Source organism: Erpetoichthys calabaricus, chromosome 2 (assembly GCF_900747795.2).
Source record: "Erpetoichthys calabaricus chromosome 2, fErpCal1.3, whole genome shotgun sequence".
In the NCBI taxonomy this organism is placed as follows: domain Eukaryota; kingdom Metazoa; phylum Chordata; class Cladistia; order Polypteriformes; family Polypteridae; genus Erpetoichthys; species Erpetoichthys calabaricus.
The window spans coordinates 64,645,885-64,717,973 of NC_041395.2; the positions used below are offsets into that span (position 1 = coordinate 64,645,885).

Below are 72,089 nucleotides of genomic sequence, written 5' to 3' on the forward strand. Positions count from 1 at the left end.
ACTCATCTCCTCCACCATAGCATAAAGGCATAGGGTAGTCCCTCAGTAGTTACGTCTTGAGGCTCATATACACAATCTATAACGATATTAAAAATATATACTGTATAATAATTACAATAACCACTTGAAAAATAATCATTCAAAAGCAACAATAAAAAAAGAAAATACACATAAGGCAGGAAGCAAAACTCGTAACATAACATTAGCTAAATGACTTGCTCAGGGTCACACAGTGTCAGAGATGATGAAGACTCGACCTGCAGTCTTGTGATATAAAGTCCAGTACCGGCCCTTAGCCACTACACTGCCACATTTCCTAGGGATTGTGTAATGGAATGTAATTCAGATGACTCAAATGACCAGTTTACCACGACTTTGGCGGGATTGTCAATACATTGAGAACTTATGTCTTTCTTTTTCAAACCCCTTTCTATATTAGTATCTCCACTGGTTTTGGTAGCATCTTTTCCTCATGGTCACACTTTGCATTATGTGCTTCATCATTTACTCTGACAGGTATTTTGCACATCACCCTCACGATTAGAGCTAATGTCATAAACTTAAAGGCTATTTGCAATCTCCCTATAATTTCCATTTTCCCCTATATTCTATCCCAACTCCATCTTTGTAACCTAACAGTTTTTATTCAATACCAGTAGTAGCAAAAATGTTCTTAAAAAACAGACATGTATCCAAGTGTCAGCAAGCAGAGGGCATCCACCTACTTTAGTTGTAGTATGCTATCACTTTCACTTTCCATATCACTTTACTCATTAGGAGCAGATAACCGGAGGCCTGAATTTTGAGCTGGGATGGACAGTTTTAGGCATTCAATAGCATTGGTTCACTTTACTACCTGAATCTTAAAATCAGTTTACATGTCTACTGTCCTAACACGTCATATATTGAAATCTTTGAAAAAGTATTGTCATCTGAGAGTTTAGGCCCATTGGATTTATTTATAATAGTTAATTTTTTTATTATCAAGTAGATGATAATGAGATGTACAGTATATGTGCTTGTTGATAATACCTGAATTTGCCTGAATCAATAAAGAACATTATTATATTATTAAATTAGCTATTTAATCGCATCATTGTATGCAATTAATCGTGATTAATCGCATTTAACCTTAAAACTAGTAATCATAAAATAAATACATAAATCATGAAGTAAATATACACTGAATCACAAAATTAATGTAGAATCAACACAAAAAATAATAAAAAAAATTGAATGGCATAGCTTAAACTTAAACAATGTTCTTAAACCTGAACTTTTAACAAAATACTACTTGAGCAAGTACACCTGAATTTAAATGCCTTCCTAAATTAAGCTGAAAAGAAAACAATACGAAAACGAGACCAATGTATTATAAGCATCTACAAAGGTAACAAAAAATCTTGTGTTAATTCTCAGATTGGCAGAGTACGCAAAACACTGACGTGTCCAAATAAAACTAAACAATTAAAACAACTGTAGATTTTGAATGCACTGCTAAAGACTGATGTAACTGAAAGTACAGTATAAGCATCTCATAAATGGGCATACATTAAAATTGTGTTAAAACTGAGCAAGTACCAGGGACGTGTGGTCAGGGGAGGCAGTTGAGGCTCTTGAAAAGTAAAAAAACTTATAATGATAACCTAAAATAAATGTGTCCACTGGTCTGTGCTATAAATTTGTTTTCTGTATGATTCCAATAATTGTGATCATTTTGATAGTCAAAATTGCTAAACTGGCGCATTTCCTGTTCAAATACAAGAGGAGAAATGCGAGATGCGGCAGTGAAGAGCCTCACCTCACCTCGGACTGCGCTCTTCCTCACACACTGGATTGATGCGTGCAATTACCACGTGCCTGTTGCTGTCTGTCGCCAATGTAATGTTTGCAGAAATGTTTATTATACACTCTGACCTTCCACAGTCTGACTAATATCTTTAATGAATATGTGTGACATATTTAGTCTTGCTGATCGGACATAAAACCACAGTGAAAAGGCACAAGGTGAGGCAGACAGTACTGTGCTGCATTGAAGGGGGCGTATGAGAGCCCAACAGGTGCTCGTTGCTGCTGTTCTTCTACGCAGAGGCGCCAATAAGTTAGCAATATCAGAAAGTCAAGTGCACTGCAGCGGTCTATTTATTTTTATTTTTTGTTCCGACTGACTGCCAAAATGGAAGATTAAGATTTTTAATACTAAAGGAAAATAAAGAGGACTTTTACAAAAAAGTGACAGAGATTTTCATGGAGAAGGATAGGCGCATGGACTTCATTTACAAATAAAGGTAAAACCATAAACGGTTTTCAATTTTATAAAAAATGGGATCAGACTAAGAAAAAAACAATGCAATATTTAAAAACAAATTTTGACCTTAAATAAAATATTCTTTTGTTTTTCTTGTTATCCTTTTGTTGAACAGTCTGTTCTAAAAGTGATTAAAGCATCAGAATTAAAAGCTTTTAAAAACAACTAAATATTTCAATTAAGGTCAAATATGTACCTTACCTATGTGTGTGTAAAGAATGGTGATGAGATATGAAGTATAACCAGTAGTCTATGTGCATGCTGCCAGTTGATTACTGAATGAGCTACTCTTTGGGGTTCAAATATTTGTAAATCTGACTCTGAAGGAGTCAGTGCCTCACCAGCCATGAACCTCGCCGCACGTCACTGACAAGTACCATCCTCAAATGTTCATCATCATCAATGACTTGATAATTATACTCTACACAAGTGTTTTTCAACTGGTGCACTGTGGACATAATAGTGTAGTGTCCCTGGGTCCTAACCTGAGAGACACGTGCTCCTCAGGTGGTCGAGACCTGTCGAGGAGGACAGGACTATCTGGAGAAGCTGACATAAAAGCAGTAGATCACAGAGCCGAGGGACAGCGAACATATAAGTGCTCACTCAGTGCTGTGTCTGCGAGCGGCAATCTCCAAACTGATCTTTTTGACGACGTCTCCAGTAGTCCAGACACTTCGGACAGTTTAGCACGTGTATGACATTTAATAATTCTGTAGAATCTCGGTGTGCCTTGGAATTTTTCAGATTACAAAATGTGTGCCACCACAGAAAAAAGGTTGGAAAATACTGCTGTACACCTTTGCTTCTGGCACGCAAAAAGATCTCCATACTAGTTATCTTGCCTGTTATCTGACATTGTCCATCACTTGGGTGGTTATGTTGTGTTCTTTGCTTAAATTAGTGAAGATACCGCAAATTGAAATAATGGGTAGGGATAATCATTATACATTTATTTTGTAGAAATTTGTCATTACATTAGGGCAAGTCAGCACTGCAAGCTACTTGGCAGAATTGCAAATTAAATACAGAGGTAGTAGAGACTTATTTTGGTTTTAGTGCTGCTCAAGGATAACTTATTTTGCACTTAGGTGATATGACTTTGATAAATCAAGAAAATAAATACCAATATGAGGCAATCAGCTTGTTGCCTGCCCTAGATACGACAATATTTTTTAACCCATTAAACTGGCCATACGAATAGCAAAAATTAATGTATTAACTGTCGCAGGACTATTAGTGTTATGCTATCTGCTGCTGCTGCTATGTCCACTAGGCAAATCCATAGGGACAAGAACTGTGCAGACTCCACAAAGACCACATCCAAACACAGGACACTAGATCCATAAACCACTACCACACCACCAACCAGACAAATATACCACACAATAATAATAATAATAATAATAATAATACATTGCTTTAGGTGCAGGGGAATTTGCACTGTCACATCAATATGATAAATATGATGTTATGTTTACAACCACTTCTAATATTGCCAGTTTCCCAGCATGCAGCAGAAGAAACATCTTAGCACACCCAATACCTGCAATAGATTGATCTTCAACTGACTGAGTGATGGACTTTAGCTGCCAGGTCTTTTTGTGACAGTCATTACCATATTATCATTTAACAGATTCTTGAGAATTTTATTTCCTGCAAATAAAATGTAACCACATACCACTCTTCACTGTCAGATGACAATGGTCAGCAGATGACAGATGATCATTTCTGGTTTGAGTTTTTGATAACTACTTTTATCTTCCAAAGTAGGCCCGTTATACAAGTTCATTGCACTCTCCAATAATAGGAAAGACACCAATTTGACTTTTTATCCTTTTTCTCAAGCTTTCACCTCACCTGCTGCTTCAAACTATGGAACCTGTCCTTCTGTCGAGTAGTTCAATTTGTCTTTGACAGCCAAATCCATTGGCCCCAATCCACCAAAGTTTTCTTTCCATCTAGGGTTACAAATATTTAAAAAAATAAAGATGAGTGAGTACTTCAAAACCAGTGATCACCCACAGAAACCAACACATGGTTTTAAACAGTTGGGGGAAAAACATTGCTTGCCTGGGGCTCCCATATTGTTGAAAATGGTCACATAATAAATAGTTACATAATTTGAGAATGACTCCTCTTCATCTATCATGCAAGCACATGGCAGTCACGCTAATAAACACGCACAGTACTCAGTTCCACTTTGGGAACTCAGCCCTATTAAATTATTTGCAATTATCAGCTTATTAAATATTGAAAGTTGCAACTGGAAATGTCACGAACTGGAGAATATGTTAGCATAAGTACAAAAAAGAGTAACCAAAAGTGGAAAGATCCATCAACTTTCAATCGAAAAACAAGGTAGATGAAGAATCTTAATAAAATCAAAAGATTTGTTTTATATAAAAAAGCTCCACAGCACAAAAGCTTTGATGAGCAAAACAAGCTCAGAAGGAGTTATCTTCCAAAAAAATAGGCAATCCAGTTGCAAACAAGTCCAAATACACAAATTCAGAGAAAGGTCAAAACACAGAGCAAAGGTCTGAATCCAATGACTAAATAAATATCAATTGATAATCACCAGAGCTCACCAAAGCCGCTGGATACTGTGTACCACAGGGTACTGTGGGTTTCCTCAGATTTCATTGTGCTGAGGGAAGTCCCTTGATGGTGATGTGCAGATGGCATCACCGCTTGGGGAACCACCAACAAAACACAAGGGACATAACAGAAGATACGTAGATACATAGAAACTAAATGATCAGCAATACTGCTAAAATCTACAAAATTATACAAAATAAACATGGACAACAATATCAACATAAAAAAGAATCAAAAATGAACAAAAAAGAAAAAAAAATGAATTGGAACCAAAGCACAGGAAGGGATCATTGCTGAAACACAACAGGAAGTGTCAAGCTCTAGAAAACTGAACTTTTCTTCTCCAGATGACATTTGAATTTGTTAGGGTTCCATTTGTGCTCCACGGGGCTCCTCTAATATTTCAACAGATTTTGTTTTTGTGGCGTTTTTCTGAGGGCATAAGTAGGAGATATTGTTACATTTTCATACTGATTGGAAATGGCTTTCTCTCTGTTTTAGTATAAAATAATTTGCTACATAGGAATTCAAATTAAGTACGCCAGAAATTCAGCCTAAGCAACTATACAATGAAAGCTCTGATTGAGGCAAAGTTCCACAAAAATGTGACTTACTCACATTCTCTTTGGACACATATCATTCCAAATTTTTGAAGCAAATGTTGCTTTGTAGTCTGATTTACCTAAAATGACCAAAAATGGCTGTTTTTTGGATTCTAACCTGTGAGGCTGCATTTATTGAAATTGAAAGGATTGAAAGAAGTCTTAATCTTCATTACATCTCATCTCTCACATGACTCTGATGACGGGGGACATTGCAACATTAAGCTCGTGACCCAAGTGTTTTTTCTTGTGCTTTTCTTTTCCTTGCGCCTGATTGGATAATTATTTGATGCTACCCCATGACTACTTGTATTAAAGTTCTCAGTGGGTGAAACAGTAAAACACCCTTCACCATTACAACCCAACCACCAGACTGCATTTCTGACATCTGGCAGGATGGATCCATAGATTGAATGGATTTGGAAATAATAAACTGGGATTTGTCAGATGAGACCAATCTGTATTGGGAACGTCTTTTTGTGATATACTTGCAGTGTGAATTTGTATAGAGACTGCATGGAGATCAATGAATGGTTAAGGAAAACCTAATAGAAAACTGAACTAAACGATCATTTACAACTTTGTGAAGAACATGGTGTTTGATTGGAGGACAGACATTGGATATTTCAATCTGAAAGATATTAATACAAAAAATATCTCAACAAGAATCAACCCCATTCTTAGTAAAGGATATTCTGGGTCTAGAGAGGTAGAAAAGAATGAAATGTTTAAGTTCCAGACATTCAGGTTTGGCCAATGGACAAGAACAAGATATTGCTGCTCTGAACAGCAAACAGATAAATAAATAAGGGCTCAGTTTTGTGTCTTGCTCTCAATTAAGACTAAGTAGGATTACAAAATGTAGAGCCTTGCCTATATGTTGTTTTATTTTTATCCTGAATTGTAATTTGGTTTTGATTAAAGTTTACAACATATTTTAGGATTTTTTTTCTGGTACTTAATTACTTAATCTCTACCAATCAGGCAATTAAAATTAGCAATGCAGCATCCCCAGGAAATGTTTAAAAATAATTTATTTTTACCTGACCTTATAGAACAGGCTAGGGAAACATAAGTAGCAGTTCTGCAGGGCTTTAGCTTATTCATTTCTTCAGGAAGCCGTGTCATTGAATTTCTTCATTTTAGTGGTTAAATGTGCTTCCCTCACATTCTGTATAGGACAACTTACAGATTATATATGACTGCAGTTGTTATATAAAATAACCAATTAGTAAATGTATTATAGATAAGTAAAGGAAATACTAGAAGTGCTCAATGAAACTAGCTTGGAAATAAGTCAACTTCGAATAAACCTTAGAGAAAGAAAAGGCAGTTTTCTTTCAGCTTTACTCTTTTACTGGCAATTATTATTATGTCATTGCTTTAGGCCTAGTTTCTGTACCATTACTACTTGACAACATCCCTCGATATCGGATTTCTTAATTATACTCAGCTCAAGCGTGTTTTTAACTTCCTTGCAAATCACAGCTCAATATTTTGTCAAATTAGCCATATTGTTTCGCATCAGGCTGTTCTACTATGAGTCTCTCCATGTAAATTGGAAAATATTGATTTGATTTGTTTTTTCTTTCTGTTAAAGTTATGATGTGCTTCTTTTAGTTACTTGTTAGGTCGACTGAAAAAGAAAAAAGGTTTGGTTGACTTTTTAGCCAAAAGAGTACAAATGGCTCATTTAAAAGAATTCCAAAAAGTTTAGGATCATCTATTGAGTTTTGCTTTGTACTTCCAAATAAATAATTGATTTGCACTTTCCTGGTTCAGAATGTGCCTATTCACACACTGCGATTTTTATCTGCTGCAGAACTGAAATAATGTATCTGTATTGATCTCTAGACCTGCATTTTATTGATTAATCAAGCCATGACGCAAGTACAGCTAAAATGAATGACTCCAAAATTAAAACACTAACACCTTGATTTACTTCTTTGAATTTTAAGCTATTAAAATCTATACCTTCTGGTATCTGAACTAGTTACAACCCATGAGCAGCTAAACTAACAGAAGGGAAACATGGGAGTATTCAGAGAGGATTATTTTTTGAGATAAGTTATACTGCACTGCTAGCATGACTTCTTGCTTAGAAGGAAGAATTCTAACCCACCTATCAAAATACAATGTGAAAGTAATGTATGGTTGTAAATAAATACATAAAGTTCAGTTTTAAAAACTCTTTACAAATAAGTAGTTTACACCGAGCCATTGAATATTTCAGTATTTTTGAGTGATTTATGTTTTTTAGTTTATACTTACTGCTAAGTTAATTTTGGTGTTTTTTGAGTTTATTTGGATTTTCTGGTTTAAATTCTGGTCTCTTAGATTAAGGTACTGTTTATTGCATTCTGTTTTTGTAGTTGTTTGCTTCAAATAGTACTAGGGTGTTGTACAATGTTAGCCATCATGGATGAAATGTGAAGTCAAGCAAAATGACACCTTTTATTGGCTAACTAAAAAAATTACAATATGCAAGTTTTTGAGGCAACTCAGGCCCCTTCTTCAGGCAAGATGTAAAGTTTTATAGCATACTGTGCGTAAAGTTTAGTTAGCCAATAAAAGGTGTCATTTTGCATGACTTCTCATTTGCTTCAAATTTAAAGAAACTGTTAGATTTTGGGTTTCACAGTTTCACTCTCATCCTTTCTGGACAGTATGCTGCTTTTTGGGCCTGTGCAGGTGGTATGCCTGTCTTTTAAATTGTGGTTAGGCATCCTGGGGTGAGCCCTATCAAGTGAGTCCAGATCTGAGATAAGGCAGATCTGGCTTTTTGGGGCCTGCATACATTTTTAGATTTGTGGTAGTAGACTCACAGTAATATCACAGTAAGAGAATTCTTTGTAAGTTATGGTGACTATTATCTGTAATGTGTCAGATCTATTTTTGAGTCCCTTTTTATTTTCAATGTATATACACCCATTAGACCTAGATATAAAATATAAAGAAAATTACCACATTTGTGCAGACAACACAAAGCTTTACTTATCGACAGCACCAGATGACCCTGAGGCTCTAAATATTCTGATCCAGTGTCTCACAAGGTTTATGGAATGTATGAGTAGTAATTACCTAAATTAAACAAGGAAAAAAGAAATTTCAATTATTTGAAGCAAAAACAAAAAAGTTAAAATATGGCTTTGCAAATAAGGCCAGGAGTAAAAGATCTAAGTTTAATTTTGGAGTGAGCTTAATTTTAAACAACATTTTAAACATACTACCAAGACTGCATTCTTTCATTTACGAAACACAGTAGAGATATTTTATAGATCTACAAGGTCATTGTTGTCACATGTATAGAATGTCATTGCAAGGTGCTGAAAAATTAGTCCACAGTTTGATTTTGAGTGTCCAGATTATTGTAATGCACTCCTATAAGGATTGCATAAAAAAGATATAACTCAAAAAGACAGTTTTAACAGATCACATTAGATCAGTCTTAATATCATTACACCAGCTACCTGTGTCCTTTAGAATGGATTTTAATATGTTGTCATGTATGAGTACTGCCTGCAATTTCACTCTGGTTAGTAGGTTTCCCTCTTTGGCCCTCAGCTATGAAGACAGATGGCTGGAGGAACTGTGACATCACTTCTGCTTCTGGCAGAAGCTTCGCCCCATCCAACCCCAGGGAATATATAGGAGCCAACTCTACCCGACGTCATCAGTCAGTAAACCACTTACATGTGAGTAAGATTTTACCTGAAGATCAGTATACTAACAGAAACCATTTCCTTTTTTGTCGATTTTTTAGCATTATTAGTCTTCCAATTAAACAGGTTTTACCCTGTAGTGTCCCAAAAATGAATCTTGTCTTGTGTTCTTATTACAATGCTCTTAATCACATATTAGGTTTTGAACACTCCGGCCCCTCCTTATATTTTGTAGTGTCTTTAGTCTTATATTCCTAATCATAATGTCAGATCCCCTAAAACTGGTTAGCTTATTATTTTTGAGAGAGAAGTATAGTAACAGCAGGACGTCCTTTTATTTTTATGCACCAACAATCTGCAATACTTTATTGTTAGAGACATATCAGGCTGTTAACATTCAACTCTTCACAAAACTATTAAAAACTGACTTATTTAATTTGTATGTTGCATCCTTTTCCTCCTCTTTGGAATTTTAATGGAAGTTTATCACTACATTATTTACTTTCTTTACTTTTGTAAACTAGCCACTAATCACTCATTTTGTGTGTTTACTGTTTCTGGTATTTGGTGGTGGGATGCAGCAACACCGCTTCCTGGCCAAAGCACATTGCAGCCACCTTGTGATGTTTGGAAGAATGAAGAATGATACACAAGATACACCAAACCTGGCTTAATTCAACAGGTTGTGCTGATTTCACCCCTTTTTGGTTCCACCAAAGTAGATTTGGGCAAGTTCTGTTTAGTAGCTGATTCATCTGTTACCTCTTATCCTGGCCTGTACTTTGGTAAATTATTTTTTAGCATATCTAATGATGTTGCATTCTTAGTTACACTATTGTTTAAATTAATCTTGTATGTTTGTTACAAATTTTAAAAACATGAGAAGTTATAATATCCATTGAAAATTACTAATAATTAATAATTTAAAATAAAACATTTTGAATCATAGTTGGTATGTGTTGTGGAGAAAGGACTCAGTCTCACTTTAAAGTAAACACTCGGAGTCTCGAGATGGACAAGCAGAATAGACTTTATTGCAGAGATGTACAAAGATGTCTCAGTTCAACGAAGTGAGTGCCCTTTGATGAGCAAATCTGACATTTATTACAATTCTTATCAGTATCTCTTTTATACTTGAACATTTTTCATCATTTTCTGACTCCAAAAACACAAATTCTTCATTCTTAACATTTTTCTGTACTACCAATAATTTCTCAATCTTTATGAAAAGCAATAGCTTTTCTGCCCCTACCTTCCACCATTGTTTTTATAACCAAAACATAGTTACCACCTGTCCCTTAAAGTGACCTTCCCTCTTTGTCCACTTAATCTCTTCTTACATTCATGACCTATGGCTGGTAGATAATAATGACTTTCCATGAATTAAGAAGAAAAAATATATAGGCCTGAGCCTTTAATGGTTTAACTCTTTCATAACCTAAGACTAACTAATACAATATGTTCCATTTTATTTTGATAGAGATTACGCTAATACAAGTTTTAAATCCTCTGAGGCACAGTGGTAGCACTGCTGCATCACAGTAAAGAGGACCAAAATTCATGTCCTGGGTCCTCCCTACATGGAGTTTGCATGTTCTCCCAGTGTCTGCTTGGGTTTCCTCTGGGTGCTTTGGTTTCATCCTACTGTCCAAAGGCATGCATGTTGGGTAAACTGGCAATGCTAAATTGGCCCTAGTGGGTTTGTGTGTTCACCCTGTGATGGACTGGCGCCCTATCCAAGGTTTGTTGCTCCTTTGCACTCTCTGCTAGCTGCTCCGGATTAAGCATGTTGGAAATGGCATGACAACTTGAATCATATCATTAATCCTCATCATTGTTTTTTGCCTATGAGCAAAAGAGAAAAACCTTTAAAATAGTAACAAAAACAGAGGTTCAAGACATTTGTTCCATTAAGGTAGGGGTCCTCAATCACAGTCCTGGAGGGCCATAGTGGCTGCAGGTTTTTGTTCTAACCCGGTTGCTTAATTAGAAAGCAATTCTTGCCAATAATTTAATTTCATGGTTTGTTAGTGCTTTAACTCTGCTATGTCAGATAATTCTTATATCCTGAATTTTCTTCCCCTTTCTAAGGATATCATCCAAATGATTTGAAGGCTAAAATGGATGAGTAATTCTCAGTTCTTCACTTTTTTCTCTACACTTTCCTTCCAAGTATTTAATTTAACCCAATAGTGTATGATAAATACACACAGAGGTGTAAAGGGTAACAAGCTGAATGGAGAAATGCTGCTCTCTTTTGTCATTTGCATGTTATTGCTAATTAGGAGCAATTAAAAACCAAAAATACAGCTGTTTAAGACTGAAATAAGCAATAAGGGTTCAAAATCTTAATGAGCGAGACAACTAAAGTGAAGCAGAAGTGTTACTTGAACAATAAGTGCTTCTTATTAAGTAATTGGGTTGGAGCAAAAACCTGCAGCCACTACGGCCCTCCAGGACCGTGATTGAGGACCCCTGCATTAAGGTAAAAGTCAGTAATTTTCTAAGAATAGGTAGCACAGAGAGATGTATAGTAATCTAACATACAACCAGCATAAACAATGATTAAGAACAAAGCCCCTTGTCATTTTGATATATACATCATATTTCTAATTATATAAAAAAAATAAGAGTAAAACATTTCAGGGCATATTCATGTGTGTATTAAAATGGTTGCAATGCGTAGCTCATGGCGTGCCTATTCCTGGAAAATCCAGTGGAAGAGGGAGCTTGGATTATAAATTTGGCTATTAACTTAATTTGGCTTTACCCAGTACCAAGCCATTTGATCACAGCATTTGTTAATTTAGTTGGACATTTACTTTTTCATTTTCAGTGTTCGTGGTGCATTGGTAGCGCTGCTGCCTCACAATAAGGAGACCTGGGTTCGCTTCCCGGGTCCTCCCTGCGTGGAGTTTGCATGTTCTCCCCGTGTCTGCGTGGGTTTCCTGCGGGGGCTCCGGTTTCCTCCCACAGTCCAAAGACATACAGGTTAGGTGCATTGGTGATCCTAAATTGTCCTGTGTGTGTGCCCTGCAGTGGGCTGGCACTCGCCCCGGGATTTTTTCCTGCCTTGCGCCCTGTGTTAGGATATAGCGGGATGGATGATGGATGGATGGATGGATGATGGATAGATGGATTTTCAGAGTTCATACCTGTTATATTACAATTTATAGCAGTTGGAGATCTTTGAAAGGTGCATTAAAGTAACTGTCTTTAAGTTACCAGCAATTTGCAGTAATTTCTTAAAACACACTGGGACTTCTCTCATCATTTCCACACACTGATCAGTGAAGTTAGAGAGAATGGTACATATCTTTAATGGCTTACTTGGATGTGTTTTGCTGTATAAATAAAAATTTGCTTTACTAGTTTTCATGGAGAAAATTGGAATCATTCAGATTGTTTAAACATTTTTGTAAAGCTTGTTTATTTGCAAGCTAGCAGTTAGAGATGCCTCCAAATGCTGTAATCAGTAATGTTTTTTGCCTCTGTATATATATTATACATAATTTTATATAGGGCAGCATGGTGGCGCAGTGGGTAGCACTGCTGCCTCGCAGTTGTGAGACCTGGGGACCTGGGTTCGCTTCCCGGGTCCTCCCTGCGTAGAGTTTGCATGTTCTCCCCGTGTCTGCATGGGTTTCCTCCGGGCGCTCCGGTTTCCTCCCACAGTCCAAAGACATGCAGGTTAGGTGGATTGGCGATTCTAAATTGGCCCTAATGTTTGCTTGGTGTGTGGGTGTGTTTGTCTGTGTCCTGCAGTGGGTTGGCACCCTGCCCGGGATTGGTTCCTGCCTTGTGCCCTGTGTTGGCTGGGATTGGCTCCAGCAGACCCCCGTGACCCTGTGTTCGGATTCAGCGGGTTGGATAATGGATGGATGGATAATTTTATATAAATGTTATGATTCAATGCACTCAAAAATGACGCACATGTAAGACCTTCAAATCTAAGATGAATACACATGCTAGAAACCCAACTGGCTGGCACAAAAATAAGTCTCATCTCCGGGGAGCCTGACTCTGGGAAACAAAGAGGCCCCAGATAATGAGAGCTTGCAAAGTGCATAGAAATGTCCCAAAATATAGAAATATCTTAATATTGAGAGAAAAACTCTGAATGTAAGATAGATCTAATACATGGTTCTTTAAAAGAGGGTTTATCTAACAAAAATACCAAAAAGCTCAAAAGACCAAAAGAAGTCTTAAAACAAAATTCTTAATCAAAATCCCTAAAGAGAGGCAAAAAGAGTCAACAAAATCAGTAAAATCAAAGAAATAAAGGAAAACTCACAGAGGAAAACCAACACTCCACCAAACTGCATTCAATGAACCACAAGGACCTCACTTTAAATTGGAGAACATAAGGAAACAGGATTAGCAGCATAAAATCTAAATAGTAAATGAACAAAATCAGATTGACATTGAATACATAATTAGGCAAAACAAAGAATATTAACACAAATAATGGTAACCACAGAGTCAAAAATAAACAAAAAGGCACATAAGAGGAACTCAAGGACAGAACAACAGCTTAAACATAGCAGTAAGTCTATCCATAGGTTAGCTTTCACCAGATCTAGGATCCTGGGAATTGGAGAAGTACGGGCACTTGCCAGGGAACCAACCCTGGACCAGATATGATCTCATCTTGGGCCACAATCAGTCATAGGCACAGACTGAATCGTGAACTGCCACTTTACCATTTCTGCATCAATCTAACTGCCATTAAACGTTTTTGGACTGTTGGAGGAAATCGACAGTCATCAGAAGAAGCCCACGTGAAAACTCTCTTCACAATGTAGACCATTCATAAATGGACCCGACCAGAATTGTGTTCAAACACGAATTAGACTCAACATGAAAATATGTTATATGTATTCGTTAATCTTGTTCTTTATTTAAAGTTATTTAAAACAATGATTTTGTTTCGGTCCAAATTATATTACAAAAAGCAAAGAACAGCTCGTCGGGATGTTTTAGACAATGCATGGGAATGGACGGCACTTTCCCTTCTCTGCCCGCTGCCTGGCAGATGTTTTGGGTGGAGAGAGGTAGAAGGGTGGTGCTTCACCTCGCCATGGCCACGGCCCATCTGGGACGGTGACGTGCGTGCTGCCCAGAAGAGAACAGAACAGAGAAAGACCTCGTGTGAGCTGCTGTCGGTAAGCAACCAAAAGGTTTTCTTTCATTCGAAATCAATAACTGACAGTCATCTGCGAGTTATAAACTAATCTTGCGTTAAAGATGCATGATTGAGAAGAACAAAAAAGGAAAAGGAAAGCGTAGTTTATAACAGATGCTGAGAATCATTTAAACGTGTAGCTCGGTTTCTTGAATGGGTGAAACTTTTTATACGCCTTTTTAAAATTATATTTATTCGTGTGTTTTCTGCAGCCGCTTGTCCTGGTGAGGATCTGTGTTTTAATAATAAGACGATAGAAGTAGCCAAGACATTTCATTTTCCTAGCAGCAGTCTCCTGAGATTTCCAGGTGCTCACCTGACACGTACGTCTGTATTTCTTGGATTCTGGTGTTGTAAATGCATCCCTCATCACATCGACGTCGCGCGACCCTCATACCACATCCTTGTATGGTTTAATTAGTGCTTTCTACTGATGATTGCTCTTCCAAGCGCTATAGAAAAGTAAACATTTGGCTTTTTAGTAGTAGTAGTTGTGTGTGCGCGTGCCCTGCAATTGACTGCAGGACCGAATCAGACACGCCACCGGTACGCTGTTTTCTCTTCTGTCACCCGTTTCTGTGGCAGGTGAAAGCAACGGACCGCAGGATAGCTAGCGTAGTATACGTAAAAGCAGAAAAATATGCTCAGAATTAGACTGAAGTGATACACAGTTAAAAACTAATCTGGTTACTGGATTTATAATGTACGAAACTGGCGGCTGACTGATTGACTTCGATTTGATGCTTGACAATGAGTTCATGACACACATAAAGTGACACAGACTGTGCAATGGTTTGTAGTCAGTTGTAATAAAGATTATTACCTGCCTGTACACGGGCTAGTCGATGACTCCAAATTGGCCCGGCGTGCCTTGCGATGGTCGGTCATAACCCTAAGACTGTTTGCAGTGATTACATGTCCAGCTTTTCAGTATTTATATAAATATTAAGTTATTTCCTGACGTTTAATTGTATGTCTAAGCCCTCATTTCTGAGGATGATCAGAACTTGCGAACAGGTGACAATCAAATCAATTCACAATATAAAGGCTTGCCAGACATGACAACGTTGCGCACACTAATATCATTATAGAGCTCATTAGCCTACTAATTAGATTTTATTTTCAACCTTTGTCCGCCACGCTTCTTGGGGCTGTCCGCCTGGACCAAGCTGCACGAAGCGCATACGTGCTGCCCAGAGGTGTTTGTTTAACTCTCGTCATCCCTCGGATTACTGCTTGTTTTGTCAAAGGTTGTGTCATTCGATTTGCTCAACAGGAATTGACAGGTGGAAATAATCCACGCTTTACAATAGCAGAGCTGCTCCTCTTGTCTGGCCCTCTCGATTTTGAAAACACAGCGGTTTTTGTTTTGTCTCCCAGCTGCTCAAGAGAGATAGGATTTTTTAGACACATCCACACCACGTAATCCCTCAATGAACACATTCTTAGAATTGTAGTAAGAAGAAAAATCGCCTCTCTTGTAAAACGCTTTCGATTTAACACCGAGAAGCTGAGCTCGCATGCACTTTGTCATTTATTTTTTCCGAGTTTTGAATTTGGGTTTTTGGTTCATTTTAAATATTTTCTAATGGCTAAAGCAGGCATCTAGAAACGAAATATGTGAATTTCATTTTAACAACGTTTTCCTTTTAAAATTTACAATGTTTTAGCGAATAACAGAACATTCCATACAAACAAATCCTGTCCGCAGCCAAGGCTCAGCCTTTTAGTGATGGCCCTGAACTGACAATCATTAACCTCCACAATAACGAAAGCATTAGCAGCAGCGCGGCAGAGGCGCTTTTGCGAATCTCCAGTACAGCCATTCGCCACATCACTTTACACATTGTTCCTTAAATCAAAAGTTCCGATAATTTAACTATATCGATAAAGGTTAAGAATGCACGAAGTGTACTGAAGGGTATTCAATGGGTTTCAAAAAGTAAAATAAAATATACAAGCGACACTGTGGTAGCGCTGCCACCTTGCAGTAAGCAGACAAGGGTTTACTTCCCAGGTCCTCCCTGCTTGGAGTTTGAATGTTCTCCCCATGTGTCGGTGGGTTTCCTCGCACTGTCCAAAGACATGCAGGTTAGGTGACCTAGCGTAGCTAAAGTGTCCCTCGTGTGTATTTAGGTTGTTCCTGTCTTTTTACCCAGTGCTAGCTGGGATAGGCTCCAGCCCATGCCCCCCTCCCCCCATAGGTGCCCGTGGTCTAAATTGAGCAGGTTACAAAATAACACAACACATAAAATGTAACATTCGATAAGCATGAAAGCAGAAAGTTATAACAGTAATTTCTTTATAGTTTTATGCATTTCTATTTTTGCAACCCACCTTTTCCCATTGTGAGTGTGTGGTGGGTTGCGGGCTGCTGCTGGTGAGTCCCGAATTGCTGTTGTTTATAATTATCAGAGCAGGTTCTAGGATTTTTGGTAATGGTACCCCGCCACCTTTGAGAGTTTACACTTTTTAAATTTAGCTTTATATGCTATAGTTATAGTACTAGGGTGTTGTACCGTGTTAGCCATTATGAAGAGAAAAGCCAAGCAAAATGACACCTTTTATTGGCTAACTAAAAAGATTATAATATGCAAACTTTCAAGGAAACTCAGGCCCCTTCTTCACGCACGATACTATGTGCTACAGTAAAATATTTAAACCACTAGCTTAAAATGCACTTTTTAATAATGGTAACATTCTCTATATATATTTTTTTGTTTTTTAACTAAGACATTGCCGTAACATATACACGTTGTTTAAATTAATAAAATAAATTAAAAACTGCAAAATGACATAATTCAGTGAAATTGTGAATGTAATGTATGTAGCAATCTTTACCCACAATTCCTATTTACTGCATGCAGGGCCGGATTTATATGAAAAGAGGCCCTAGGCTATTCTACTTATGAGGCCCTTTCACCTTCCATTTTTAAGTTTGTAAATTACATGAGAGATAATAAAATACGTAATACGCGTTGATCTTAACCAATACATTTTTATGTTTGTTTGTTAGTCATATGCGTAGAATTTCTCCTTATTTTAGGTTCAGTGTTTTAGTGTTCGCTGTTTTTAGAATAGTGTAATTTTAATTTTGCTAACAATTTGAATGTAGGCCCCTCTTGATCTTGAGGCCCTAGGCTGAAGCCTAGTTAGCCTATAGGAAAATCCGGCCCTGACTGCATGCTCCTGTATGCATATAATACAATCCACCTATCCAAAAACGCACAACTGTTTAAACGTGTTCAGAGCGAATTTCACAAATGGTGGTGAGCAACAGAGGACGATATGTGATAAGTTTTAACGCAAGTTTTAATATATGACCATTTGGGATACAATCGATCATAGTTTGGGTTAAAGTGGCTTTTAGCAGTTCACTCAATAGCTACAGTCCTGTTCCCGTTTTGATCGTTTAATTTTATTTCGCCGTGACTGTCCCTTCTATACTACAATGACATTGTCCAAGTGCAGGTTTTCTTAAACTGTTAGTGTCCTGGCTGTAGCCTACCATATACTAAAGATTTCCGCTTTTTTCTGTATATTCGGGAGTGTTTTTCAAAGCACAAATACCCAACTTCATATACAAAGAACTATATTTCTCAAAAAGAAATGGTGCTTTCTCAAACAATATTCTACAGGGAACTGATATCATCATCATCGCTGTTGTTGTTTGTGTTATTGTTGGACTGTGTAGGCCGTCAGACGTTAAGACCGAACATCGCTAGCATGCAAAAACGATGCAAAACAATATAATCGGACATTAGCTTTGAGTTCGAGTGTTGGTTGGTCTGTGTTTAAAAAAAATCACCCAGTACCATTTCTGCGCAGCAGATTGTACTTCTGCATACAGCAGACAGTGCAGGCGCTGCTGAGGATCACAAAATAAACATTCTCTGTGTTTAGACTGCAAATTTTTGTAAACAAAATAAAGATACCTTAGTCATCTCTACATGAGGCTGCAATAATGCACCCTGACCACATGAGGGCCTCGCCTACGCCCAGAAACGGCCCTGTCAATTGTACTCCACCATCACACTCGGTTCACCAAGGTGAATCTGTATATGGTATGTTAATATTTATCAAAATCTGTTAGTACTAAAACATTGATAAACATATTTGCTTCTTACAATAAATAAATACATAAAATAAAGTATTTTACCTAAATAAACATTTTATTACACTAGACCTGTTTTGTTGGAACAACAGGATGGAACATAGTCCTGGGGTCAAAGCCTTAAATAAACTCTTGTCAACTTAGAGTTTCTACTTTCTCATTGTGAATTTTTTCAGACACTCCATTTTTCTCAAGGATGTACACAGAAAGTTGGTAACAGGTTTAAAACTGGTCCCATAATTAGGGGGCTATGTGGAAACCAAGAACTGGCAGTACTCCAGTCTTTCAGATAACTGGGTGTGGAAGTTGCTGTCCCCCCTGGAGGTCCTAAAGTGAACTGAAATTCCAGATTAATTTTCTAAAAATGGATCGCAGAATGGGGAAGTGCTGTTATGAGCAGTGTATCAGAGTGCCTGTGGGTGTGTAGTAAATGTGAATGTCCGGGGCTGTATGCATGATCTGTTTATCTATCCATTTTCCAAACCCACTTTAGCTTCAAACAGTGTAAGAGTTAAATATTAAAAGCTAAAGCCCACACCTTTTCTCTAAAGTAATCAGGAAGGCCACCACTAGTTGCAAAAGTGAAGGTTTGGAATGAGTCAGGTAAAAAAGAGATGGTAGCTCCTGTGGCCAGATGGCAGCAGCATTTCTTAGGTTATTAGATAATGGTGGGAAAGTAGTCATGTCCTTTAGGAGATTATTTGAACACACCAAGCACAAGAATACATTGGTAAAATTTACAAGTCACAGGGAAGGAATGTGACAGGTAAATAGTGGAAGGGGTCGCTCCTTTGGTCAGGTGGCTAATACGCCCTTTGGTTCAAGGTAATGGTGGCCAATAATTATTTCCATTTACCAGCTTATCAATGTTCATTAGGTCTTAGAAAATATTGGTGACTAGTCAAAAACACAGGAATGTCAGAGTCAGATAATGATGAGAACAATATACAGAGTGAGGTAATCTCGTGATAAGAAATTGTATTGCTCAACTTACAACACTCACTTCATTGAACTGAGATAGCTTTTGTGCATCTATGCAATAAAGTCTAAATTCTGATTGCCCATCCAGAAACTCCCAAGCACTCCCCTCCCAACAGGGAACAAATCTTTCTTCATAACACTATCCATATCAGAACAGAATGGGTTTGGTGCACTGGTATGAGTTTCTCACATCATCAGAGTTCTAAACACAAATGTTTTAGATGGAATGGAACAAGCTTGGTGAGAAATCTCTAGGAAGACTGTGGTGTATGGAAACACACTGAATATCTGAAATCCTTACTCATTTTTATGTGTGCGGATTTAACAAAATAAAGATTGAGTATCTGCTTTTTTGTTAATGGGTATTAATCAGTGAGCAAACCCAGAAAAATCCCAGAATTGAAAACTTCAAATTGTACCCCAAAAGTCAGTGTTCCAGGGTTAGAGCAGTTACTGGCACATTGCCAATTAAATATATTTCATGTTTAGCATGGTATCAAAACTAATAACATTTCATTTCACAGAATACAAAAGGTTCAACGTTCATTTTTGTATATTTGCAGGTCCAAAGAAGTTTACAGAACCTGTACGGGATCATGGCTACATTAAAGGAGAAGTTACTTCATGAAGTCAGCCCTGGAATAGTGGCTGAAGCAAGGTCCAAAGTCACGATTGTGGGTGTTGGACAGGTGGGCATGGCCTGTGCAATCAGCATTCTCCAGTCAGTAAGTATTCTTTGTTCTTATTTAACTGGCAATTAGGAACTCTTAAAGTTGTATTCTGGATATATCATGATTGAGGACAATATGAGGACCTGTTTGTCCCACAATGGACTGGCACTTTGTTTAGTGCTGATTCTTGGCTTAATCTTTATGCTATCAGTGTAGATCTCAGCTTTGTAAGATTCAAATTGGTATTGACTGAGTGATTGAAAACGATTTACAAACTTTGCTCAGTCTTTTTTATGTCACCATTGCAAAGCATTTACAGAGTAAAATACATGCATTTATGAGATTAGCAGTGCAAACTTCATAGTAGAGCACAGGCGCTATATAATGCCTAGTGTGAAAGATCTCATTTCAGATCTGGAGAACACTCAACAAAGATACCTTCATGACACTCCAGAGGAATACAGTATGAAGGAAACTAACAGCATTTTTTAATACGCACTGTCTGAACTTATAGCAGAATGATTTCTTAATTAGAGACAGTGACTCTGTGTCTTTTTACTGAAGATTATGGTTACATTTTTGTTGATCCATATTTTTCTGTTTCTTATATTATGCAATATACTGCATCACTTGTCTTTTTCTGAGTTAAATATTTTTTTGCAGTATCACACTATACTTGAGTCTAAATTTAAATAGAAAATATGGTTTTGGTATTTTTTAATGGCATATTTGCCATTACATATGACATTACTTGTTTGTAACAGTCTGTCTGATGCATGCAGAATTTATTTTGTAACATAACCTACCATTTAAAGTCCATTAGAGTTCCACAAGGAGATTTAAGTTAGTACACAACTTTGTTCCCCTTCTTTGACTCCAAGAAGCACACTGGAACAGCACTTAGTTTTGTTCTTGATCTGCTGCTAGTCCAAAGTTCTGAAGCACACTGCAACAGTGTTAATCCTCAAAGTTAGTCTTGTTTCCATAAATATGTACTGAGACCAGGCCAGCACAGGATCATCTCTAGCTCAGGGCACACAGAAACTGACCCTATAGGTTTTTCAACCTCAAGATTCTTTTGTGTAATGGATGTCAAGGATAGACTGACTTCCTGAATGGGACAGAGGAAGCTTTCCCTTGCTGAAAGGTCCATATACTGGAAGGACAGGGGGAGACCACCTATCATGTTTATGTAATAACCTCAAGACTTGAAATAGCAGTCTCCCTTATTTGGAGCTTCCATGTGCATACCCATGACTTTAAATGGGTGTTGTTCTCACATTGGACAGCCCTACAGGGTGCCATGGGTGCCACCAGAGGGAGCTGCCAAGAACATGCATCCCTACTTTGGTTTTTACTTGACCCAGAAGTGATTGCTCCTTGAAGTGTTGCAGCACTGGAAGTACTCCTGGGTTCAGTATAAAGGGAACCACTTCACTTCACTTGGGGAAGAAGGAAAAAAGGACAACACTTGCTGGAGTGGAGTGAAGTAGAGTGTGGAAAAGTTACGTAAAATGGAAGGATGGGTGGACAGTATTGTGTTTATTATATTCACCAGAAGAAAACCTCTAAAAGCACCCTGATTTGAACCTGTTATTGAGTTAAAGCAATATGTGTCTGGGGTTTGGGGATCTGTGACATCCCCTAGTGGACACATTTGGTATATTTAAAACAATGATAGAAAGCCTTTTTCAAAACATAAAATTATCAGCAGTTGTATTTTTATTTTATCTTGATGCCATTCTATTCTGTGTGTAAGCATCTTGAGCATGGGAAAGGTGCCACATAAATAAAATGTATTTATTATTATTATTATTATTATTATTATTATTATTATTATTATTATTATTATTATTATGTGAACAAGCACCACCAATTCTAAACTGGTTGCTACATGAAAACTGAGAGCTGCATATCCCAAAAGTTCCTCCAACTTGTGAAATTGAAACATTGGTATTAAAAACTGCTGATACAGTTAGGTCCATAAATATTTGGACAGAGACATCGTTTTTCTAATTTTGTTTCTGTACATTACCACAATAAATTTTAAATGAAACAACTCAGATGCAGTTGAAGTGCAGACTTTCAGCTTTAATTCAGTGGGGTGAACAAAATGATTACATAAAAAAGTGAGGCAACTAAAGCATTTTTTAACACAATCCCTTCATTTCAGGGGCTCAAAAGTAATTGGACAAATTAAATAACTGGAAATAAAATGTTCATTTCTAATACTTGGTTGAAAACCCTTTGCTGGCAATGACAGCCTGAAGTCTTGAACTCATGGACATCACCAGATGCTGGGTTTCCTCCTTTTTAATGCTCTGCCAGGCCTTTACTGCAGAGGCTTTCAGTTTCTGTTTGTTTGTGGGCCTTTCTGTCTAAAGTTTAGTCTTCAACAAGTGAAATGCATGCTCAATTGGATTAAGATCAGGTGACTGACTTGGCCATTCAAGAATTTTCAACTTCTTTGCTTTAATAAACTACTGGGTTGCTTTGGCTGTATGTTTTGGGTCATTGTCCATCTGTATCATGAAACACCGGCCAATTAATTTGACTGCATTTAGCTGGATTTGAGCAGACAGTATGTCTCTGAACACCTCAGAATTCATTCGGCTGCTTCTGTCCTGTGTCACATCATCAATAAACACTAGTGTCCCAGTGCCACGGGCAGCCATGCATGCCCAAGCCATCACACTGCCTCCACCGTGTTTTACAGATGATGTGGTATGCTTTGGATAATGAGCTGTTCCACGCCTTCTCCATACTTTTTTCTTGCCATCATTCTGGTAGAGGTTGATCTTGGTTTCATCTGTCCAAAGAATGTTTTTCTAGAACTGTGCTGTCTTTTTTAGATGTTCTTTAGCAAAGTGCAATCTAGCCTTTCTATTCTTGAGGCTTATGAGTGGCTTGCACCTTGTAGTGCACCCTCTGTATTTACTTTCATGCAGTCTTCTCTTTATGGTAGACTTGGATATTGATACGCCTACCCCCTGGGGAGTGTTGTTAACTTGGTTGGCTGTTGTGAAGGGGTTTCTCTTCACCATGGAAATGATTCTGCGATCATCCACCACTGTTCTCTTCCGTGGACGTCCAGGTCTTTTTGTGTTGCTGAGTTCAGCAGTGCTTGCTTTCTTTCTCAGGATGTACCAAACTGTAAATTTTGCCACTCGTAATATTGTAGCAATTTCTCCCATGGGTTTTTTCTGTTTTCGCAGCTTAAGGATGGCTTCTTTCACCTGTGTGGAGAGCTCCTTTGACCGCATGTTGTCTGTTCACAGCAAAATCTTCCACATGCAAGCACCACACCTCAGATCAACTCCAGGGCTTTTATCTGCTTAATTGATAATGACATAACGACGGACTTGCCCACACCTGCACATGAAATAGCCTTTGAGTCAATTGTCCAATTACTTTTGAGCCCCTGAAATGAAGGGATTGTGTTAAAAAAATACTTTAGTTGCCTCACATTTTTATGCAATCGTTTTGTTCACCCCACTGAATTAAAGCTGAAAGTCTGCACTTCAACTGCATCTGAGTTGTTTCATTTAAAATTCATTGTGGTAATATACAGAACCAAAATTAGAAAAAAGTTGTCTCTGTCCAAATATTTATGGACCTAACTGTATGACTGCATCACTGCTCATATTTGAGGCAGATTTGAGAAAAGATTCTAGGTGTGCATTATAGTCATTTTTTCTTTGATTTTCAACTTTGATTTGTCTCTGACATGCAGTATGATTTATCTTTTTGGATAGATGAAAGACTCTTTTAGTATTTGCATTGTACATGGCACTATTGCACTTTGTTTAGTTTCACTACCTGGTACTTCTGCCACTCTTTCTGGCAGTAGAACATGGACAGCATGCCAACCTATCACAGGGCGAGTTTCAGAATAGCCAATTAATCCTAAATTCACATATTTTGGATGATGAAGTAAAAAAAAAAAGAGGGTCCCTGACAAAACTTACAGTGAAACAAAGAGACCATGCAAATGCCATGTAGACAGTTACTAGTAATGAGGTTGAGCCCATGAGGCAACAGTGCTACCAACTGTACTACTAACCAAATCAATTGAAAATAAATAAATTGAAAATAAATATTCACAGGAGAAAACATGGAAAAGTTAGTCATAATTGTTATTCGAATTCAATATGTTGGGAATTTCTGGATTGTCACAACACAAGAGAAAACTCAGAAATGGCTGCCAGTTTATTTAAGGAAGGAATGAGATTAAAAGTGGCAAATTGTCGGACTGAACCCCTGCACAAAAATTGGCCTGCAGTAATTTGAGCTGAGTAGCCATACTGCCTTTTGACTTTAAATAAGTAAAGGTTGTGCTTGATCTGAAGTAGTTATCAGTAAGAACCAAAGGACAGTTGATTGTTCTTTGGTGTTTACTTCAATGAGAAGAGCTGTATGTACAGTAAGAGTTTGCTTTTGACCGACTTTGACTCCAAGTTATGGCCATTCCATTACATTCCAGCTATTCTAATGAGTAAATCCACAAGTGTCTCTGGAGTGAACTGTGTTTCTGCTGTACTGTGTGTTAGTTTGTTTGCTTCAAAGTTTTTATTCATGTCTTGAGAAGCTATACTGAAAAGTCTGGTGGGAGTTTTTGTTCTGCTAACTGTTAAAAAAATGAATGCAATCAATTTTTATTGTTGTTTGACATTAAATATAGCAGAACACAGTGCAAAGTCCAGAAACAAGAATATGACTTGATAATTTTGCAAGAAGCCTGCCATAAACTAATAAAAACACTAGTCATTGTGAAATGTTTAACTGAGATTTTTTGTCTTTTTTTTTAAGAATATAGCTGATGATGTAACACTTATAGATGTGATGGAAGAGAAGGTCAAAGGAGAAGTTATGGACTTGCAGCATGGCAGTCTCTTCCTGAAAACATCCAAAATCACAGCCGCAAAAGGTACTGAAAATCAATATTGTGGTCCCATCGGCCATTGTTGTTGTCTTTGGTAGACTTGTGGGTTTTAATAAGTTTATTTCATGAACTGAAAATCACTAGTATATGGATGGTGGCGTTTAATGGCATGCCATCATATAAATGGTTTACCACATGTTAAGTTACTTTGTTTTTAAGAACCATTCAATTAACTGATTTTTAAAATTAAATGACTTGTCATTCAAAATGACAGTATCACAGCTCAGTAGGAGGAGACCTTGAACACGTTGAAGGATTTCTCAAAGTGCCTGAGAGCATCTGCATATTTGTTAGGAACAGCTAGAGATTCATGGACAAGTCTATTAGTTGCCACCATTTTCCACCAGACAGCAAAACTGCCAATTTTAAATGAACAATTGCTTTCTATACAAACTTTTTAGACCTATATACATTTTAAGGGTGCTAATGCTCAAAGGAATATATTTTAATTAATTGGTTATTTAAATTGTTTTATTGCAGTCACTATACATGCCAATGCTACTACTACTACTACTACTACTACTACTACAGGACGTACTTAGACTTAACAGTTGAACTAAACTATGCTGCCTCTTAGAAAGGAGACCAGGGTTTGTGTCCCAGGTCCTCCCTACATGGAGTTTGCATGTTCTCCTTGTGTTCCAGCTTCCTCCCACGGTCCAAAGACATGCAGGTTAGGTGGCTTGGTGAGGTTAAATTGGCCCGGAAATGTGGATGTGTGTATGTGTGTGTGTGTTCGGCCTGTGATGGACTGTCACCTTGTCCAGGGTTTGTTCCTGCCTTGTACCCTATACTAGCTGGGATAGGCTCCTGCAAACACACATCCCCCCCCTCCCCCCCCAACCCCTTGCCAGGGTCACCCTAGTCTGGATTAAAAGGGGTAGAAAATGACACGATTTACACACTGTTGGTTTTGCTGTGACCCAGGAGGAGCATTAAAGACAATAGAATTGGGCGGTAAGCAAACTCTGTGGTCATACTACAGCTGTTTATTGATAGAACAAAAGCATCTTAAAAGGAATCAACTTCTTGTGACATTTGTGTTTTTACATAAAACCTGTCATAAAACAGATGAGAATATGAGAATAAACTGACTGGAATACAAAGCAGGATATTTTTATTAAAAAAATGCAATTATTTATGGATTATATGGAGTTGCACTGTTTAGTGTGATTATGCATAACACCAGACTTTGAGGGTGAAATCCCACTCGAGGCACAGTCTGTGGAAATCTTCCAGTGTCCTTGTAGATTTTATCCAGGTATTCTAATATCCTCCCTAACTGTTAAAACAAATATAGTAGGTTAGTTCAATTGCTGACTCTAAGCAGGACCTAAGGTAGAAGTAGCAGTATTGTCGTAGTTAGTGAGTACACATTGAGTTGCACATTCAACCAACATGCATGACATTGCTGCTCTCCAGACCAATTAAAAGTAACAATTAATTAAAATATATTGCTTCTTTTTATTTAATAGAAAGCTCAAATCAGCTTACTTGATATAATCATCCCTTTTGCTATTACACTTGTTCAGTTATACTCCCAATTACTGAAACACCAAAGCGAAATGTACTTTAAATAAATTGTAGCAAAACATTGTCATAATCGCTTAATGCAATTCATTATCTGTATACACACAGTCAGCAAACACAAATGCACAATTTTAATGAATGGGTTAGTAACTGTGCCCACCGTGAAGTGGACTTGCCCAGTGTCGGTTTGTAGTTTGCACCCAGTGCTGCCCCAATAACTCTGTTTTTTGAATAAGCTGTCTTGATGCACAATAACCACAATAATAAGCACATCAATAATAATATTAATATTAAATAGTAATAATAATAATATTAAATAATAAGCACAATAACCAGAAGCACGACTAATAGAGCATTCACACATTTGGTGATTTGCTACATTAGTTACACAGTTGCAGCACAAAACATTAAATGCTGCATGTCAGTCTCATAAGGTGCCTCATCCTTTCCTTGGTGAAAACTATTTGGTATTACAAAGCTATATGAAGTCTTTCTTGAATTGACCATCTAGTATTTGTTGCACTGTATTGTCGCCAGTTCTGAGGAAGCAGCCTAGCGTTTTCTAGTATTATGCAGGATTTGTTTGATAGTTTTAATTTTAAACTGGCTTCAGAAAAAAATTAAAATTATAAATAAACAGATGCATACTGTAATGATATACAGTGCCTTGTCTGGATTATATTACTGAATAACTTCATATCAATAACAATTTTAAAACAGACATGACAGGTTTGAACTGCTTCATGTAGTGAATATGTGATAGACAGACAGACAGACAGATAGATAGGATTAATAAAGTATCTATCTATCTATCTATCTATCTATCTATCTATCTATCTATCTATCTATCTATCTATCTATCTATCTATCTATCTATCTATCTATCTATCTATCTATCTATCTATCTACTGTACGTCTTCTATCTATCTAAGGGGAAATTTACATACTCCAGCAGCAGCATACTGATAAAAACAATATTAAATTAAAGAGTGATAAAAATGCAGGTATAACAGGTGGAATTGAAGAGTCGCATAGTGTGGGGGAGGAACGATCTCCTCAGTCTGTCAGTGGAGCAGGACAGTGACAGCAATCTGTCGCTGAAGCTGCTCCTCTGTCTGGAGATGATACTGTTCAGTAGATGCAGTGGATTCTCCATTATTGACAGGAGCCTGCTGAGTGCCCGTCGCTCTGCCACAGATGTCAAACTGTCCAGCTCCGTGCCTCTATCTATCTATCTATCTATCTATCTATCTATCTATCTATCTATCTATCTATCTATCTATCTATCTATCTATCTATCTATCTATCTATCTATCTATCTATCTACAATACAGCCTGCCTTCCTCACCAGTTTCACCATGTGGGTGAATAGTGGGAATATGACCATCAACCAGTATCATTTGAGATGACCTTTCCCCCATGTGCAATGGGTGGACCACATTAGAAATCTAGCAGGGGCACCCAAAAACTGAAAAGAAGAAATGGCAAGAGATACAGGAGAAGACATTTCAATGTCTTGACCCCAGGGGACAGGCAGTTCAACAAATTAGAGCGCTAGATCTTTAACCTTTAGACAGTTCTCCAGCAGAAACCAAGAAATGGAAATGCCAGAGACTTTAGCACTTCTTGGCCACAGTCCTGTAAAGGGACATGGGTGGCCGTGCTATGCTTTATACTGCTTGGGTAGCCTGGACATTAGAATCAGGGCCTGGCCCAATGGGGGCTGTGGAAGGGATACAGAGGTCTGCCAGTAAGAATTAAGAACTCATGTCACTCCCGTAGGTTATTTAAGTCTTACCCAGAAGTGACCTAAGGAAAGCGTTTAAAGCCACTTTATCATCTGAGTGGAGAGTAATGAGAGAACAAACACTTGATATAAAAGATACACTGATGAAAGGGTCAAAAAAGGGAGTAATTAGTAAGTGAAGGAACCATCCCATTGACTGAAAGGGGTACAAAACCTGTCAATACAGGGCTAAAGTGGCTGTATGTTATGTCGACTTCCCTTCTGTGTAAAACATTGTTTCTCTCCTTATTTTAACTACCTGTCTTTTTGATTTGTTTAAAAATTGCCCATCTTTTCATATGTTCTGACCTTGTCAGCTTTATTAGGGGTTGAAGCACACCATAATGCCCACAATTACTGAATGGAAACATGGAAATTTTTATAAATGACTTTGGAAGCTGGAAGAATTACCAATGGATAAAAATTAAATGGGGTACAGAATAATGTAGGAGACTGCCATGTCCATTTGTAATGCCTGCAGGAGGATGAACATATTACTGAGGAGGTTTATTTCAAATTTGTACATCTAGCACAATAAATACCCGCATAAATGGCATTTCTGCCATAAGAGTGTAACTTATAAAAAATGTAATACTACTGCTAGGTACAACTATAATCTCACATTTGTATTTATTTTTAACGTAAAATTCTAGCTGGGAATCACACAGCTTTTCTAGTACTCTGATTAAAAACCTGCTACCAAAAGGCTTAAACTGGAGAGGAGGTTCATCTTTCGAAAGGACAATCACCCAAAGCACACTGCCAGAGCAAGTATAGAGTGGCTTCACAATGAAGAAAGTTAATGTCCTTGAGTGGCCCAGCCAGAGTCCTGACCTTATCCCATCAGACGCCTGTGCTGTCCACCGTCACACCCCAACTAACCTTTCACAGCTTGGGTAACTTTGCAAGGAGGAATAGGCAAATCTCACTTCTTCATATTGTGTAAAATTAATAGAGGCCTATCTAAAAGCACTGCTCGCTGTAATAACTGTGAACGGTGGTTCAACCAAGTACTGAGTGGTGGTGCATGCTTATAAATTGTTGATGTTTCAGTTTTTGGAGTTAATTTTTTTCATTCTTTTTCACTTGTGTCCAAATAAGTGCACACGTTATACATAAAAACCAATGGTTCTGCTATACCCATATAATAGCAGGACAAGTGTCTTTGTTCCTGTCTATGTGTCCATACAGTTGCTATGTGTCCTCCATTCCAAAGATGGTGCATCACAAACATTTGTAGCAAAAAAATGCATTGCATTTGTCATTCCATTAGATGGTGCATCATAAACGTTAACAATTCTTTTACAAATCCCATGCGAAATGACATATAACAGAGACATATGCATTAAAGACGTTAACGCCAAGGTAGACATTGATTACTAAGATTTCAACCCTTCTTGGATGGGTAGCACATCTAGTTACCATATACAGTAATCCCTCCTCCATTGCGGGGGTTGCGTTCCAGAGCCACCCGCGAAATAAGAAAATCCGCGAAGTAGAAACCATATGTTTATATGGTTATTTTTATATTGTCATGCTTGGGTCACAGATTTGCGCAGAAACACAGGAGGTTGTAGAGAGACAGGAACGTTATTCAAACACTGCAAACAAACATTTGTCTCTTTTTCAAAAGTTTAAACTGTGCTCCATGACAAGACAGAGATGACAGTTCAGTCTCACAATTAAAAGAATGCAAACATATCTTCCTCTTCAAAGGAGTGCGCGTCAGGAGCAGAGTCTGTCAGAAAGACAGAGGAAAGCAAACAAATCAATAGGGCTGTTTGGCTTTTAAGTATGCGAAGCACCTCGGCACAAAGCTGTTGAAGGCGGCAGCTCACACCCCCTCCATCAGGAGCAGACAAAGAGAGAGAGAGAGACAGAGTTTGTTTTTCAAGCAAAAATCAATACGTGCCCATCGAGCTTTTAAGTATGTGAAGCACCGTGCATGTCGTTTCAGGAAGCAGCTGCACAAAAGATAGAAACGTGAAGATAATCTTTCAGCATTTTTAGACGAGTGTCAGTATCGTCTAGGTGTGCGAACAGCCCCCCTGCTCAATCCCCCTACGTCAGGATCAGAGAAAGTCCGCGCAAGAGAAAGAGAAAAGTAAGCTGGGTAGCTTCTCAGCCATCTGCCAATAGCGTCCCTTGTATGAAATCAACTGGGCAAACTAACTGAGGAAGCATGTACAAGAAATTAAAAGACCCATTGTCCGCAGAAACCCGCGAAGCAGCGAAAAATCCGCGATATATATTTAAATATGCTTACATATAAAATCCGCGATGGAGTGAAGCCGCGAAAGGCGAAGCGCGATATAGCGAGGGATTACTGTACTGTAAATAACAGTTTAGTTTAGTTTAGTTAGTTTGTAAAATCCATCACCCTTATAAGGAAGGCTGGTGCTAAGATCATATATACAGAAATGTTTTAAAGAACTGTCTGTTTGTTTTCCACAGGTGTTTTCATGTATAGTTTATAAAACTGAACTAAAGCAGGCTCTGACTCCTAGTCTCACCATCCATCCTATTTTCCTTTCTTTATTTAAATAGAAGCACTTAATGTAATGCTTTTTTTTCTTCTACAGATTATTCAGATACAGCTAATTCACGGTTGTGCATCATAACTGCTGGTGTTCGTCAAAAAGAAGGCGAGAGTCGGCTGAACCTTGTTCAGAGGAACGTGGAAGTTTTTAAGAACATTATTCCAAATTTGACAAAGTACAGTCCAAACTCAATCCTCCTAGTGGTCTCAAATCCAGGTAACATTACATCTTCATTTATGAGGTGATAATTCTGGGAACACATTATCAATTCAAATTGTGCAAAGTCTGTTTTCAGATGTTAATCAAGTTTGTTTGTATTTAGCATTATAGATGGGTTCTTAATCATATGCCAGAAAATGTCATGTTAACGTGTTTCCTTTTCTTGTTTTGAAGTACGGTAAATTAGTTTTGGGCTGGCATGTTGAGCAGAATGCCATTTGCTGTTTGTGTGTGTAGGTATGATCAATTGATACTGTCTTCAAGTTTAGTTTTTGCCTTCTGAATCCCTCCCTCACATTTAAGTATTATACAAAGCATTTCAATATCATTATTTCTTAAAGCTTAGCTTTCGTGTCCCAAGTTTGACTGTTTGATAGATCTTGTAATTGTACTTCAAAGTGGACATCCAACTCTGAGAAAAATGTTCTAGAGGACTAAAATATTTGCCATGTCTTGCAACCCAGAAGTCCTATTTTCATTAAAATGGTGATTTGTATATTAATGTGTGCAGATGATCCCTTTGATTGTCTGGTATGGTCATGACTGCAGCTAGAAGGCAGTCGATCAGGCCCAACCATAAAAAGGCAATGACTGCATAGATGAGAAAAAGATGAGCTCAGATCACCATCTACAGAGATGTGGTGCCTTCTGTGCATTGCAGCTAACGTCCTGACAGCTCACCTAGGTGGGATAGTGCTCTAAATGTCCATTATAAGATCTGACATTAACTGCTCATCATCACACATCTGGACTGGTGCAATACTCAAAGAGGCTAGATTTCCATGAAGTCACCTTCATAAATAAGTTCCACGTATCTCCTGATGCAAGTGACCACTAGAATTATGCATAGGCACAATGTGAACAATGGTGTAACGTAAACAATAATATTAAAGAACATGCCATCAGAACATTGGTGTTGAGTGCCATCACCTATAAGTGATGGTCACACATGTAGGCCTTTTTAGCGCAGAATACAAAGTAGCAAAGGGAAAGACACATTTAAAACCAAACCTCATTGCCTCACTGGGCTTCTCTAGCATATACTTTACTTTGTTGTGATATAATACCACAAAAATGGCAGATGTTATGAGGTCTTAACAACCAAGCCATAGAGCAGACCAGACACCTCACCAATTTGGCCAAATTAGGCAACACTCCAAGACAGTCTGAACTCCAGTACCACAGTTTGGTTGCAAATTGCACAGGCTTTAGTGGGTTTTGGCTTCAGTAATACAAAATATACAGAATGTCCCAAAATATATCAAACTGTCTCACAAGAGAGGGGATTACCATAAACCAATGGCTTGTAAAAACATAGGCAACAAAGAATTTTTATAAAAGGAGGATTTATTAACCAAAAAAAAGCAAAAATAAAGAAGCAAAAAGGATTTGCTTTTAATGCAATTCACAGTAACAAAGTCCAAAAGCAAAAATCCAGAAATCAAAACAACAAAGACAAAATAAAAAATGGCAAATCTCGCAAAAGAGATTCACAACTCCTCCAAAGTGCATTCAATGAACCGCAGAGAACTCGCTTTTCCCAGCCTACCTTTAAAGGCTGGGGTGGTTCCTTAGTGACGAAGAAAGTGCGGTTCTGCCTCATGTGGATCCAAATACAGGGAACATAGAATATAATTGCATACATAGAAACCAAATAATAAATTAACAGAATTCAATTAACAGAAAATATGTAATAAAAGCAGAACAATATTAACATACATGATTGAAACCAATGAACAATATTGGAAAGTGAACAAGAAAGACAGAAAAAAGAAATCTAAACCTAAGCCAAGGAGAACTGACTAAAACTTAACACATCTCTTCATTTCTGTTGGCTGAGTTGACTTTTCCATATTTCCACTATTAAAATGTCGCCACAACAATTTCTAGCATTCTCTGTCAATCTCTTAAACATTGGCATCTCTTCCACTCAGTGAGTTTCACCTGCCAATCTTAGTTTCAACATTACATTGGCAGGCATCAGCTTTTAAATTCCAACCAGGATTCACCTTCAGAAACTCCGGTGGCCAATGCTCAACTGGATTCGTATTAACTTTCATAGTGCTGAAGATCCAGTTTTATTAGCAGGATGTCACAGTTTTGGAGATGCATTATTTCCTTGTTGTTCTTTAGCATCTAAAGGGATTTTTGTTTATTTTTTCCCACTCCACAAGACTGGCATAGAGTGCTACCTTGGAATGTCCTGGAGATTAGTTCCATTTAGCTCCTTCTACTAATCATAGATGTCCCTGCCTTTATGATCTCTTGCCTTTGTACATTGGTGGAGCTTCAAGCACGACTTAATTACATCTCAAGGTTTTGTGTACATTTCCAAAAAGAAAACATTTTTGGTCCCTTTTGTAAAAGATATTATATTTTGAATCTGTTTTTAATAACACATAGCAGAATTCCATGAAACAGGCCTCTGAAAAGGAGCATGACTATAAAGGAATATCTAATAGATAGATACACTTTTTTTTTTTCAGTGGACATTCTCACCTATGTGGCCTGGAAGCTGAGCGGCTTCCCCAGTCATCGAGTACTGGGAAGTGGTACCAACCTTGACTCGGCCAGGTTCCGCTTTCTAATGGGAGAAAAGCTAAAAATCAACTCCACTAGTGTGCATGGATATATCATTGGAGAACACGGAGATTCAAGTGGTGAGTGTTGCATTTCTCAGCTATGTATGTGGGGGGAACAGATGTGTTTCATTAGCCTGGTTTCAGCCATCCAGATTGGCTATAATAAATGATTTGTTGACATAAAACAGTAACAGCCTCTAACTATGCTTTTTGACATAGCAGAGAGGTGGGCAGTGCTGCTGCTTTGTAACTCTACAGACCTGGTTTCAACTACCAACCTGGTTATGGACTGGAGTTTGCATGTCCTCTTCATGCCTGTATGAGCTTTTACACGTATCAGGGTTCAGACCTTGATGGCCATATGGATCCATGTTTATACATTAACAATCCACAGTAAAACCAAGTCATAGGTACAGTTTCTGTCATCATCATTTTGGCCTACCATTTCTAAGAGAACAAAGAGGCCACATATTGGTACTATTTTGAACTGTACTTAACTTTTTCTGTGATATTTTCTGCTTGAGCTATTAATGGCATTGTTTGAAATGTGACACTGTATTTGGAGACATGAGCTTCTATCCTACAGCCTGATACTGACATGCAGCTTTCATTCCTGGAACAATATCAAAAATGTTGTCATGCTGTGATGTGGCTTTCTCCATCATCTGATCACAGTTGTTGGAAGTACATCAATGGCCTATGGTCCAAGTCTATAAATAAACTGACAACAACAGAAATAAGTAAACACAAGATTAAAGCAAAGATGGATGGGATTGTGATGGTGCGGGTTATGGCTCCATGGTCCTATCTCTCTTTTGGGAGCCTCTTCAACCCGACACCATTGGTAATTTATCCAGATGAGCTGGTGTGACGGGGACAAATCAAACTGAGCAAGGGGATGGTCCTAAAAGGTGCAAAAGTGCTTTTATTTAAAACAATCAAAACAAAGCCAAAATATTCTCTAAATAAAGTGCAGTGCTCAAAACATCAATAAATAAATAATCCATAAAAACAAGGTGAACAAAAGTGAAGGTTAAAAAATCCAATTAAAACAAGATTAAAACCAATGGCTGGAAGCAGTCCCCTTTTAAAATCCCAGTGACTTTGCCTTTCCTCTGACGGCTCCTCTGCTTATCCCTTTCGGGCCTGACAGCAGAGGAGTCACTCCTCTCAGTAGGTGCAGCTGCCTTAAAAACTGGTCCAGTAGCCAGCCGTACAGACGTCACGCCAGACCAAGACTCGGGCTCCCCAACGACCAGGGTGTTCACGTTGGACTCTCCCTCCCAAGCCTCCACGACTCCCGCTGCCTTCCATGGTGAGCCATCCTTGATCCTGATCACTCTTGCTCCTCTGAAAAACTCAGCAAGAGTGACCCAATACATCCACCCGCGAATGCCAGCCAAACACCCTACCAGGGCACTCTTCTCAGCTGCCTGCCATTACTACATTACTACTGTGGGCCTGCTCACTCGCTCAATCCCGCACTGGCTCCTTTGCCTCCTGCCTTCTTCTCTCACTTTTATCCTCCATCCTCTCTTTTCTTCTCTCTTTTTTTCCCCTACACTCGCGCTCCTCCTTTTTATAATGGGGACGTGGCACAGGTGTGGCGATTAGCAGCTCCTGGCATCAATTAGAGACACGGGCGATTCTGCTCCTGTGCACTTCAGTGCGGAAACACCCAAGCCGTATTAGGCCCAAGAACCACTCCGACCACACTACCACACCCCCTCCGGCAATTATTTATTTAAAATGACAAACATCCGTGGACCTCACTTTACCACATGGATATGACAACGAGGAAAATCATGTCTTCTATTTGGTGATGCCACAATTCCTTTAATTACTTTCAGTTAATGATAAAAAATTATTTTACACATTTAATGTACATGTTTTTTATTCCTGGAGAACATTGTGGGTTTAAAATTACACATTCTTGGTGATCTTTGCACCCTTTCAACTCTCCTGCGTCTTCCTCCACATGTTCCAGGGCTGTGTTTTTGATGCTACCTTCTTGTGTTTTACGGCTAAATCCCACTTTATGATAATTTCCAGATAAGCAGCTTCTCCAACTCTTAAAATGACTGCTTGATGTCATGAGGCCAGGTCCAGCCTCATACTCATAGTAGGTGGTAGCTTACTGGACCTAAGCTGGATCTTCAGAGTAGCAACAACTTGTCCGTGGTCAGAATTCACAAACTGGGCACTTCTGTGGACCCTGAAGTTCTGCAAGAACCTCCAACGCCTGCCCACAATGATGTGATCAGTCTCCTTCACTGTACCACCAGTATTGGAGTACTGAGTCCAACTATCGGAAGCAGGTGATCTGCCAAAGCAACAGTTACTCCCTGAGCATGACAGCCATCAGAGTGACCAGACCAATAAAAGGTCTACCCACCTACAGAGATCTGCTCAGTTTCAGGTCTGTCCACCTCAGTGAGTGCCGCCACTGAAATGCAGTGTTTACGAAGCTCCTCCAACAGAAGAGGTAGATGATCATCATGCAGGAAAAACTAGACGTTACACGCACCTACCCCGATGGACTGCCTCAAATTGGGACCAGAGTGCTGCCGTGCAGCGGGTGATGTTTGAGCACCACACCAATTCTGATCCCCAACAGGCCTGATCCCTTTGCGTCTCTAACGGTTTTGACTCTTCTGGGGATGAAGCGCCGGAGGGCTTTCCCCCATCCCCTTCATAAAGCGAGCAGCCTTCCTATAGACAGCTGCAGTAGAGTTAATCCAGCGTAGAGTAGAAAGGAGTCCTGTGTGCCATTTCGGAACTGCATGAAGTTTTTTAGGGTGGCAGGACTTGGGTTTGACTGCTGCCAACAACCCCCAAGATTTCCCTGCAAGTTGAGGGACTATAGGACAATGTCTTTTCTTTCTTATTTGCAGCTTTGCACCACAAATTATTAAAAAAAAAAACTGGAAAGCTTATTCTCATCCACATCTTTTATAAAATTTAAATCTGTAAATTATGGATCCATTTTCATTACACCAGAGGCACATGATCAATAATATGATAGATGATTGGCTGGCAGCAATGATAAATATTTTTAATGTTCCAGCTACAAAAATCTATCTATCCTCTTTCATATATTCAACTCTTTAAATGGAACTGCGGTAAAAGAAATGGTTGCTTGAGAACACATAATTCAGAGACCACCTGCCTGGCACAAACAGTTTTCAATGTACTTTTTGGTTCATGCGCAGCAGGTAACGTTGTCCCTTAATGGTCCTAAAGCATTAGCCTTAAAATGGCATTATGGGTCTACAAGATGAATGTAGAAGAACCTATAGTATGAAAACTGATATAATTTTCAAATGTTCAGCAAGAGTGCCACCAGCTTTAAAACAATGTTTATTCTGATGTTTTCTCTAAAGAAAAGAAATGTTTTTACCACTTTTTGACTTCTTTATTCTATGTTAACAGTTCCAGTATGGAGTGGAGCAAATGTTGCAGGTGTCAATCTGCAGTCTATCAATCCCGAGATGGAACAACAAGATCCAGATGGTTGGAAGGAGATTCACAAGAAAGTTGTGGACAGGTATTGTATCTGAACTGAGACGTCTTGTCTGCTGTTAATGGGAAGTTGCTCTAACTAGCTGTGGGCAGACTTCTAATTTTGCCCATGCTGCTCATCCGTTTTCTTTTGTTTATTAGACGATCATTTGCATCTTAGACATTCTTTTTTACAAGTATAGACGAAATGCACATTTGGGATTTTAGAGTGAAAAGAGGCATTATCCTGGAGCAGTGCTTCCTAAACTTGGTCCTGGGGATCCACTGTGGCTGCAGGTTTTTGTTCCAACCAGATTCCTAATCAGTGAAAGTAATTGATAAAAAATTATCTAATTTTATTAGCTGGTGGTTTTTTTTCTCTTATTCTACATTCAGAAAAGCACAACAGCAGGGTTTTTACATTTATAAGACATTTAGAAATATTTCTGCTTTTGCTATTAGATTTAAATGCATAACTCTTTTTTTCTAGATTTCATTATATTTTGCCCTTTCTCAGTGCAGATTTCCCCTTTCGTTGTATCTTATTAACGACAATTAAAATGAGCAGAGCACTGTCCGTGGGCCGCCTTTTCCTCTCTCCACGGGAGCTTCGTCCTGCTCCCACTCCCGACTCCAGCTCCCAGTTTGTAGTGAGGCAGCCCCTTTCATAATGACCTGGATGGGCTCCAGGTGCTCCATCTGACGACACTTCCTGGTGTGGCGGAAGTGTTAGGAGAGCACACGGAAGCACTCCGGGTGTCCCTGGAAGGATCCTCGTCCATGTTCCTGGGTATGGCGGAAGTAGATGGTTCCCAGGCTCTCTGAGGCTCAGGGCACCCCCTGGTGGTGACCAGAGGCCCCAACGGGCTTGAGCCTCCTTGCTCCTCGCCCGTGGTCCTTTCCAGCTCCAGGGTGGTTGCCCCCTCATTGCCCCGAGGACAAATACGCCACCTTCCGGTCCTTCCAAGCGTCCCGGCCGGGTCTATCCCCCAGCCTCCTGCGACAATATATATATATATATTTTTTACCGAACTTAGTTTTCTAATTTCTATATTGTTCCCAAAACACAGAACTTGGGAAATTACAGTTCACTTACTTAGCCCAGGAGTCCAATTAAAAACAGAGTTTGGTTCGAGCAAAAACCTGCAGGCACAGTGGGTCCCCAGGACCGAGTTTGGGAAGCACTGCTCTGAAGTGATCTTCTTGAGCACATAACATCCAGAGTTGCAAAATCTCATTTGCAGCAGAGGCACAAATGAAGATACCAGCTGTTTATGTCACATTCAGATGGTTCAGCTTCAATGATATACTTAAACACCTGAACAACATTTATAGCTGTGGTTCACCAAATCAGCAATTATAAAAACAACCGTGCAGGTGTAAAGTATGGTCGCTGGACTCATTGTTGTTTTGATTTCAGATTAAATGTGTGCTAAAATATTGTCTAGAAACGGAACTTGTAAATTTAAAGAACACTGGCTGCTGGTTTTCGTTCCTAACAGTTTCTTAAACAGACACACTGCTGCCTTTATATGGACTCCAAGCTTAATTAGACATGCGGAAATTTCCGGGTTTCTGTTTAATTGGGCAATAACTTACAGATATTCTGAAAGAGGTTTGTTTCAGGATTTAATTACATCCTATTTATACCACATAGCTGTGTCCTGTATAACATAATGTGTTTTGTTGGTTTGCAAATACTGTAAGCTGTAATAATATATATAAAAATAGAACTTTAAACAGTGGACCTGTTTGTGTATACACTTGAGAACATGCATACCAATCATTAGGGTTGTATGTCTGTTATGCTCACAGCAAACACTAGAAGGCAGAAGAAGGAGATAGCCAAAGAGTATTGTGTTGTGGCGCCTTCGGAATGCTTGAAATAAACCAAGAATGACCTTATAACACATTTGTCAGTTTTAAGATCAACAGAAGGTGTTGTGGGTCCTTGTGATGTTGTTTAGTCAGCTCATAGTATTGTGGCACAGATTGCTGAGTTGACAAAATAGTGAGCAAGGGTGGTGGTGTTTTTTTTTGGGGCAGATCTAGGATGTCCAGAGGAATAGCTTCAGGTGGACTCGAGCAGGTGACGTATATGGCTGTCACAACACCTATTTCAGGACTTTCTTTTGTCTTTTATTTCTTATCCTTTTTTCTTGACCTTCCCTTGTAACCCCTATGCTGTATACATAATATAGTAAGCAGCAAACTGACTGTCCAAATATGCATAACACTCCATTCACATACTATAATCTCCAACACTGACTGAAGAATAAAGTATCTCTATCATTCAGCTTTCACCCCAACTCAACTCTACAGTTATACATTAATGCAGGCCATTTTTAATACAGTGTAAGTTTAGGGTGAATGGCCAGAGAGTTGTAATAGACCTTTGTATGCCAGATGCTTTATGAATAACACAGAGTTGTGGGATTTTCTTTTGAAGAATTGCTGCTGCCACCAAGCATCTTGGGTAATTAAAACTGAATGTCTACAGCAGTGTTCACGTTGGATGAGATGGCTCTTAGCAGAGGTACACCATTCTGTAGCTGTTTTCAGCTGTTCTTTTTTCCTCTTTCAATATTTTACACTTTTTTGGGTTATTCCTTTTTATATTCTTTAAAATTCTAGGCAATCATTTTGTAATAATCGAATACATTTATGCAAATCAGTTGAGCATTCATAAAGACAAAAGACAACATTTTCTTCCATAGTAAGATAAAATGGATGCTTGTTATTGTAGACCTTGCCTCTTTAAGTTGTAATTGCCTAAGTAACTTCACAATGTGACAGGGAACAGTTGGGGAGCCAACCGAGCAACCCCAATGTATTCGTGAACATAAATAAACAAGTGCGCAATGGCACTGAATAAATGTGAAAAAAACAAAAATGCCATCTCAGGCTTCCACTTAATGCCTCTTAAGGCAATCTCTTTAATTTGTCTCGGTATAAGAGCAGTAATCAGTAAATGGGACCTCCATACTCATGGGTTCGAATCCAAGAAATGACGCCTCCTTCCATGGTCGCTTGACTTTTATAGTGCCGGGAGCAAAAGGGGCGGAGTCTTCCTTGTATATGTCATATGTCCTCACCTGGTGCCTGTGGGAGGAAGAGACGGAACAATTAGCAACAGTGCCACCTCGTGTCCCAAAATGGTATTACCTACTTGCTGTGTGCTCTGAAGATGACACTCAGGCACCTACACATGTAACATCAGGGAGCCTATAGTCAAAAATACATTAGCAGCACAGAGTTTAGATATATGAATTATTTTAAAAAACTTAATTTCAAGTAGTAAGTTAATATGAAACAGACGAGTAGCTCAGACAGGAGGAGAATGCTTCACATGGGTTAGTTGAGTCCTTCAGGGATCTGTTACAAGACCGGTACTTTTTAGAAGTATTTCTTATAATTTACAATGCGCTAACATTTTTACTTAAGAAAAGTCAAACAAGGTAACAGCTTTATATTTGCAAAAAGTATGGAAAATGGAAATAATGTTGTTTGCGTTAGTCAGTAATTGTAATTTTTAAATGCAATACACTCTGATCTTTCCGATATTTTACCATTTTCCTTTGTTTAACTGTTTATTTTTATGCAAGACTAAGTATGTGTATTTCATTTTGAGGGAATGAATATAAATAGAATATTTGAACTTTTAAACGGGTGGAAAAGCCCCTTGGCCAAGAGGATAGCCTGGCCAGTGACCAAAATCCCTGGAATTACTCCAGCTACAATGTCCAATGGGCTGTTTCTGCTAATGGAAATGGAGTGCAAACAGATGTGGAGACATTTTCATCAGGTTTCAATATCTGATGTTTACTGTTTTTGCAGATTTCCCTTTTCACAGCACTTCATTATGGAGGATGCACACTTTTTATAAAGCAGCAGGTTGATGTGCTTAGGTGTTAATGACTCTGAATAGAGAGATCATCTGTGCCGCTGCCTACTGTTATTGTCACTTTTTAAAAGACACTAGAAACTCATTGGGGAGTAATTACTTGTAAACAAAGTGAATTATTAAAATGAATACGTATAGTACTGTTAAGTAGTAAACAACATCAAAGCAACGGTGTCTTTCATAACTTTTTTTATATGCAGAAGCTGAGCAGAAACAAACTAACTAAATACACAGACAAAACGGCTTAAAGTCCAGAGCTGTCTGCTGACAATCACAGTGCTAACTAAAGGCAGAGTTTCATCATTTCTGGTCCAAAATAAACTCAGTGGGATTTTTCTGCATTTCTTTTGCATTTTGTATTTTTTTAATGTGTGTTCTGTTTTCTAGTGCTTATGAAGTGATCAAACTCAAGGGATACACTTCCTGGGCAATTGGACTTAGTGTTTCCAGCCTGACGCAGTCAATTCTTAAAAACCTCCGAACTGTCAACCCTGTCTCAACTCTGGTCAAGGTGAGTCATGGAGAAGCAGATGAATGGACAACTGATTCTTTATTTTGTATTCTTATTTAAAGAAGTGAAGCAAGACCCTTTCAGTTGACTTTTTTACTCTTCTTACTGCAAGTAGTATCTGTTCATACACAATCAGAAAATGGAATTTGAAACACTGTTGCATATTCTGAATTTCAACAAATGTGGCACAAAGGTTGACCTCCAACTGGCAAAGACTAGAGCAGGTAGTGATGAGTGAAACAAGAAAGTTTTGATTTGCATAGGTTTGGAGAACTGACACAAATTTTTTTATCACCAGTGTTAATGATTTTTTGGGATGTTAAACAACAAATATTGTTTCCTAGAACCTCGTTGACTCTCCTGTGTTTACTTGTGTTCTTCTATAATGTACGTAATGTATTGCACATCATTAAAATCAATTCTATTTATGCCTCTCGTTGGCATCCCCGTGGAGGAGTACAGCACACACCTTTTAAAAATGTGACATGCTGCTTATTTTCAACACAAAGACAGACCAAAGCATCCTGTTGTGCTCCTTACTGTATTTTCTCAAAAGAAAAACCTCCTTACATGTTTTTTGATTCCAGCAGAAAAGTTGAGGATATGCACTCTCCTGTTACTGTGGAGCTACAAGACTTTTTGCCACATGTTTGAGGCGTTTTTAGGATTGGAATTCTTAATACCATAATCAGCAAAGAGAAAATCATATTGCTGGAGTATGTCTGGCCAGTCAACAAAATGTCTACATGTGACAGAAAATGTGTCTGGTGATTTTATTTTACTTCTTCTTCTCTTTCGGCTGCTCCTGTTAGGGGATGCCACAGTGGCTCATCTTCTTCCATATCTTCCTGTCCTCTGCATCTTGTTCTGTTACACCCATCACCTGCATGTCCTCTCTCACCACATCCATAAACCTTCAATTAGGCCTTCCTCTTTTCCTCTTACCTGGCAGCTCTATCCTTCACATTCTTCTCCCAATATACTCAGCATCTCTCCTCTGCACATGTCCAAACCAACACCATCTCGCTTCTCTGACTTTGTCTCCCAACTTTCCAATCTGAGCTGACCCTCTAATGTACTCATTTCTAATCCTGTCCTTCCTCGTCACACCCAATGCAAATCTTACCATCTTTAACTCTGCTACCTCCAGCTCTGTCTCCTGCTTTCTGGTCAGTGCCACCATCTCCAACCCATATAACATAGCTGGTCTCACTACCGTCCTGTAGACCTTCCCTTTCACTCTTGCTGATATCCGTCTGTCACAAATCACTCCTAACACTCTTCTCCGCCCATTCCACCCTACCTGCACTCTCTTTTTCACCTCTCTGCCACAATCCCCATTTCTCTGTACTGTTGATCCCAAGTATTTAAACTCATCCACCTTTGCCAACTCTACTCCCGCCATCCTCACCATTCCACTGACCTCCCTCTCATTTGCACACATGGATTCTGTCTTGTTCCTACTGACCTTCATTCCTCTCCTCTCCAGAGCATATCTCCACCTCTCCAGGGTCTCCTCAACCTGCTCCCTACTATCACTACCAATACTACCAGTGATTTTATTTTACTACAGTTCTTTATTTAAGTACTAAATAACACAAAGAAATATGCAAAATTTGCACATATAAATGCTTCCAGACAGAACTAAACACCACTTTGTGTCAATTGCAACTTGTTTCACAAAATTTTTTGCAAAATGAAACACTGAGTTTCATTCTGAATTTAATTTTGCCTGAATTGTTATACTCATCACTATAGGCAGGCATTGTTACTGTCTTCACCATCATGGTGGTTGTGTGTTCATTGGCAGTGAACCTTAAGGTCAAGTCAGTAAAGAAATGAAGAACAGCTCCGGGATGCAGGATTCAACAGTTGTCAGTGAGAGCATTGATGGATGGTCAAACAATAACAACAAGGTCAATTCTGTAAGAGAGATTAATTTTCAAAGATTTGCTAGAGCTTACTAAAGGGGTCAGGGTAGAGTTGAAGATACAGAAGTTCTAAGATACTAAGAGCAGTTTCAAGATACAGCATAGACCTTCCCTATCTAATATTATCTTCAGCTGTTCACCACCAATCATTGAGTGTTACAAACCTTTAAACACTGGACACTCTTGAAGGTTGGTGCCTTAAAAAATAATGACAGTCTGAGAACACACTTGAGAGAGGGAGAGCTGCTGAAGAGATATTCTGACAGATGTGAATACAGAGGAACAAGAAGGAAGGAACACAGGACAAGAGATGGCAAATATTTAAAAATCATTCTATTACGGGTCTTCAAGAGGTAGCATGGCTAGTGAATTAATAATACAAGACGGACAAAGCTAACACTAACAACAAACTGTGAACTGAACTTAGGGGTTTATATTCACTCAGCTTTCAAAGGCTAATCTATATACGGTATATAAAAGTCAATGTATGTGTGTGTGTATGTATGTATGTTCCAGCATCACTTCATGAAACTTGGTACACATGTTTCTCATTGGTCGACTAAAAATACTGTAGGGTGAAATCAACCCTAACCCACCCCCTATGCCATTATCCATGTTATCATCCAGTTGACTCTCAGAACGACCACCAGAGGGCAAACTGGAGGTGACTGCCAGCCTTCTAGATAGATAGATAGATAGATAGATAGATAGATAGATAGATAGATAGATAGATAGATAGATAGATAGATAGATAGATAGATAGATAGATAGATAGATAGATAGATAGATACTTTATTAATCCCAGGGGGAAATTCACATACTCCAGCAGCAAAAATATTAAATTAAAGAATAATAAAAAATGCAGGTAAAAAACAGACAATAACTTGAATAATGTTCAACGTTTACCCCCTCTGGTGGAATTGAAGAGTCGCATAGTTTGGGGGAGGAATGATCTTCTCAGTCTGTCAGTGGAGCAGGACAGTGACAGCAGTCTGTCGCTGAAACTGCTCCTCTGTCTGGAGATGACACTGTTTAATGGATGTAGTGGATTCTCCATAATTGATAGGAGCCTGCTGAGTGCCCGTTGCTCTGCTACGGATGTCAAACCGTCCAGCTCTATGCCAACAATAGAGCCTGCCTTCCTCACCAGTTTGTCCAGGCGTGAGGCATCCTTCTTTTTAATGCTGCCTCCCCAGCACACCACTGCGTAGAAGAGGGCACTCGCCACAACCATCTGATAGAACATCTGCAGCATCTTACTGCAGATGTTGAAGGATGCCAGTCTTCTAAGGAAGTACAGGCGGCTCTGTCCTTTCTTTATGTTTGAGCACCACAGCGCCCTGTTGCTTTTGAAATGAAATTGGCCGGTTTCCGAGTGTCAACTGGATGATAACATACATACAAGACCGCAAGACAAGCACATTAGAGTGTCTTCATTATTTGTTAATTTATTTTTATTTTTAAAGTTCTGTTTTTTTTTTTAAATTAAACAATAAAAAAACAACTTTATTTTCCTCCCGAGCAACGCCAGATATTTCAGCTAGTATAAAGTAAAATACAAATCATGGGATATTACGTCTAAACTTTATAGTGTACTCAACAGAATGTATAAATGTCAAGAAATGTGCATTCCTGAAGTAGAGGACTTGCCCTATGATGTGACTTTAACCTGTTTATCCTAGAATGTATAACCTGTTCACAACTACCAAAAGCATTGATAAAATTTAAATTAATTCAGTAAAATACTTTCTACTAAATAGTGATTAACATAAAAGAGGACATCAGTGGATATTAAAGGGCAGTGCTTTTTAAAAATTGATGAAACATGTACTCTTAGGAAAGTTAACAAGCTCTGGGACTGAATAGTGTCTTCACCTTTGAACAATGTGTTATACTGTAATGTAAAACTGAACGGTTTCTTATGTTCAGGAGGTGTGGTAGTTAAATGAGGGCTCGGGCCCTGTATATGTCAATGTTAATTTGGTCCACATTGTTTTTGTCATTTTCATTCTCTAACACATCTTAAGTGTGCTTCGACTCATTGCCAATCACCAGTAAACTCAGTACTCTCAGTACTCAGTTCTTGAGTCATATTCTAGTTTCTTGCAGTTACTATTTGGTTCTACTGTTGGATCTTGTTCATGCCTAGATATTGTTAGGATTTGATGGCATGCTTCATTTTGTACTGTGTTATTTTTAACCTTACACATTTATTTAAAGGAACAGAAATGTCAACACAAACCCTCTGCCCTGTTACAAATGCAATATCCACACTCAACAATAATTACAAGACCAGTATAACAGGAAAAACAGATGAAACATAATGGTGTGTAACTGGTTTTGTGCAATAAGCAGCACACACATACAATGCAAAAGCATGATGTAACGTTCACAAACCTGTCTAATACAATTCAGTGTCATGGAGGGCTGGAGTCCACCCCAGCACCAATGTGCACAAGGCAGAAAACAGCCCTGGAAACATTTCTGGGCCTAGTCATAGTCACACGGAGGCCTACTTAGAATTGCCAATTCACTTAACACACGTGTTTTTGGGGACTTATGTATGACATTTTACGACAAACTCTCTATTTACGTATAATCCTGATGATTTTTTATTGAATTCAGAAAATAAGGGGACAATAACAAATTTTCTGGAAGGGCTTTTCCATAGAGAAATTAGAAAGAGAACACCACCACTCCAAGGCACACACCCCACCCCAGAACTATATAAAGAGGGTGGAGTAAAGTCTGAATTTATAACACATCCAGGTCACTAAAAAATTTGTATTATGTTATGACTAATTTTCCCAAATGCCAACAACTCGATCAATGGAAATATTCACATATCAATTCACATGATGTTAAAATGTTAATTTGAGACTAATCTGATCAGGAGTTAGCAGTGGGGCATTTTCATGTTTTACCCAAAGCAATCTTCAGGGGTTGGTAGTATAATTTAGAAAAACTCATCCTCTCCCAGAGCATAGACAACCCAAGACCATTGGTCACACCATCTCTGGAGTGATGTAATTGGCAAATTGCTTTGATTCCTTTTATTATTAGAACTCTGGGGCAAAAGCAGCAAACTAGTCGGACACTTTTAGAGGCAAAGACACAACAATGATGGATGCGAGTGAATTTGAATATGCTGTGACGGTGATGAAAAGGCTTATTCTGTCCTGCTGAAGTCCTTTTAAACCATGTGATGACATGATATGTCCAGTTTAGTCTCAGTGCTCTGCATGGCCTCAGTTGCAGTGAAATAAGAGAGTTCTCTAAAGAGAAAGCCAAATCTTCTGATGAACACAGGTAATGATTACAAACCACAACACAGATTATTTAAGTCAATTTGACTATATGGCGTTACTATAACATTTAGCTTATATTTTATTATGCTCTCACCTTCTTTTTATTGCTCATACAGGTTAACAATCTTTGAACATCCCACAATGCATCTTTGACCTTCACCCACCCACCTCATTTTTGTGAATCCTTCTTTTAATAACTAATCTGCTCCACTGGCGCAAGGCCTTCCCACTCATTTAAGCTTAGATACTTTACTGAAGAGTAAGAATGAAAGCTCAAGAGAGAGCAAAGACCCATCACAAAACAGAGTCTGATCACCAGGTCCTCACACTATTTTGCAATTTCTCATATCATTGGCCAAATCTTTGTCAGGTCTAATTGTGGACATTGAAAGACAGAGTGATACTTGCACAAAACAATCCTGGGAAATTCTTACTAGCACAGGTGAGATTTGGTCCAAGTACTCAGTTGTTGCTGCTGCCTTTGGTTGTTAAATAAGAAATTGATCAGAATCGCTACAGTGCAGTGACTTTGAACGTCTGGGTCTGCCTGCCTCCACTGGCCTACCAGCCATGGCACATTTGTGCAGAATTTTTCACAAGTTGTTCCTAATAATATTTTGATATTTGCAGCAAATTCGGTAGGCTGCTTGTAGACTCCATGGTTAGTATATGGGAACCAAACTGATACTCCACAAACACATGTTGCCTAACAGCAACCTTGATGTTGAAGGACCACTAAATAGTGCATATTTCATTAATTTATTTAATTCTGCTTCCTTTATTTTCTTTTTTTTTTTAAAGATATGTTGCAGAAGCAATTTCATGTAGTGCATGTTTGCTCACTTTACTGGCGGCAAAGTGCAAGAAAATAATTATTCTGTCTTGTGAACTACCTAAAATTAGTAGAGGTTTATAAGCATGTACTATTTGTTATGCTCAAGTTTTATAAAACACTGGCGAGGCCTCATCTGGAGTACTGTGTGCAGTTTTGATCTCCAGGCTACAAAAACGACATAACAGCACTAGAAATGGTGCAGAGAAGAGCAACTAGGCTGATTCCAGGGCTACAGGAGTTGAATTATGAGGAACGATTAAAAGCAAAAGAAGATTAAGAGGAGACATGATTGAACCATTTAAAATTATGAAGTTTTGGAAACTTATTAATGGTAAACATTAGATAGTTTTTCTTTATACAGAGAACACATGGAGTAAGCTGTCATGTAGGACTTGAGGGAGTTTCAAAACTTGACTTGATGATGTTTTAAAAGAATTGAGTGGATTGGACTGGCAAGCCTTGTTGGGCTGAATGGCCTGCTCTCATCTAAATTGTCCTAATGTTCTAGTACCTTTGTAATTTCACAGGATATGCATGGCATCACCGAGAATGTGTTTCTAAGCCTTCCCTGCATCTTGGGGTCACCTGGAGTCTGCGGTGTTCTTCGGCAGCCTTTACAACAGAGGGAGAGCGAACAGCTGAGGAAGAGTGCTGCAACTCTTTGGAGCATTCAGAAGGACCTGAAGCTGTGACCGAAGAAGGTGACACGAAGATTGAACCACTTGACATTTTAGTCTTTTGGACTTGCTGAAGTTAGAAACTAAATATAATATAATCTGTTAGGAATCCTGGGATTTTAAAAAAAATGGCTTACCTAATGGCAACTATTGCTCACTATAACTAAAGAGTCGAGAAAGCAGTGTCTGGTAACCAGTAATGAAGCTGTTTTGTTAAATATTTGAAACTTTAAAGGAACCATTTTAAAGCTTTCATTCTTAACTGTGTTGTTGTTACATACCGCTTTGGTAGACAATAAAGTTTGTTGTAACATGGGATCTGCCTTTGTTCTTCTTTGCTTCCTGACACTTGTGCTGCCAGTGCCAGGATACACAAATGTCATAAGCAACCCTGGTCAAAAGAGTCAAGTCCATCGCTGTGTGGGTACAGCAACATGTCTGTTACTTGACAAGAAATATACCAATTAGCAACTGTAAGATGCTAGAGGTCACTGTTGCCCATTTTAACCCAACAGACAGACACACTGAACACAGGGTAAAATCACCAAGAAGGTATTTAATTATTTTTTACTTGTAGTAGTGCCAAAAGCACCTCCGCCACCATAAACAGGCAATACAATACTAATAATACAATAAATTGACACAAATCTCTTCTCCACACCTCCCAGCAAGCTCTGTCCTCTACCTCTTGCTGGGTCTCCAGCAGTCCTTTATATATTCCTTGACCCGGAAGTGCTTCTCCTCTTCCGTTCACGTGACTTGCCACCACTTCTGGGTCAGATGGAGAACTTGCTTTTTTCTTCGGCCCAGAAGTACTTTGGGCTTCCGTTCCTGTGACTCAATAGTACTTCCGGGCTATGGAAAAGATACAAGTCTCCAGGTCCCCCGGCAGTGTCTCCTGGTGGCTCCCATGGTATCCAGCAGATATCCCATGGTGCCCTGTGGGAATCTGGGGTAACGCTATGCTGCAGGGAACTCACCATCTGCTGTCTTGGGGAGGCAGTGTCCCACAGTTGCTGCCTTCCCCCCTCTTCTTTGGGCATCCCGGCTGGGTCTGCCACACAACTTAAAACATACCGTACATCTCTGACCTCCTGTGCTCCTGTTGGACACACAAAAGAGCTTCTAAGCTAGCTACGGCATCCATCCATTAATTTAAGAGGCTGATATCACTGTTAATGGCAGCAGAGGTGAGTCTTTACATCTCTTCCAACAAGCTTTCGCTGAGTAGCATTCACTCTTAAATGCTCTTGCTGAGCCAAGACACACCGAAACCACATCCTGACTCAAATCTCAACCCCTTCTGCATGTCTTTGAGATGTGGAGTAGAAAGGGAACTAGAAAAAAAGACGACAGAGTGGAGAACATGTTAACCCCTGTGCCAACTTGTCACCTTAGCCTCAAAGCATATCTGCTAAATAAAGTTAACCCAGTCAAAATGAAAACTCCTTACTGATGAAGGAAACTGGTACCTTAGATAACTAATACGGTGTGTTTATTTATTGTTCTGAACTTATCACAATACAATATATGAAAAAAAAACACAAAAAATAACAGTTAATTAAAAAAAATAAATATAAAGTCAATCATAGAGCTGAAGTGCAGTGCAGGAGAAAGGCAATTGTAATTATGACAATCAAACTTTTGTTCAATTATTGTATAAAGAACAAAAACATCTATGAGAATCTTCTCCCATCCATTTATTCTTGGATCCTGCAGACTTCAAATGGGCTTCTTTTGAAAAACACCCCAAGACCTCAAATCCCATTACTGCCAGAAGAGACCCTACTCCATTGGGCCTTTGAGCAAGCCCCTCCACCTGAAAATTGCTCCAGGGGTGCTATACAATGGCCTCTGAACTCTGACACTAAAGGTCATGCAAAAAAGACAATTTCCTTTCAGGATTTAATATAGTACAGGGTGGCCCATATTTATGTACAGGAGCAGACTGGGTCTCAAAACCGGCCCGGGCATCCTTCAACGAGTGAGGTGCTGTAATCCTATGATATGGATTCTATCTAAACTTAATCTGTACACTGTTGTTTAGACACAACTTAAAGTCTGATGACATGCTTAGAAATAAAATTTAATGAAAAATAAAAATTTAGTAACACGGCTTACACGTTATTAGAGTGCATATCAAATCTTATTGCAAGGTAAGTGATTACAGCTATGCAACAATTATTTTCAACTCGATAATCAAACTGCTCACTTACAATGAAATAAATGATAACCGAGGTCATAATGAAAACCTCACATAATTGAAATGTTCCATTAACTTAACGATAAATTATAATTTTTCCATCCTAATATGAAAAATTCCTATCCTGTGCTTTATAACTTTATTTCATCCTACTAATAATCGCAGCTGAAAACCACTAATCGCTCACGCCGAGGACCAGAGTACAATAAAATGCATAATACATAATGCATAGTCTAAACTAATTATTAGTACCAAAGAATTTGAATACTAGATATGAGATAAAATAAATTGCAATTATGTATATGCTAACCGGAATGCAGTGGTATCGAAACAGAAATCGGCAAATGGCAGTTTTGACCAAGTTTTTTGCTGCAACGCTGTGTACTGACAACTAAAACAACTAGATGACGTAATACGGTATATTATATAGGACTATATAAATAGCAGTACCGGACAGATAATGTTTAGTAGTTTAGAAAATTAATTTTAATGTCAAACAGTAACCAATACATAAAATGTATTGCATGAAACCGCCGGCCCATGACCAGACCAGAGTCCACAGCCCACCGGGCATTGCCCAAATGCCCTAATGGCCAGTCCGTCCCATTTATGTATATGATTAAAAAGATGTTATTGTCAGGAAACTACCAATGTTAATGTCAAGTAACATAATGGAACAGGAACATTAAGAACCTTAACTGTTTTTTCATTCCCTGTTCTCCATGGCGCGGTCCACCAATGCACCATCCAGATCAATACATGCCTGAAGACAAAGAGTAATGTTGGCACATCTGTACTGGTATCCTCTGAAATTCTCTTGTGATAGCTGCACGTAGCTCAGCTACATTGTGGATGCGATGTTGATACACCTTGTCATTGTCACTCCCATTCTCAGGCTAGACAGTGATTCCATTTTTGATACTCTTCGCACAGTAGTTTAAATGCTACAGCCTGTGAAACGTCACATACATAAATATGGGCCACCTTGTATTTTAAACCCAAATGAAACCATTGATTGCATTGAATCTGCAATATTATTTTGCATCACTAGATGGCAGCATTGCCTAGCTCTTTCTTTAAATGCCTTAATTTCCATTGTAGTGGTAGGATGTTGTACCATATTAGCCATTATAGATGCAATGAGAAGTCAAGCAAAATGACACCTTTTATTGGCTAACTGAACAGATTAAAATATACAAGCCTTTGAGGCAACTCAGGCCCCTTTATCTGGAAGTTTTTGTACATCAATTTCCACTGAAAACATAAGATATTCTGAGACCCATGACTGAGGCTATCTATATAGCATTAGGCAGAAGGCAGGAACTAAACCCTGTTTAGGGGTCTAACCCATCGTGGCACCCTACCCACACATCTTTGGAAATAAGAGAGTAAATGAGAGTACTCAGAAAAAAAACACATACAAACGCAGGGAGAATGTTAAAACTCCACACAATGATGGGGCAGGATTTGAACCAAGGACACTGGGGCAGTGCTAACCACTGTTCCTTCAGGGCCACCTTCCTCTGAAAATATAACTTCTGTGAGCGAAACTGAAAATTCAAAAATCAACTTTTGGTTGAGACACCATATGCCATATTGAAGAGGTTGGTCAGCACTCGCACTGGTCACTTCACTCTGCATTCGCCAATGTTTTGTTCTAAAGACACAGTTTTCCATTCACCTCACCTCTTTATTTAAGGGGCTATCAGGGCCTAAGTCAACAGTAGTGAGCTTTTTTAATTACTCTCTTTTTAACAAATATCCCTTTACTTCATCATCATTTTGTGTTGCCAAAATTATCACCTAATACTTTATGCCTGCTGGTGAAATCCAATCCATTCACTGTGTAGGTTCTTCCTAAGGGTTTTGGTTCTCTTCCCACACCCTAGAGATGTCCACATTAGGTCAGCTGACCACTCTAAGCTGGCCCAGTGGATGAGTAAGGACTGGCGTCACGTCTGGAGTTTCGCCTTGCGTTGTACCCAATGCTACTGCTTGAGTCACCCAGAAATGGATTCAGAATATTTGATAATGAATGGATGAACAGATAATAAGTTCAAGATAATAATCACACATGGTGTTCTGAGATGGCCTCAAATCACAACACTAGTCAGTTATCTCCGGTGTGCTCTGCAGTTTTGACTGTAGCACCAAGTTATGACTTTCTACTGTAACTTACTGTATAATTGATATATGTATAGCATGGCCACGATTGTGTTAATTAGAACAATAGACAATCTAGACGAGAACAGGCCATTCAGCCCAACAAAGCTCCTATCCCCACTCCTATCCACTTAATTCTTCTAAAAAGTCAAGTTTTGAAAGTCCCTAAAGTCTTACTGTCTATCACACTGCTCTCTGTGTAAAAAAGTCCTAATTTTTATGTGAAATTTACCCATAACAAGTTTCCAACTGTGTTACTTAATTAATTCATTTTATTAGAATCAAACAACAGTCCATACAAGCAAGTCAAGTTTAACAAAACTACTGTAGGTTTGAAACGATTTGTTTCTTAATGAACTCATTTTAAAGTAACAGTCCCGATCCACTGTACTATACTTCAATCATGTCTTCTTATGTCTCTCTTCTTTTGCTTACACTGTTTGTTAATGAAATAAAACAGCTACAGAGTCACATTTGTCACTTGGGCCACCAGCCTCTCACGTTGTCCTCATCCACATCCCTTCATTTACTCCTACACCAGAACCAGAACATCTAAAGCCCCCTAACAAATAAACCAAATAAATAAAAATGATGCCTGTAATGAGAATCATTTAGGCAGTGCTAAAACAGATCTTGAACCCCTTGACCAACCCTATGAAAGAGGGTTTTTCAGTGACTCATTTCAAATTTGTAATTCACAGCTTGTCACTTAATCAGTCAGAAAAGTGATCTCACTCTTAATCAATAAATCAGTCATTTCACAGAGTACATTTCCCTATAGACATTTTGTCAGGCCACCTGCAATATTATAGTTGGGAATTTAATTTTTAAAATGGGGGAAACGTGATGGCACAGTGGTTAGCACTGTTGACTTACATCTCCAGAGTCCTAGCCATTCACTTTCAAAGTGGGGTTAGCATGTTCTCCTTGTGTTTTTTTGGCTCCCACCATTCTTAAACACACACGTCAGACTAACTGACTATCCTGATTTGACTCTGGGTGTGCTTGTGTGCCCTCCAAGGTTGGCTCCTGCCTTTAGCCCGATGTACTTGGGATAGGCTCTGCACCTGTGACTTGTACTAATGGGTTTATTAAATGGATAGATGGCTACCAGAAAAATTGTTCTCCTTGGCCTGTCTCTGATGGCAGAAGTAAGCTGGCTTTCTGGGTAAGATAAAATATCAGTGTGTTGATTTGTGCTTAGCTTTGTGAGTTAAAGGGTTAACAGCTGAGTGAGTGCCATCCAGCACCTTTACACATTGCCGGTCAGATGATTTCCTTCTTTTAAATTATGCATTCCAAAAATATTTGGTTCTTAGGTGTGAAATTCAATTTTAAATTGTAAAGCCATTTAGAAGTTGTGTCCCAGTGTGGTCTCACCGGTTCAGCTTGCTGCAGCCTCTTACATGTCTTTATAAATAATCTTTATTGTTATATAGTGCCTTTCTATTATGAACAACACCCCACAAAACAGAAAACATATTTGATATCCAATTTCATATTGATCATGTCCTGCTTTCACACACAAGCAGTGATGGCAGTGATGGATCCTGATAGCTCAGGATGGTTTTGAAATGAAAGTCAAGATAAACTGATCAGCCACAACATTAAAAATACAGACATTTAATAACATTGATCTTTTTACATTGGCACCTGTCAAAGGGTATATATCCTATATTACACAGCAAGTGCACTGTTGGTTCTTGAAGGTGATGTGTTGGAAGCAACAAAAATGGGCAAACATAAGGATATGAGCAACTTTGACAAGGTTTAAACTGTGATGGCTAGATAAGTGGGTCAGAGCATTTCCAAAATGGCAGGTCCTGTTGGATTGTTACGCAGTGTTTAGTACCTTCAAAAAGTGGTCCAAAGAAGAACAACCAGTGAAACGGCAACAGGGTCATGGGTGGCCAAGGCAAATTGATGCATTTAGGAAGCGAAGGCTAGCCTGTCTGGTCTGGTCCCACAGAAGAGCTCCTGTAGCATAAATTGCTCAAAAACTTAATTCTGGCCATGTAAGAAAAGTTTCAGAACACACAGTGGATCACTGCTTGCTTCATATGGGGCTGCGTAACTGCAGACCGGTCAGACTGCCCATGAAAGCCCCTGCCCACCACTGAAAGCACCTACAAGTGGCATGTGAGCATCAGAATTGGACCATGAGGTAATGGAAGAAGGTAGTCTGGTCTAATGAATCACGTGTTCTTTTGAAGCTTGTGGACGGTGATTGGGTGTGCGTCATTTACCTATAGAAGAGAGGGCAGCAGAATGCACTATGGGAAGAAGGAAAACCAGCAAAGGCAGTGTGATGCTTTAGGCAATATTCTGCTTTGGAACCTTGGGTTCTGATATTCATGAGGATTGCTTTGACACGTACCACCTACCTAAAGATTGTTGCAGATCACGTACACCTCTTCATTTAAATGGTATTCCCTGATGACCGTGGCCTCTTTCAGTAGGATAATGCACCCTGTCATATGCAAAAATTATTCAGGAATAGGAAAATGACAAAGAGTTCAAGGTGTTGACTTGGCCTCCAAATTTCCCAGCCTTCAATCCAATCAAATATCTATGGGAAGGCCGGATAGACAAGTCCAATCCATGAAGGCCCCACCTCACGACTTAGATTACTTTAAGGATTGGCAGCTAACGTTTTGGTGCCAGATACCACAGGATACCTTTGTCTTTTCTTTGAGGGGTCAAAACTGTTTTGGCTGCACGACGGTAATATTAGGCTGGTGGTTTTAATGTTGTGACTGATCAGTGAATAAACATGCTAGTTTAAAAAGAAACAGACAGTTATACTTATGTAGCACTGTTCTAGACACTCATAGCACTTTACATAGACAATGGAGACCCACTTCAACCACCACCAATATGCAGCATCCACCTGGATGATGCAGTGGCAGCCATTTTTGCACCAGTATGCTTACCACACATTAGCTATTAGGTGATGAAGGGTTGAGAGAGATAGTCAGTTAGAGACAGAAAATGATTAGAGTCCAGGATGGACAAGGCTGTGATCGACAAATTATAGCCAGGACATCATGGTACACCCTACTCTTTTTGAAGGAAGCTCAGGGATCTTTTATGACCACAGAGAGTCAGGTCTTTGGTCTTCTGTCTCTGATTTTATCAGTGATTTGTGAACTGTGATGACAAGATGGTTCTTGCCTTGTGTCAAGTGCTGTCGGTTCAGGCTCCTTATAAACCAATAATGAAAAACCAGGTTGAGAAAATGGACTGGTGGGTAAAGTTGTTTTTGGCCCTCTGTGTACAAAAACTGTCTTTTCATAATATGAGGAAACAAATTGTTTAAAATGAGTCCCCAACTGCAGAATCCAGCTGTTCTTCACAATGTGCACAGTCAAAAAACAATAAAGTAACAATATAAAAGCAATATGGTGTCACCAGTGTTAGCAACACACAGGATTGTGAGCCAGGCCCTGTCTAGTAAAGCCCCAGATCAACTTGTCCATTGAATGTGTTAGGTACATTCTGAGGTTTTCTGCCTCTGCGATGGGCACCCTTATGTGTCTAATATGAGAGCAGGGAAGATCCAGTCAGGAGCAGATGCCCATCAAAGTAGACGGTCCAACAGCAACACACGCACATGGGCACCCAGCTCAGGTACCAAGAGAAGGGTCTCTCAGCTAAACTTGTTCCTGTAATTCACAATGGCTGTTAACACAGCATATGGGGCTTTTGCATAGGTGGGGGAAGATGCTGAAATACAGAAAACTTGTTAAGATATTTGCCACACATGCACATCAGCTGGTCACCTTCTGGCCTCGACACCACTCTGGGACACATGGGGCCATTGTCACTAACAGTATCGTCGCTTTTTCCTTTTTCCACTCATAGCTCTGGGAAGATGACCAATGAGGGCAACTGACTCAGCCCTAGTATGTCCAAAGACTGTAGGACTGAGATGCACCCGGAAGATGGAGTCACATTTGGGAAAGAGCAGACTGTGGACAAAGTAACCAGACCGCTCTACAGAACAACCTCACCTTTGTTTCTAGGGCTAACAGCCTACCTATTGCTTTTTGTTCTTGTTTGTGCCATTGTGTGCCTGTTTATTTTGACTTGCTGCTACTAATATTAAAAGGGGCACCCTAGTTGTTACCCCCAACATTTCTTTTTGGACTTGTGCTTCCCCTCAGCTGATGACACATTATTGACAGGTATGTGTTACAGAAATACACCTGAACATAATTACATATATATAACGTATATACATACAGCAGTTATATATGTACATACTCTCAAACCTGCGAGTTAGGGTTGTGGCAGGCAGGAGGCTTTAATGGCAGCAATGCCAATATTAAAAAACCCAAACAGGTATGGGCAGGACATGCAAACTCTACACAGACAACAACTAGGGTGCTGGATACTGTAAGACAGCAGTGCTGCATAATTTACATACCTCACAGAAATCAGATCCACTAACTATTCATTATGCACATAAGTCATGTGCCTATCAGTTATTACCACGTCATTTCTATCTGTCCAGTGTTATTGTATGAGAAGCTACAAATTGTTTTTACAGGACTCATTTGTATTTTTAGAGTAGCTCCTTGTAGCAAAAATAAGAAGGAATGCTTACTTGATTAATTTTGTGTAGTGCCAACCTAAGCTGGCCACTTCAAAAACCCTAAAATTTGGGTAGTTATGGGCGTACCACTGATACCTTATTAATGTTTAAGGGTTTCCCTCATAATAGACTGAGAGCTGAATTTGCATATTATGAACTAAATAATCAGAAATATTTTGGAAAACCAGGAGCATTAATGATCTTTTATGTTCTATAGAAAATTAATTTCTTATGGTAAAGTGTGAGTAGAACAGCTATAAGTGTTAATATATGATGGACTGGTGTATGTTAAAATGACTGCAACTGTACTAAAAATGCAAATAAAGATTAATTTCTATCTATCTATCTATCTATCTATCTATCTATCTATCTATCTATCTATCTATCTATCTATCTATCTATCTATCTATCTATCTATCTATCTATCTAATCAGAGAAAATCTTTCTATTATATAAAAAAATCCTGGGACGAGATGAGACTTTTTCAGAGAGATAATTTCATGTCCTGCGAGATGAGACTTTGTGCCAAGAGATTTAACCATGCTCAGGGCAGGAAATAAAAGACAAAGAGTAGATGACAAAGAAGAATGTCGTAAAGAGGTTCAAAAATGTTGGCATGATACACATGCAGAGCAGGTTAGAGATAATCAAAGTACTAAAAAATCGAAAGTCTGAACAAAATGATATTAAAGATCACATTAGCGCAAACAAATGGAAATTATTAGTCAGTGAAATAACAGAACAGTGAAAAGAAATCAAATATATTGTTCGGATTTAAACTTTAAGTCGGAGACTTGTAGATCGTCTAATTCATGTTGCCATCAGGGAAAAGTAGTGTTTCTTCCCAATGAAGAGGCGTATCTGCGAGAATTAAAAGATTTGTTGTTTGGTGAAAGTGAAATCCACATACGCGAGCAGCAGAGACGTGAAGTGGCTGGTGCGTACCACAGGCCGGGGGGTTGGTGAGCGAAGCCCCCTACAATTTACTTAAAAACTGAACTCCAATACGCAATAATGTTCACATTTTCATCCCAGAAACAGTCTTGCAGATGACGTCCCCCAAATAGAAGCACATGTCAGCTACGACCCTCAGCAGCATCACAAACTAAAATGAGTTTTCAGTGCACAGTCAGCATCGCTAAATGGAGAACAGCGGCTAAATTAATTAAAAATAAAAGTGAAATCCAACTGCAACCTTAACCAGCTTCGATCTGCCACAGTTCCGAGACTGACATGACAAGATGATGTTCAGACCGCCAGTGAACCATTGATTGTGGCTACTGGAGATACGTTTTTCTTTTTCATCGTCTTTCCAATTGTAACGTTATTTCCGTCCAGGGTACTGAAGAGAATAACTTCAAATTCCGGTAAGTAGCTTTTTTGGTCCTTTTTTATTTTTAAATTTTATTTACTGTTATGACTGGTGCCAAGTCCAGGGTTTGGAAGCAAATTACTTTTAAAGCCAAACTGTGAAGAGTGCAGACCTTTGCGGACAATTCTAATCACAAATGCAAAAAGTGACAAATTTCAAAATGTGGCAGTTGGTCAGAACAAGCACACATTTATTGAGATGCAATGAAAAAATGGTAGCCATATTCCCACATTATGACCTGTACTGCTTGGATGGGTGGACAAATGGGTTAGAAATATGATGGATAGCATCAGGGCTTGAAATGGAAGCCAGTACTTGCCTGGTATCGTCTGTTTTTGTCGGATTCTTGGTCCTTCCTCGAGATGCGCATTTTACATAATTTCTTCTTTTTTTTTTAATTTTATTGATTTTATTGTCATCATTCCATACAAATAGATCAATATGTACAAAAAATAGGATTGAAAACAAATCAACCCCCACCCCTGAGAAAGAGAGCATGGCCATCGGAGTAAAACTTTAAGCTAGTAAAAATAAATAACTTGATTAGTTTAATAGGCAAATAAAGATAAATGGAGAAGAAAAAGAAATGGGAAGAGAATCTGCTTCCTCAGTGCTTTAAGAGCTTATTCTAAAATATTATTGATTAGATCCTGCCAGGTTTTGAAAAAGTTCTGCACAGATCATCTAACTGAGAATTAGATTTTTTCCAATTTCAAATAGTATAAAACATCAGTTTCCCACTGACTTAAAAGAGGAGAGTTAGGATTCTTGCAGTTTAGCAAAATAAGTCTGTGTGCCAATAGTGTAATGAAGGCAATCACAGTTTGTTTGTCCTTCTTCACTTTAAGCCCATCTGGAAGAACACCAAACACAGCTGTTAATGGGTTAGGAGGGATTGTGACACCAAGGCTGTCTGAAAGGCACTTAAAAATTTTTGTCCAGAATGATGTTAATTTGGTGCAGGCCCAAAACATGTGACCCAGTGAGGCTGGAACTTTATTGCAGCGTTGGCAGGTTGCATTTTGCCCTGGAAACATTTTGGACAGTTTTAAACGAGACAGATTGGTTCGATATATAATTTTGAGTTGAATAATTACAGTAATCCCTCGCTATATCGTGCTTTGACTTTCGCGGCTTCACTCTATAGCGGATTTTATATCTAAGCATATTTAAATATATATCGCGGATTTTTCGTTGGTTCATGGGTTTCAGTGGACAATGGGTTTTTTAATTTCTGGTACATGCTTCCTCAGTTGGTTTGCCCAGTTGATTTCATACAAGGGACCCTATTGGCAGATGGCTGAGAAGCTACCCAATCAGAGCATGTATTATGTATTAAATAAAACTCCTCAAATATATTGTGAGCACAGGGGCTGTTCGCACCCTAGAGGATATGGCCGCTCCTCAAAAAACGCTGAAAGATTACCTTCACATTGCTCCCTTCCTTGCTGGGATTGCTTGTCCTTGCTTTGTTGCGCGATATGCTTACCGCACAGTGCTTCACATACTTAAAAGCTCAAACAGCACTTATCGGTTTTTGATTGTTTGCTTTTCTCTCTCTCTCTCTGACATTCTCTGCTCCTGACGCGCAGTCCTTTGAAGAGGTAGATATGTTTGCATTCTTTTAATTGTGAGACAGAACTGTCATCTCTGTCTTGTCATGGAGTATGTTTAAACTTTTGAAAAAGAGACAAATGTTTGTTTGCAGTGTTTGAATAAAGTTCTTGTCTCTCTACAACCACCTGTGTTTCTGTGCAAATCTGTGACCCAAGCGTGACAATATAAAAATAACCATCTATCTATCTATCTATCTATCTATCTATCTATCTATCTATCTATCTATCTATCTATCTATCTATCTATCTATCTATCTATCTATCTATCTATCTATCTATCTATCTATCTATCTATCTAATTGTAAGCTTTGTGCATATGGAGCTCGAGTGAATTCTCTGCATTGCTACCTTCCACTCCTTTTCTGATATGTTGAGTGAGAGATCCTTTTCCCATTGTCCTCTTGGATCTTTGAAAGGGATGGACCGTAAAATAATTTTATATATTGCAGAAATGCTGTCTGAGTCCTCGAAACTGAGCAATATTTTTTCCAGCATAGAGGAAGGTGGAAGATGAGGAAAATCGGGCAGGTTCTGTTTAACAAAGTTTCTAATTTGAAGATAGTGAAAGAAATGTGTTGCTGGAAAATTAAATTTGGAATGTAATTGTTCATAGGATGCAAAGATGCTGTCTATATAAAGATCTGTTTTCCAGATATTGAAAACTGCATATGTTTGTGAGGGTGGAAAAAGTTGGTTCTCATGCAGAGGTGCCACAGATAAAAGATTCTCCATCTTAAAATGCTTTCTACATTGGTTCCATATTCTGAGTGAGTGAAGCACAATTGAGTTATTAGTATATTGGCGATAACTTGCATTTATTGGGGCACAAAGTAGGGAATATAAAGAAGTACTGCAGGATTTTATTTCTATTGTGGACCAAGCCTGTGTATGTTCATATATTTGTGTCCAGGTTTTTATAGCTTGTATGTTTGCTGCCCAGTAATAAAACTGAAAGTTAGGTAGAGCCATGCCACCTTCTGCCTTAGGTCTTTGTAGGGTCGCTCTTTGAATACGTGGATGTTTTAAGTTCCAAATAAATAAGGTTATGGTTGAATCTAATTGCTTAAAAATTATTTATTGATGTATATTGGAATGTTTTGAAATAAAAAGAGAAGCTTAGGAAGGATATTCATCTTAATAAAGTTAATTCTTCCAGCTAGAGTGAGATGAAGGGGTGACCATCTATACAAGTCTTGCTTAATTTTTTCCATACAGATGGCGAAATTTTGTTGATAAAGAGCTTTGTGTTTACTTGTGATCTGCAATGATAAAAGGGAAGATGTCCAATCTAATATTGTATGCTTGAGAATTCACTGGAAAGAGCACACTTTTATTCAAATTAATTCTGTGACCAGAGATCTTTTGAAATTCTGTAAGTGCTGTTAAGACTGTAAACACAGTATTTTGTGGGTCTGATATATACAGTACCATATCATCTGCATATAGAGAAATTTTCTGTTCAGTTCCTTCTCTGATAATCCCCTTTATCTGATAAGCATTTCGACAGTGAACTGCCAGTGGTTCAATGGCGATTGCGAATAGCAGTGGTGACAACGGGCATCCTTGTCTGGTAGCACGTTCTAGTTTAAAGTAGTCTGAACAAATGTTGTTAATACAAACTGAAGCTTCTGGATTGGTATACAGTAGTTCAATCCATTCACAAATGTTCAGGCCAAACCCAAATTTCTCTAATGTAGTGAAAAGGTAGTTCCGTTCAATCATATCAAATGCTTTTTCTGCATCCAACTATAATAATATCTCTGGGGTGTTTGACTTTGCAGGTGAATATATTACATTAAACAGGCGTCGAAGATTGGAAGCTAAGTATCGGCCTTTAATAAATCCAGTTTGATCTTGTGATATTACTGAAGGCAACACTTTCTCCATCCTTCTAGCTAGGACTTTGGAGAGTATCTTAACATCATTATTCAGAAGTGAAATTGGTCTGTATGATGCACATTGTAATAAGTCTTTATTTTGTTTAGGAAAGTCAGTGATTAATGTTTGGCAAAAAGTTTGAGGTAGAATATGATTGTCTCTAGCTTCTGTAAATGTTGCTAATAAGAGGGGAGCTAGCTGAGTGGAGAATTTCTTATAAAATTCTACAGGGTAGACATTTTACACAATTTCTTATCTGAATTTGGTCTCCTTCTGAGTTTTGAGCACATTGGCTTACTTCAAGCTCTGGATTATAAAACATGCTTGTTGAGTCACAGTCTACACATACTACTCACTGGCCATATGGAATTTGGAAGTTTCCTGTGTATGTATGGGTTTTTCTTGCAGGTGCTTTGACCCAGATATGAGTGTGAGTGTATCCATGAGGGAGCCTTCTAATTGATGGCATCCTCTCCATGGCTGTTTCCTATTTTGTGGCCAGTGCTCATGAGATAGGCTCCGGCAACCCGAAATCCCAAGTTAGTTTAAGGCCATGTCACATTACATGTGTTGTCTAGTGATTTTCAATGATTGACTTAATTTACAAGTTTGTAATGAGTCAGAGGCTGTCAGCGGTGCATTCTTGCGAAATTCAGTTGTGTAGTCTGACATATTAAGTCATTCACTTCAATAAATTCGCGACTTACCCTGACAAAATCAAACAGGTTTGGCTTTGTCTTTGTAGGGACGGGCTCTGTGTGCATGAGAGCTGGCAACTAATCAGGAAGTACAATGCAGATGATGCATATAACGAACGACTAAAAATGTGAGGGCTTTGCAGCAGAAGCTTATCAGTCTGGTGTCTCATGTTTTATGTACCATGACTGAATGAAAACAGAAAAAGGGACTGAGAATGCAGCTGAACTTGCCATGCCTTTTAACTCTTTGAAGAATGCCAACTCTGTCAGGCAGGACGTTATTGGCTGTCACAAAAAGGGAAAACAAGGCTTTGGTGAAAGGTTGGCACGCAGTTGGTAAATTAGACATGCTCAGTGATTTTCAGTTCTATAAAATGACATGGTCTAGCAATGAGATCAGCAACAGTAGTCATTAAGTCAGATATATCCAACGATTAGAAATTGTGTAACGTGATATCTGATTTCAGCAGCCAGAGAGGACTGAGGTGTGATCAGAAGTAGATGGGGCTGAATGTCTCAGTATTTCCATATAAGGCTAGGTGTTCACCGATAGACACGAGAAGGGATGGTGGTAGACTCGACCATTAGCATACAGAAACTTGCCCCAGAATAAATTCACAGTTAAGCTAAGTTTGTGTGGAACATGGAATAGATACGTTCATATCTAACATTTTGCCTTATCTATATGGTAACAGTTTCACATCTGACCCTGGCCCAAGTCCATGACCTGCAGCTAAAGGTACTTGGCTTAAAAGAAAGAAAATGACTTCTTCATAATTATGCTATATATTCACTTGCCAGATAAAATTGCATTCTAAAGTGAAGTAGTTTTTTTAAAATATCTTTTCTGTCCGTGCAGCTTTCAACAGGCCTTAAGGGTACAGAAGCCCATAGACGAATAAAAATCCTTAAAAGTTACTAAATATGTCAATCTTTCAAGCCAAAAATGTTATCGAGTATTGATCTACATCTTAAGATTATATAAATATTACAAAAAAATACAGTACATCCATAAAAATAATTTGTTGTGAGATTTTAGCCATTTTCAAAGAAGATCAGCTGTGCACTTCATGCAGCCAACTAACAATTTAATCCTCCTTCGTGTGGATTCACCTCAGAAAGGCATCACCAAGTACGTGTTATTGACATGAATGAATGCTGATATGGGAATTGCTGTGTATGTTCTGTGGATAATAACACAATAATAACTCAAAAAGGCACACTTATGATCACTTTTATCCTTACCACTATATAGCAGGTTATTTCTATATGTTGTATGAGATTGCTTGCTGCCACTAGATTGATAATGCACACGTAAGCTTCAAGAGAATATTGAGCAGGCATTTAGTATGCAATCAGGTGACAAGAAATGAACAGAGAGGCATCCATTCCATCCATTTTTCTTACCTGCTTTTTGAAAACAGGATTGTTGGGTCAACTGTTGACTATCCCAGCATGCATCAGTCACAAGGCAGGAATAATCCCTGTGTGAGGTGCCTGTCCCTTGCAGGGTGAACACACAGACACACATGGGACACTTTAGCAATGCTAATCCAACTAACCTGCAAGTGTTTGGAAATGTGGAAGGAAACTGGAGCATCTATGGACAACATGGAAACTCCACACATATGCAAACCCCAGTCTCCTTTAGTGTGAGAAAGCAGTGCTACTGCTGTGCCAACTTGCTGTCCAATATTATTATTATTACTGCTAATATTATTATTATTATTATTGTTAATTGCATCTTCTATCCATTAGTCTATTCAAATAGGATAGCACGTCTCTGATGGTGTGGCCACCTAAATCACAGACATGACCAGTGAGTGGCAAAGGCAGCCTTACACCTCAGCCCACACAGAAAGCAGCCACACAGACACCCGTAAGAAATGCTGGCTCAATCAATTCAGGAATGATAAGCACAAAGTCAACACTACCGCTCAAAGATGCCCCAAATGTGCCGAAAAGCAGATCCTGTATTAATATGGGACAAATGCAAGGAAGAGAAGGAATTATATCACATATTATTTTCTCTGCTATAACCAGAATAATAAAGATAATAACAATCCATCTTTCTTCCCAACCCACTAATCCAGGGCAGGGTTGCAGGGTAGCTGGAGCCAATGCCATCAATCATCAGGTAGAAGCCAGAAATAATCCTTGGACAAGGTGCCAATCCATCAGAGGGTGAACACACACATGTCCACACATACTTGGGCCACTTTAGCAGCGTCAGTTTCACTATTATATTATTAGGCAGCGTCTGTCTGTTGTTATAAGCCATGGCAGAACATAAAAAGTAGGATAATAAGCAAAAAAATGTTTGGCACTTGGGGCTTTGGTGAGCTGTGAGCATTCAGGAAATGTATTCTTACCTCAAGAAAATTAGTTTCAAGAATCTGTGATAAAATAATAATTTCGAGTTGCCTTTCATTGTCACAAGGAGCCCTCATAAATGCGAAAGGCATATTTTCTTTGAATCAAGACCTTTACTGTTTCAAAGTGAATATATTCTGAAAGTTTTAAGGCTTTTTCATTCTCTTATGGACTTATGTGCTCTTATGTCCTAGTGTAAGCTGTTAAAACAGACAACATATTTTTCAAATTTATTAAAAAGGCTTCACTCTAGAAGGTATTTTTTAATTGGTAATTAATATATACCATGATGATTAAGAAATAACTTCAACTTGAAAAATACCTGCTTATCCTTTAATTGAATATTGGAAAGTTATGGTCATATACTGTATAGCATTTTAACTTTTAACTAATACTACATGTACTACCATTAGTTACCATCAGGTGGCAGCAAATAATAAAATGAAAAATTAGAAGATAAACTGACAGAATGGCAATCTGTGCCTAAGAAATATCAGAGCTTAAAGAGAAGTGTACTCTCATTGAAAGGCCAAAACATTTTTAGGAATGAATAACAGGAAAATAAAAACATGCAAAACAGGCAAAATGCCAATCTCAGCTGCAGATGCTGGCTTAAAAAGCGATCGATGTCAAATAACAAAAATCGTGATCTAAAACACCGAGCGCTGAGACAGCAGAAGAAATCACTAATGTATTTCAAAGAGAACATCAAGGGCTTGGATCCACCACAGTCGTCCTAATGATGATGGAATCTCAACTTCAGTTGGCAGTAACAAACCCCTGAGAGCACCTTGAAACCCTGAATAATGTTGTTTTATTCTCTTTTGTTTTGCTCCCAGAACTATTTTTCTCACATATGCTACAAACATGAAAAGAATTGAAGAAAACTGCTTCTGCTAATAATTGGGTGCTCAACAGTTTTGTAACAAAATACATGCATATTGCGTATTGGGCAGCAATACATATTTTATATGACACATTCACAGAGAGAACAGCATCCCAATGTACTTTACATGGTCCGAATTTATAGTTCTGGAGCCCAATGATCTCATAAAGTGAATTTCCTATTAGCATATGTCATTAGCAGCATTTGCTGTTATATTAGATAAAATAAGAAAGCTCTTCTTTGAGGTGTTTGTAAAGAGATTTCATTAGCATCATCTTAATCCATCCACCCATAACTAGAACCCATTTTTGTCGCTTAAGGGCTGTCAAGAACTGGTGCCTGTTCTAGCAGCAATGGGCACAAACCTGGAAACAATTGTAGCCAGGGCAGACGCACTCACACACCACTGCTCACTTACAGTATGCTTAGCCTGTCATCCTAACATGCAAGCCTTTGGGAAGTGGAAGGAAAACGAGAAGAGAACGTGCAGACTCTGAACAGAGTGTAACTGGAGCAGGAACTCAAACTGAGTCTACTGGAGCACTGAGGGCCAAGTGAAAACCCCTGTGCACACTGTGCCACCCGGAATTATTTCAGTCAAACAGACCTTCTGATACAGCACATTGGAAATAATTAGGAGAATATTTATAGAAACAGGGAGATCAAGGGGGCTTTAAGCCAAACAGCCAGGGAGCAGAGTATGATTACAGAGATGGCCACTGTCCACATCATACTCTGTATTCTTGTGAACTTTCTCTACGGACTTTTCTACATCCCAAAGAGGCAAAAGAACTGGTGTCTCTTAATTGGCCCTCATTGAATTGGGGGTGTATGTAAGTATGAGTGGGCCTTTGAATCGACTAATGGCTCCTGCAATTCATTCAGTGCTGCTCTAGGTGACCTTAAGTGGGTTCAGAACAGCAATGTATGGCTGGGGAAACTGGGGACAGCAGTAGGGCGGTAGTCAGGATGGAGAGAGACCTGTGGATGTTGAGTTGGCCATAGAGGGTGTCAGCTAATTGATCCAGCCCTTGTTGATAGCAAAATGAAACAAAAAGTAATAGTTTAATATAATTTCTAGTTTAATGTTTTCTGATTTATTTCATAAAACCTCTCTCTTCTCTTTTCTTGTACAGGTGTCTTCTTGTGAGATGAAGTCCTTTGGAAGAAAATCCACCCTGAACTATGGCAGAGATTTAAGCAAAAGCCATCATTAAGACAGGATAAATGTACATATCTCCTTCTAAATTATATAAAACAAACAGACAAATAACAGTATCCAAGGCATGAAGCTTGGTGAAGTCAGCCATAATCTATCTATCTATCTATCTATCTATCTATCTATCTATCTATCTATCTATCTATCTATCTATCTATCTATCTATCTATCTATCTATCTATCTATCTATCTATCTATCTATCTATCTATCTATCTATCTATCTTATGCAGTGCTTTTCATTTCTTATCTCATCATCTAAAACCCCTTTTCCTGGTGAGGGTCACAGTGGATGCAGGCCAGCCAGGTCAGCCCAAATTTTCCTGTTATCTAAGAATTTTCCAGGCATTCCCAAGCGAGCTGAGAAATATAAGTCCTTCCAGCATGTCCTGCGTCTGTCGCAGGGTTTCCATCCAGTGAGCTGTGCTGACAGCAGCTACAGATGGAGCTGTCTGGGGAGCATCCTTGTGGCGTGCTCTGTATCATCATACTGTATAGTGGCTTTCATTTCTATATATCAGTCTATTAATATATAAAATATGTGAAGTTTTTTTTGTTTTTTCTGTCCTCCTGGCCACTCAGCCTTACCTTTTTCTTTGTTACATACTGCATAGTATAATTGCCTAATCTTGTTTTATATTAACTTCCTTTTATTGAATTTTGCAAAGCACTATTTATCTATCTATCTATCTATCTATCTATCTATCTATCTATCTATCTATCTATCTATCTATCTATCTATCTATCTATCTATCTAGATAGCAAACATTATTGTTCTATTTTTATTTTTTAATCTTCTACTATTTTGCCCTTTCGTAGATGTCTGTCCTTTACATAACTGTCTACACAGGTACACAACACTCAAAGCACTGCTCACTGTTTACACAAACATGAACTAAAACATTGCCAAAACAGCCGAGAATTATAAAAAGAAAATAAATTAAGCAGTTACCTTGATGGATTGATGTAAGGATGCATAAATGAATCTTTTTAGAAAGCATAGAATTTCTATGTTAGGTCCAGCTTGAATAACAAATGGTTTAAAGGTAATAATTATTGTTTCATACTGTGGTTTAAGCAGATATTTAACATTTTCTACTGGCCAAGACCTTCCACCCTCATCACCTCCCCCCCTCCATCTCACTACTATAATGTTATTAATTATTTTTGCTAAATGCATGGTTTTTGTGTTTGTGATTACAAATGTGAGCCGTGAAGTTCATTGTAATTGGGAGAAGCTTGTTAAGTTGTTTCCTGGTGACCTCTTTACCTCTTCATAGACCACTGGGTCATCGCTTTCAGTTACTTATTTATTTGAATTTGACCCCATGAACCAGGGGTCAGTTTACCATGTAAATTATTCACTGTGTTGACCTCTAATAAAAGGATTGTCTAGTCTTAACCCTCAAGGGTGACATGGTCCCTTGGGCTACGACTTCCAATCTTGCTGAGACTGATTACCTTGGCACTCATTATTTTACATTTTTTCCCAGCTATTTATATGAAGCAGCCTTGGGAACACATGTGCAAGGAGAATTCAGAAATCATTGTGTTTTACTAAAATGGATCAGGGTCATAATGCATTTTAATTTTAGGTTAAAAAATGATTCCCATTGTTCCCGATTCTCCTTTCTAGTTAAATTTCTTAGTCATCCCCTGAGCAAAAAAAGAAACTGTCAGCAAGCTGTCTTTTAACTCTAAGGCGGCAACTAATATTGTGATTCCATTTTGTATTCTCTTAACTATAAATGAATTATTACTTTTCTGGAAAGAAGATATGGTAAAGGAAATGTATCCTGGAACTTCACTTGTACACTTGTTCAAGTCATGAATGATTCTGTTTTTCCTCATGTATAATTAATCTTTAAACATACTGCAATATGCTGTCTATAGAGACTGAGGATTTTGAAAAAAGAATAAAAAAAAAACAACCTCTAATGGCAAAAGGAAGAAATGGAAGATAGATAGATAGATAGATAGATAGATAGATAGATAGATAGATAGATAGATAGATAGATAGATAGATAGATAGATAGATAGATAGATAGATAGATAGATAGATAGATTTTTATTTTTAAATACAATATAATACAATTGCAGTTGCAGTCACGCCATTCCACATCATATAAAACACTTATAGCTTTTCAACTCCCATTTACCGCTAGAAATTCATTTTCTGTAAAACATAAAAAGACAATTACTACACATAATTTCCAAAAATATTTCAAACTAATATGCACATTAAACTTTAGGTCTGATATGAGAGAGAGCCTTAAACATTAATGTTTGCTACAAGGAGATATTTTCAAAAACACAAATGAAAGTGAAAACAAGTTCTGGTTTCTCAAACAATAATATTATAAAACTGAACAATGGTGCTAGCCTGATAAAATACAGGAAGAAATGATACGTTGCTTCTTTATAGAGATAGATAGATAGATAGATAGATAGATAGATAGATAGATAGATAGATAGATAGATAGATAGATAGATAGATAGATAGATAGATAGATAGATAGATAGATAGATAGATAGATGGATACTGTAAATTAATTGTTTCATTTATTTTCTGAAACTCATTACTCCTTAAGTCAGTCTTGCAGTGCAGGAGCCTATAATGTCACCATAAGACATGCAGAGTGGATCCAAAATGCATAGCCATTTCCCTTGTAATAATGTAAATCAGTTGATTTATTGAAAGTTGGCCCAAAATGTAATACGTTTCCTAGTAATGCAGCATGCATTTTTCCAGATGGTGCTACTTCCAATCGAACGTGCTACACTTCAAGAGCTACGGCATGAAATTGGCCAGTTGTGCACATCCATTCTCTCAGGCGCCCTGGTAAATGTTTGCCGTTCAGTTGTTAGCCTCTGTCAACTGTGCCTAGATGAGAATTGTGGTCACCTTCATGAGTTCATCAAACTCTTACAAGTGCACACACCTCACATTGAATTTTTCTGACATTTGGATATTTTCCTTTATTAAAATTTCAACAGATTCTTAGATAACACTGTATACATGCACTGCAACCTAAGTTTTATTATTTTTCTCTTCCCTCAATGGCAGCTCAAGACTTTAATACTGCATTTCTGTGTCTATTTGAGAATGATGCCTTAATGAGCCGTGTCCTGTCCAGGAGATATGCAGAGTTATGAAAATGGATGGGTTTTTAGTAATGGTGTCTAACAACAAAAGACTCCACAAAATCAAAAGACTGATGGCTCTGGCAATAGTGTCATTAGAGACAAAGGCACTAGCTTTTCCTTGATGCAATATTTATTCCTTTCTGAAAAGAATAATGATAATTGAAGAGTGGGACATTGAAAGCAGTGACATGCATGGCACTTATCCTAATATACTTTGGTTTTGCAAGGGTTCATCCAGGCTCAAAGAACTTTGCAACAATTTAGAGGTTAAATTTAGCTGAGCGCAGCACATCTCTTTTTTTCCCAAAAGCTGCTCTACATTACCATTATCATGTTTTCTTTTATTTTTATTGAGGATATTTTTGCAGTGATGACCTCAGAAACATTATTTTAATGTTTTTATATCACATGAAATTAATGAATGGGATTAATTGTCATGCAAATTTTTCTGTATAATTTGAAATTAATTATTTTAATTTGTTGCACCCAGTGCTGGCAGGACAGGCTACATAATCCACATAACCCTAAAAACTGGAGTTGAGTGTATCTGTGTAACATCATATAACTGTAACTACACTAGAATCCACTTGGGTCAAGTAAGCAGCTTTGAGGAAGTCAATAATAAATTGCTAATTCAACAAGAAATGGCTAATTTATTATTTCATTTCATTAAAGCAAGAGGAAACCTCCTTACAGGAAAACCAACATTAAAAAAGAGAGGTGCCACTGTGAATAGGCAGGTGCTGCCATGGGCTGTGAGTCCAGCTATCGCAAAGAATGTTCCAGAAATGCATCCTCTGATGGCACCAGAGAAGAACAGAGGAAGTGATGGTCCCAGAGTAAAATGTACTGTTTTGCCCCAGGGTGTTAGAGGAGGGTAGTTGATCAACTACTAACAGATACATAGAGGCAAGGGAAGGCTGGCAAGATTGCAGGAGACTTCCAGGCCGATAGGTGGCAACACAGCTTCCTGGTAGGGATCATGTTGGTAGTGAGTTTGGAGTTGGGAAAATGTTTGAAGCAAATTATCACTGGTGGGAAGAAGAGACAACAGTCGTGGGAAAGACAGAAACATGGTGGAGGAAGAGGAGGAGGAGGAGAGAGGTAATTGAAACAGTGCTTTGCTGTGTGACTTGGGAGAAAATCACCACAGAAGTCAAAAATAGGCCAAAACAGAACTTGAAATTGTAAGGCCTCAAAGACCAGCATGGTACTTGGTGTTATCTCTTTTACCTTTCATTTTTTTGAATGGACTCATCACATACTTTGAGAAAACTCTTTCTTCTAATTTTCCTGGGCTTGGAGGGTGCTCTTCTATTAGAACGTTAGGAAACATGATGAGAACAGGCCATTTAGCCCAACGAGATCCTGTACACCTAGATTGTCCAAAATAACATCAAGTTAAGATTTGATGGTCCCTACAGGCCATATGCATATTGTTCTTAGCATGAAAAAAAAAAACATGTGCAAAATCTTTCCTTAACAATGTTCCAAACATTTCCTTGTGTTGTTGTTGCAATATTTACTTTAAAGTAACAGCAGGGATCAA

General features: G+C 38.5%; 1 protein-coding gene across 2 annotated transcripts; it reads left to right on the top strand.

The window, feature by feature from the left end:
• The first annotated feature begins 14,246 nt into the window (after nt 1-14,246).
• On the top strand, nt 14,247-48,702 carry LOC114645937 (L-lactate dehydrogenase A chain-like). 2 transcript variants are annotated; one of them, XM_028793863.2, is made up of 8 exons: nt 14,247-14,338; nt 20,017-20,178; nt 24,934-25,051; nt 30,965-31,138; nt 33,628-33,801; nt 37,156-37,270; nt 41,516-41,639; nt 48,241-48,702. In XM_028793863.2, exons 2-8 carry the CDS (start codon nt 20,050-20,052, stop codon nt 48,403-48,405), a joined length of 999 nt encoding a protein of 332 aa, XP_028649696.1. In that variant the 5' UTR covers nt 14,247-14,338; nt 20,017-20,049; the 3' UTR covers nt 48,406-48,702. The 2 variants fall into 2 exon arrangements, with proteins under 2 accessions (XP_028649696.1, XP_051778964.1); XM_051923004.1 differs by lacking the exon at nt 14,247-14,338 and adding an exon at nt 14,576-14,681.
• Nucleotides 48,703-72,089: the final 23,387 nt, after the last annotated feature.

Coding starts and splice junctions, on each gene's coding strand:
- LOC114645937 (XM_028793863.2), top strand. CDS start 20,050: ATGGCTACATTAAAGGAGAAGTTACTTCATGAAGTCAGCCCTGGAATA. Junction 20,179..24,933: donor CAATCAGCATTCTCCAGTCA/GTAAGTATTCTT, acceptor TTTTTTTTTAAG/AATATAGCTGATGATGTAAC. Junction 37,271..41,515: donor CACAAGAAAGTTGTGGACAG/GTATTGTATCTG, acceptor TCTGTTTTCTAG/TGCTTATGAAGTGATCAAAC.